At 42.5% G+C, this 72,089-nt stretch overlaps 1 protein-coding gene across 1 annotated transcript; it reads right to left on the minus strand.

Annotated features, from left to right (window-relative positions):
- Positions 1 to 16,070: 16,070 nt before the first annotated feature.
- Positions 16,071 to 56,303, minus strand: OPRD1 (opioid receptor delta 1). The gene is made up of 3 exons (XM_058195686.1): positions 56,089 to 56,303; positions 19,497 to 19,846; positions 16,071 to 16,603 (listed from the first exon to the last, which is right to left on the minus strand). Exons 1-3 carry the CDS (start codon positions 56,301 to 56,303, stop codon positions 16,071 to 16,073), a joined length of 1,098 nt encoding a protein of 365 aa, XP_058051669.1.
- Between the last annotated feature and the right edge of the window lie 15,786 nt (positions 56,304 to 72,089).

The raw sequence follows: 72,089 nt of genomic DNA on the forward strand, positions 1-72,089 counted from the left end.
ACCACCTGATGGCACATAATCAAAAAGTGAACATATGTTGTTTTTGCAGAAATACCATTATTTGGTGGGATGTAGTCATCCTTTTGATCCCACCCCTGGGGAGCTCATTTCCAATTTTCTTCCTTCACTTTCTTGTGGTTATTGATTAGTCTCATGTAAGGGTGTCAAACTTGATTTCACTGAGGGCTGCATCAAGGTTGTATTTGACCTTGGGGGCTCGGGGTGGGCATGGCCAGCTCAACATCACTTGTGAGTGACAGGATGCCTGTGGCAGCTTGAGCACTCTGCCGGAGAAAACGGGTCCCGAGCTCGGTTTTCAGCTGCAACGGCTTCCTGCAACCCTCTGCCAGAGAAAATGGAACTCGGGAGGGCCTCCCGGGCTCTGTTTTCACTGGCAGCGCCACCATGGGACAGTCCTTCGCTGTTTCTAGATCTAAGCACCCTGTGGGCCGAATCCAACCACCGGGCCTTGAGTTTAACACCCCGTGGTCCAGGGGTGAAATGCTACCACATGAACCAGTAGCAGCAGCGGCATGTGGTTCGACAAACAGGTAGCGGCGGCAGTGCGAAGCTCCGCCCACCCACCCAGATGGCATTACTTTCTGGTTTTAACAAGAAGTAACCTGTTTTTGACCCTCTGTGCATGTGCAGAAGGCTTTGTGCATGAGCAGAGGGTCCAAAATTGCACGTGACACATGCACGCGAACCAGTAGGGAAGGTAAGTAGATTTCACCCCTGCCTTGATCTAATGCTTGTAATTGTCATGGCTGAAGAAGTCCTTGGATGAGAAGCGAATCATCTTCAAAGAAAAACCAGAAAGCCCAGTGGCCTCTTGTAAATGCACCTTTGGAACGTCCAGAGGTTTGTGTCAATTTAATAGTGGGGACCTGAAGTATTAAGGCATACTATATGCTTGAATGGCTGGACACTGTTGCCCATGGCAACAGTTCCATGGATTTCCACACTCAAAGATCCTTTGGCGAGTGCTTATTAATGTATGAAAAGAGAAAGCAATGAGTCATCTTCTGAAAGTTGCGTATTGAAGGTACAGTAATTGCATTTTTATTATTTTTTTTGCAGAGACCTGAGCATGGTTCTCATCAATTTTGGATTTTTAAATATATATTGACCATGCATGGTGAGCTGTTTTGTTCTTCTTTTGGAGAATTAAAAGACTTGCAACTCCAGACAGTGGTGGTGATAGAAAGATAGTGGGAAGACATGGGAATATATCTCCAGAAAAAAAACAAAAAACCAGAAGGTAATTTTCTGCTTCCCTGCTCAGCTATGAATGGAAAGAATCATTCGCTTGACTTTCACATGGCATCACTCGTACATCTGTCCTATCTTGTTTTCCATTGAATCTCATTATTAATTCATCCCATCCTTAATTCAATGGCAAAGATTCAATGCAGCTGCTCTCTAGGTGTTAAAAACACAATGGCCAGCTAGGAAAACAAACACTGGAGTTGATAAGACTGTAATAATAAATAAGAAAAGCATTGAACAAATTATTCCAGAATTCTCACTTAAGGGACAAATTACAAGGGTCTACTCATATTGAATACCATATTTTTTGGAGTATAAGATGCACCTTTTTCCCCCAAAAAGAGGGTGAAAATCTGGGTGCGTCTTATACTCCAAATGTAGCCCTGCCCAGCTTCTCAAACGGAGGTTTCAGAGGCTGAAAAAAGCATCAGAAATGAGCTTCAGGAAAAAAGCCCCAAACAGAGCTTCAGAAAAGAAGCTCCCAAACAGAGCTTCAGAGGCTTTTTTTCTGAAGTTCTGTTTGAAAACTTTCAGAGCCAGTAAAAAGTTTCAGAGGCAGAAAAAAAAGCAAAAAAAAAAAAAAAAAGCAAGGCACAGAGTTCACAACCAAGGAACCTGTGGCTAAAATTCACCTCTGGGAACAGCTGATTGGGAGTATTCCAGGAGGCCAATCCACCTGCCAATCAGTTTTTTTCTTATTTTCCTCCCCAAAAACTAAGGTGCGTCTTATACTCCAAAAAATACGGTAATTTTGACAATTTTTCACATAGCTGTTGCAGCAAGCCCATGGTCACGTGATCCAAAGTCAGACAAGTAGCAACTGGCTCATATTTATGACGTTTGCAGCATTCTGGAGCATGTGATGACCTTTTGCGAACTTTTGACAAACAAAGTCAATGGGGAATGAGATTCACTTAACAACCAGGTTACTAACTTAACAACTGCAGTGATTCATTTAACAACGGTGTGAAAGAACACAACATACATAGGGCAAGATTCATTTAACAACTGCCTTGCTTTAGCAACATAAATTTTGGGCTCGATTGTGGTCGCATGTCGAGGACTACCTGTGCAGCTGTGATGGATAGATGTACCACTGGAAGACTTGAAAGGCATGGGAAAATCTATCCATGTGGTCACAAAGACTCAATAACCACCTGATGGCACATAATCAAAAAGTGAACATATGTTGTTTTTGCAGAAATACCATTATTTGGTGGGATGTAGTCATCCTTTTGATCCCACCCCTGGGGAGCTCATTTCCAATTTTCTTCCTTCACTTTCTTGTGGTTATTGATTAGTCTCATGTAAGGGTGTCAAACTTGATTTCACTGAGGGCTGCATCAAGGTTGTATTTGACCTTGGGGGCTCGGGGTGGGCATGGCCAGCTCAACATCACTTGTGAGTGACAGGATGCCTGTGGCAGCTTGAGCACTCTGCCGGAGAAAACGGGTCCCGAGCTCGGTTTTCAGCTGCAACGGCTTCCTGCAACCCTCTGCCAGAGAAAATGGAACTCGGGAGGGCCTCCCGGGCTCTGTTTTCACTGGCAGCGCCACCATGGGACAGTCCTTCGCTGTTTCTAGATCTAAGCACCCTGTGGGCCGAATCCAACCACCGGGCCTTGAGTTTAACACCCCGTGGTCCAGGGGTGAAATGCTACCACATGAACCAGTAGCAGCAGCGGCATGTGGTTCGACAAACAGGTAGCGGCGGCAGTGCGAAGCTCCGCCCACCCACCCAGATGGCATTACTTTCTGGTTTTAACAAGAAGTAACCTGTTTTTGACCCTCTGTGCATGTGCAGAAGGCTTTGTGCATGAGCAGAGGGTCCAAAATTGCACGTGACACATGCACGCGAACCAGTAGGGAAGGTAAGTAGATTTCACCCCTGCCTTGATCTAATGCTTGTAATTGTCATGGCTGAAGAAGTCCTTGGATGAGAAGCGAATCATCTTCAAAGAAAAACCAGAAAGCCCAGTGGCCTCTTGTAAATGCACCTTTGGAACGTCCAGAGGTTTGTGTCAATTTAATAGTGGGGACCTGAAGTATTAAGGCATACTATATGCTTGAATGGCTGGACACTGTTGCCCATGGCAACAGTTCCATGGATTTCCACACTCAAAGATCCTTTGGCGAGTGCTTATTAATGTATGAAAAGAGAAAGCAATGAGTCATCTTCTGAAAGTTGCGTATTGAAGGTACAGTAATTGCATTTTTATTATTTTTTTTGCAGAGACCTGAGCATGGTTCTCATCAATTTTGGATTTTTAAATATATATTGACCATGCATGGTGAGCTGTTTTGTTCTTCTTTTGGAGAATTAAAAGACTTGCAACTCCAGACAGTGGTGGTGATAGAAAGATAGTGGGAAGACATGGGAATATATCTCCAGAAAAAAAACAAAAAACCAGAAGGTAATTTTCTGCTTCCCTGCTCAGCTATGAATGGAAAGAATCATTCGCTTGACTTTCACATGGCATCACTCGTACATCTGTCCTATCTTGTTTTCCATTGAATCTCATTATTAATTCATCCCATCCTTAATTCAATGGCAAAGATTCAATGCAGCTGCTCTCTAGGTGTTAAAAAACACAATCACTCCTCAACAGATTACCATAACTGGGTCTGGAATTACAGTCACAAATCATTATAGTTATAAGTTGAGGAATCACATGACTGGACCAGTAGTGGGTTTCAATTTCGGCCGCTACCGGTTCACTCGTGGGCGCACGCAACACTTCTGCACATGTGCAGAGACGTCTGGGTGGGTGGGTGGAGCCTTCCGCCGCCATTGCTACCAGTTTGCCTGATCCAGGGTGAACCGGTAGCAACCCACCACTGGACTGGATCCAATTTTTCAACAGTTTTTGCAACTGTCGCTAAATGAACACCACGGTCCTTAAGCAAATCTATTTTCCTCAATCGTGGTGGGGTTTTTTCCCCCAGAAACTGAAAGTAAAAATTGGAAATTGGCAAAACAACAACAACAAAAACACTGCAAATTGTGGTCATGTGACCATGGAATGCTGCAAACAGCCTTAAAGGTGAGCCAGTTGCCTAACACCCAAAAGGCAAACCACATGATCACAGGGAAAGTGAGGTCGTCATAACTTCAAAAACAGGTTGTAAGTAACTTTGGGAGCTCTGCCATTACTTTGAAAGGCCATTACGTGACCGCTCATAAGTGGAGAACTACATATATATGTAAATACATGCAAAAGAAATACATCACTAAAACAAGCGCAGTGTCTTTCCTTCTCATCTTCCTTGGATCAAATTGATCTAGACCCTTTCATTCAAGATGACGGTCCAGAGCAGAGGTGGTATTCAGCAGGTTCTAACCAGTTCTGGAGAACCAGTAATGAACATTTTGAGTAGTTCGGAGAACTGGTAAATACCACCTCTGACTGGCCCCGCCCCCATCTATTCTCTGCCTCCTGAGTCCCAGCTGATTGGGAGGAAATGGGGATTTTGCAGTAACCTTCCCCTGGATTGGGGAGGGAATGGAGGTTTACAGTATCCTTCCCCTGGCACCCCCACCAAGCCAACCTCACCAAGCCATGCCACGCCCACCAAGCCACACCCACAGAACCCGTAGTAAAAATTTGAATCCCACCACTGGTCCAGAGGGAAGTTAGCACTACAATGGGAAGCAACAAGCTTCTTGTGCCTCTTCTTTTGGGCTTAGTAAAGGTGCATTGTGTACATGGGTGTTTGCCATACTGTATTTGGTCTCCTCACACTGCCTTCCAGTGTGGTAAGGTAAGGGGTTCAACACTCCTAGAATCATAGGGTTTCAGGGACCTCTATGGTCATCAAATCCAACCCTTACACACTGCACCATTCACTATCCAGTGTTTTTCAACCTTGGCCACTTTTAGAGGTGTGGACTTCAACTCCCAGAATTCCCCAGCCTGCATGGCTGGTTGGAGAATTCTGGGAATTGAAGGCTACACCTCTTAAAGTGGCCAAGGTTGAAAAAGACTGCACTACATCATGCCATATATAGATGAAATTCCAGCCTTGTTGGGAAAACCCCATTGTAGGGGATGAAAACCAACCATGCGGAAAGTATCCCATGATGGACAGCTCCTCCTATCAAGAAATTCTTTCCAAGGCAGACCCCAGGGACCTCTCTCGAATAGTCTCTTCTTCTTGCTATCAGAAGGGTCTCGCTTAAAAAAACATTTCCAGTGTTGGAGCATTCACAACTTCTGCAGGGTTTAATCAAGCCTGCAGGCACTACTTCTGCAGGCTTGATTAAAGACATTTGGCTCAGTTCTTACACTTTCGTGGAATGTTAGATGAACGTATCTGGATGGGTTCTATGAAAGTCTACAGTTGTGATGGTGGAGGGGGAAAAAAAGTTGATTTCTAGTTAAAAGCTGTGTGTGAAACTTAAGAGTTCAGCAGGAAAAAGGTGCTTGGGAACATAGCAGACATTGGAAACTTGTACTAAAAATTTTGCAGCAGCTTCAAATTCCCAGGAAAAGTTGTATCTGCTTTCAAAGTTTCAGATGCTCGTTTGCACCTTTGCACCTTTCCCACTTCAATTCTGAAGTGCTGCACAGTCCTGATAATTCCTTTAAATCAAGCCCTAGTAAAGGATGCCTGTCTTAAAATCCATTTTTCGATAAGTGGCAGATAACGGCATCTATTGGGGGGCATCACAAGAATCAAGATGGCAGCTGCAGCCCCGTAACTGTAGACCAGTGGTGGGATTCAAGTAATTTAACAACCGGTTCTCTGCCCTAATGATTTCTTCCAACAACCAGTTGGCCAAACTGCTCAGTAAGTTAACAACCGGTTCTCCCGAAGTGGTGCGAACTGGCTGAATCCCACCACTGCTGTAGACCCATTCTTTTTTTGTACATGTATCCATACATAGATTTGAGGGTTTGCCCCCTTTTTTTTTTTACTGATTTCATTTTAAAACCAAGCAAAATAGAAGCGTCAACATTATCCGAGACTTTTTCCATCACTTATTTTCTGTTTTGTTTTGCTTTTAATAGGAAATTAGACTACTGAATTCTAAGAGTGTGTTTTGAAAAAAATATTTGGAGAGCTGTTTAAAAAAAGGGCAGATTACATAGCACAACTTTAAATAAATTAATCTTGTAAAAAAATAAAAATAAATTACTCTTTAAATAAATTTCCCTTGGATGGCATTGAAGGCACTGCCAGGGGAGATGTTTCACCTGAGTGTTCTTACACACACACACACACACACACACACACAAAACACAAAAAAAGTCTGTATGGAAGAAAAAGTTTCAACCAATCTGTTTTTCCAGTTGTGTCATGTTTAAGCACATTGACTTAACTGTGTTTTGTCCTCTTAAATATAACTCAATTAGTAAGTTTCTCTGCTAGTTTTAAAAAATTGCTGCAGGCATATTATTCATGGACAAGAAGAGGACAATCATTCTGATAAGATTCAGTGCACAACACACTCCTGTTTCTACTTATGGGTATGTTTCTCCTTTTATTTAACAAGGGGGGGGCATTAAAATATGCTGATCTCATGTACAGTCTGCAGCTTCAAATAGCAATAGCACTTAGACTTATATACAGCTTCATAGTGCTTTACAACCAGAGGTGGTATTCAGCAGGTTCTGACCAGTTCTGGAGAATCGGTAGCGGAAATTTTGAGTAGTTCGGAGAACTGGTAAATACCACCTCTGGCTGGCCCTGCCCCCATCTATTCTCTGCCTCCAGAGTCCCAGCTGATCAGGAGGAAATGGAGATTTTGCAGTAACCTTCCCCTGGAGTGGGGAGGGAATGGAGATTTTACAGTATCCTTCCCATGGAATGGGGTGAGAATGGAGATTTAACAGTATCCTTCCCCTGGAGTGGGGTGAGAATGGAGATTTTGCAGTATCCTTCCCCTGGAGTGGGGTGGAAATGGAGATTTTACAGTATCCTTCCCCTGCCATGTCCACCAAGTCACGCCCACCAAGCCACGCCCACAGAACCGGTAGAAAAAAGTTTGAATCCCACCACTGTTTACAACCCTCTCTAAACAGTTTACAGAGTCAGCCTATTGCCCCCAACAATCTGGGTCCTCATTTTACCTCTGAAGGATGGAAGGCTGAGTGAACCGGTCAGGATCAAACTCCTCGCAGGTTAAGCAAAGTCAGCCTACAACACTGCCTTCTAACTGCTGCACCACCAGTCGTTGAAATGGTACAATCCATTCACGACTGCCTCAATCCGTTCCACATCCAGGTCTTTGCCCTCCAAACCCCCAATGCCGTAACAAATAACCTCAGTGAAAACCTCCTTCAAGTGGTACAAAATTTGTATAGAAAAGCCACTGAAGTTTATCTTGGCAAACAGAATTGAAATGGTTCCAGTTTCTTCTTCCATTTCTTTTTGAATTCTAAATTTGCACGGTGCTGGAATTTTCTGCTTATCCCCTGTCAAGCAATCCAGCTTAGTTTCTGAGCTCAGATACGGTTGGCAGGTGGGTGTTGTCATTTGCCTGGGAAAATGTGTTGACATATTATAAAAAAGTTCATTTCCCAAAGCTTATGTAGTTTGCATTGTAGCAACTCAACCATTATCAATCTTTGGTCATTGAGCTGATGACTTAAGAAAATACCAGGGCGATAAGGAAGATAACATCTAGGTACCTACATCCGAACCCTTTGCAAGTTTTCTGACTGTGGGTTTCCTGAGTCAATTTTCAGGTTTAATTGGATTGAAACTGAAGAGAAGTATGGCGAAAGGATTTGTTTTTCTTCCCTTTGATGAGATTTCAACAATGCTTTTTCTTTCCTGCTTTTGTAAAAGGTCAGGCCTGATTTTATTTCTTGAGTGAAATGAATAATTTATGCAGTCACTCAAGAGAACAATATCTTTTTAAAAGGTAAAGGTCTCTTCAACTGAACAGAACAACTCCTGTTAAATCCACCTGATTTTCTTGGCAGTGCTGCAGAAGTGGCTTTCTGCTACCTTCCTCAGGAAAGGTTTATTTACGTTCCTAAGCCAGCCTACACATTGATGTGTCCACGTAGTCTCCTAACCAGGCAATCAGCAGCTCTGATCCTGCTTAACCTTTTGGAGATCGGTAAGATTGGCCACAAGGCACCAGTCATCAATACCAACACAATTATGCCTTCAGATGCCCTTGTGTCAACTTCATGAATACGTCCATGCAGTTTTCTTGGAAGTGGCTTACCCGGGACCTTCTTCCAGGAGTTGTTTTTCAACTTCCTAACTGAGGCTATAAAACTGGAATTCCCTATTGCAGCGTTTCTCAACCTTAGCAACTTTTAAGAACTGTGAACTTCAATTCCCAGAAGTCCCCAGCCACACAGCTTAAAATTGCTGAGGTTGAAAAACACTGCACTAATATAAAAGTATAAACATAATTTGGATACATGAAAAGAGTAAGTTAAAAAAAAGGAATATTAGGACAGGGACAGTAGGCACACAGGTGCACTTATGCATGCCCCTTACAGGTCTCTTAGGAATGGGGTGAGGTCAACAGTTCACAGTTAAAGTTTTTGGGGTTTGAGGAAGAAACTACAGAGTCAGGTAGCGCATTCCAGGCATTGACCACTCTGTTACTGAAGTCATATATTCTGCAATCAAGTTGATATTGTATTGTTATGTATTGTTGTGGTTGATCTCCCATCCAAGTACTTCCAGGTATTTGTTTTCAGTTTAAAAGCCTACCAGGCATATCTACAGATAAATCTTGTTGATGTGACATTCTCAATTAGATCACAAGTGGGGTGAGCAGTTAGCACATGAGTGGCACAGTTTTTTGTTGTTTGGATCAGTGGCAGGTTGCTCCCAGTTTGGTCCAGTTCTATAGAACTGGTAGTAAAACTAGCAGGAGGCTCCACCCACCCACCACAACATCATCACGGGTGATCTGTGCATACGCAGAAGCTTCTGTGCATGCACAGAAGTGTGTGCTCCCATTGCGAACTGGTAGTAAAGATAAGTAGAACCCACCTCTGATTTGGATGCTTCTATTCGTTTCTTTATTTTACAAGAGGTATTTTACGAGAAGAGTTCTCCACTCCTCTGCAACCAACAAAATACCTTATTCCACCAGACTTGAAATCCTGGGGTTAGAAAACTTGGAACTCCGTCGCCTTCGACAGGACCTGGTTTTAGCTCATAGAATCATCTGTTGTAACGTCCTTCCTGGCAACGACTACTTCAGTTTCAACTATAATAACACAAGAGCTACCAATAGATTTAAACTTAATGTCAACTGCTCCAGTTTGGATTGCAGAAAATATGATTTCTGTAACAGAATTATCTGTGCTTGGAATGCATTACCTGACTCTGTGGTCTCTTCTCATAACCCCAAAAGCTTTAAACAAAATCTATCCACTGTTGACCTCACCCCATTCCTAAGAGGACTCTAAGGGGCGTGCATAAGAGCACAAACGTGCCTACCGTTCCTGTCCTTTTGTTTCTTTCCCTATATATATATATATGCTTATACTTCCTTGTTTCTCCTCATATATTTGTTTATACATTATATAATCTTTTAGTGTTATGCTTGTATATATGGTTTTGACAAAATTAAATAAATAAATAAATAAATAAATAAATAAATAAATAAATAAATAAATTTATCCGCTGAATCAGCATACAGGGAAGAAGTCCAGAAGGTATCCACATGGTGCTCAAAAAACAACTTACATCTAAGTACTAGTAAAACAATGGAGATGGTGCTAGATTTCCAGGAGCACAGAGAGGAATTTGCCCCACTGTATATCGAGGGGGGCTGTGTGGAGAGGGTTTCCTCTTTTAAATTCTTGGGAGTGCTCATTAGTCAAGATCTCACCTGGAAAAATAACACGTCCTTGGTGATTTGCAAGGCCCAACAGAGACTTCATTTCCTTAGAGTCCTGCGAAAAAAGTCAGGTGGAACAATGGCTGATGACCTCTTTCTATCAGTCCACGATAGAAGGTGTCCTCACATTCTGCATTACAGTATGGTACGCTGGTTTAACTGCTGCAGACAGGAAGGCACTACAGAGAGTGATCAATTCGGCATAAGAAACCATTGGTTGCTCTAACACCACTGGATGATATCGCCAGGTCTCACTGCTTTAGCAGACTAAGGAAGATACTCAGAGATGATTCATACCCTGGACAGTGTCTCTTCGCACTTCTACCATCGGGCAGAAGACATCGAAGCACAGCCAGATGAACAAATAGGTTTAAAAATAATTTCTATCCTTGGGCTGTCAGACTCTTAAACACAACCACAATCACTCCACGCACACTCGGAAGCGTATGACTAGTTTTTCTTTTTCTTTCTTTTTCTTTTCCCCCCCTAATTACTTGCATAGGGATTATTCTTTATACTCTTTATGTTGTTTGTATTTTTTTGTCATGGATTGCACCAGTGAGGCTAAAACCAATTTCGTTGTATACGTGATGTACAATGACAGTAAAGGCTATACCGTCCTGAATCAGTTGACCAGGTTTGTGGCTCTCACCTCTGAGAAGAAGTCAGACTGAGTTCCAAGCAAAACAATACCTTACTCAAGGCTGAGACAAAACCAGTAATGGAAATTTTGAGTAGTTTGGAGAACTGGCAAATACCACTTCTGGCTGGCCCCAGAGTGGGGTGGGAATGGAGATTTTGCAGTATCCTTCCACTGCCACGCCCACCAAGACACACCGTGCCCACCAAGACACACCACGCCCACCAAGACACGCCCACAGAACCGGTAGTAAAAAAAATTGGATTTCACCATTGCTCAAGCTTACTTGATGGCTCAATTGAATCAACAGTTCCTACTTCACCCAACTCACTGTGTAATTGATTTGAGTGCTGAACTGCTACTGTCCATCCACCTTTCGTAATATGGATCCGCCTTCCTGCAATTTAAATGCGTTATTCTCCTTCATTTCTTCTACCTCCTTAGTTTTTGTGAAAAGAAAGACTTTTATCACCAGTCCAGTTATTTTCTTTTTAGTCCTGTGCATTTGAGTTCTGCTTTTTTAAACATCTACTGTTTTGCATTTGTCTCTATTATGTTTATCCCATTTTTCTAACCCTTCACAATCCCTTAAATTTTGTTTCTCTTCTCCCAGTTTGGTGTCACTGCAAATTTCCCCTCCATCTCCTCATGCAAATTATTATTATTATTATTTTTAAAAAAATGGAAAATAACAGAGACTGGGCTGAATCTTAAACAGTAGTGCCCCTACTTGTTATCTTCCTAACCGGTGGAAGAATTGTTCATGAATATTCTTTGAATACAGTTTTTGCTTAATCGTCCTGCTAGCCACCTTTCAGGTTAATCCTGCAGGGCAAGTCTATGGTGACTTCTGGTAATGATTAGTGCATTGCTTCTGAGGTGCTTATATATCAATTGCTTTATGATTTGCTTTAGAATGTCCCCAGGGTTCCGCGTCAGTGAGATCCCCATCTCTCCTGGCACGCCATTTTCTAGCATTACTCAAGGATTATTCATAAATTCTGAGCCATATCATCATCAGTTTTCCTCAGAACTCTCATATGCATTTCCTCTGGCCCTGAAAATTTAAAGTCATTCATAAATATTTCTTTATCATGACCTGATCAATCCCAAGCATCAGTCCTTCTTCCTGATCTTCACGGTTTTGATGGAACAGACATCCTCTTTTTTCTGAAGAACATCAAACTATTCAGAACAGCAGGAGACTGGAGAGGGGTAAATTGTGTAGTGGTAACACAAAAAGGAAATACAGGTATTGGCTGACTTTTTGTTCTCTAACACCTCTGCCCTCCTCAGTGTTGGCCTATAAAATGTCAGTCTAAAATCTTTGCTGTAGACTTGAATAATAGATGCACACTGCCCTTAAACATGATAGTAACATCTTTGAGTTAAAATGGATTCCATGTATCCATATGGGTACAACCATAAAAATTTTCTAGGCAACAAAACAGAAGTATTTTTGCCATTATTTACACACACACACACACACACACACACACAAACAAACACACACAAGATGTTGGCAAAGTCTTTCCACATTGAATTCCATTCCAAGCAATGCGTTCTAAAATGGATGAAACATTTCATGCAAAGCAACGATCTGTGTTTTTTTTAATACATGTAAACCAATATTCTATTCTATAATGCCATTTAACAGAAAAACAGAGTTGGAAGGGACCTTAGAGGTCGTCTAGTCCAATGCCCTGCTCAAGCAGGAGCACCCTGTACTATTTCAAACAAATGACTGACCAATATCTTAAAAACATCCAGTTGATGATGGAGTACCCCCAACACTGAAGGAAAGCTGTTCCACAGATTAATTGTTCTAACTGCCAGGAAATTCCTCCTTAGTTCTAAGTTGCTTCTCTCCTTGATTAGTTTCCATCCATTGCTTCTTGTCCTGCCCTCAGGTGCTTTGGAGAATAGGTTAACCTCCTCTCCTTTGTGACAGCCCCTCAAATATTGGAACACTGCTACCATGTCATAATATCATACCCTGTTAGGGCTATAATCAATCTCTGTTACTATTAGTGTCCACTGTTACTATAAAAAGTTATCTTGGAGATTATGATTGTCTGAAAATGTTCTGTGAACAGGATAACATCCCAATGCAGTCAGACTGGCACCCTAATGCCACTGAAGGCAAATGAAGATGGTTATGAGCAGAGGTGGGTTTCAGCAGGTTCTGAGCAGTTCTGGAGAACCGGTAGCGAAAATTTTGTGTAGTTTGGAGAAGTAAAAATTCTGACTGGCCCTGCCCCCATCTATTCTCTGCCTTCCAAGTCCCAGCTGATCAGGAGGAAATGGGGATTTTGCAGTAACCTTCCCTTGGAGTGGGGTGGGAATGGAGATTTTACAATATCCTTCGCCTGCCACGCCCACCAAGCCATGCCACACCCACCAAGCCACACCCACAAAACCGGTAGTAAAATTTTTTGAAACCCACCACTGGTTATGAATGTGGTCAATGTTAAAAGATAGTTTCCAGTGGGATGAAAATTACAAAGAAGGGACTTATTTCTCAGCATTTTGGCAAAATCCTTCCTCAAAACTGCCATAATCAAGACCAAAAAAAAAAAAGTTACTGGTCAACTGGATGTGACTTGCTTAACCAATGCCTTGTTTAGCAATGGAATTTCTGATCCCAATTGTGGTCATAAGTCGAGGGCTACCTCTGTATGCAAAAGCAACACATTCTGCAACCTCTTTTGAAATAATTTTCAAAGCAAATTGCCTACAGGTTTGTTTGGAAGCCATCCTTGCCAAAGAACTGAAAGGAAAACGCGAACGCCAGTTCTTGATCAACCTAATAAAAAAGGAAATATTGCATAATTCGTTGACCGCAATTTATTGAGCCACTGAAATAGGAATCCTCCTTAACTTGACAAAATGATTTCACATCGATGCCTGTTCCAGACAACAAGCCCTAAATGAATTAGAGATTGTACGGGGAATGCAAAGAGCCACCTGATTTGCAGCTTCTACGAGGGTAAGGCAATAATAGCAATACAGAAGTAGCTGAACATCCAACACTTAAGCAATCTAAGAATGTAAGTCACGCCTGCTGGACCAGACCAAGTGCCTATATCAGGGGTCTTCAAACTTGGCAGCTTTAAGACTTGTGGACTTCAACTCCCAGAATTCTCCAGTCAGCATAGCATAGCTGGCTGGAGAATTCTGAGAGTTGAAGTCCACAAGTCTTAAAGCTGCCAAGTTTGAAGACCTCTGGCCTATACAGTCCAGCATTCTGTTTTCACAGTGGCCAACACAATGCTTCCAGGAAATTGCCAAGCAGAATACAAGTTCATCTGCCATCCTTCAGCTCTGCCTCATGTAATCTCAGTTGCCTAAGGCCCAAGGAGCTGCCTTCTGAATAACAGCGGAGTTTACTGACCACAGGTTCATATCAGGGGTGAAATCCAGCAGGTTCTGACAGGTTCTGGAGAACTGGTAGCGGAAATTTTGAGTAATTCAGAGAACTGGCAAATACCACCTCTGGCTGGCCCCAGAGTGGGGTGGGAATAGAGTTCCCAGGAGGGGGGAGGGAATGGAGATTTTGCAGTATCCTTCCCCTGCCATGCCCACCAAGCCACACCGTGCCCAAGCCACGCCCACAGAACCATTAATTTTTTTAAAAAATTGAATTTCACCACTGGTTCATATCTACAGTGAAGAACAATCAAGTCCCATCTTTGTTCCATGACAGAGTTCTTGAGCAGAGGTACCAACGTGTCGCAGAGCCTTTTGGAGGTACGTATAACAGAACAATCAGGAAAACACCCAGGACATGTTTACAAGGAAGGGATTCGGGCTGCTCAAGACCCCAGTTTGAATTTGCAGCCTCCACTATTTATGTTGCTTTGTGATGGTGTGGAACATTGAGGAAACTGACACTCTGCAAGGAGGAAACTTGCCATGGATCATGGGGAAACCCCGGGATGAAATGTTTTTTGTTGGTTTCCAATGTTGAATCTCTTTCTGTCTAGAGTTCATAGTTCTCTGGAACCAGGAAACCAACTCTTCTTATGGAACTCTGGTTTCCTTCTTTTCCTGACCTTTTGAGAAGCAGTATAGAAGGAACACCACTGAACGAGGCATGACATCCACAAGAATCTAACCTGCACTGCCAAATAACACCGATTACATAGAGAGTAAGTAACTAATGGTAGAATTCTGTATCTTCGGTTCATTCATTGCTTTCCTGGTTGCTAACAGAGGCAGAGATCTGAGTGCTCCAACTTTACAAATCAAAGGCTGTTCTTTCTTTCGCTGAATGGATGCAGAGGTGGGTTTCAGCAGGTTCTGACCAGTTCTGGAGAACTGGTAGCGGAAATTTTGAGTAGTTCGGAGAACCGGTAGTAAAAATTCTGACTGGCCCCATTCCCATCTATTCTCTGCCTCCCAAGTCCCAGCTGATTGGGACGCAATGGGGATTTTGCAGTATCCTTCCCCTGGAGTGGGGAGGGAATGGAGATTTTACAGTATCCTTCCCCTGCCATGCCCACCAAGCCATGCCACACCTACCAAGCCACCCTCACAGAACCAGTAGTAAAAATTTTTGAAACCCACCACTGAATGGATGACTAAATTTTGTAGCCATCGGAAAGTTTGGTTTACAAATGCATGGCTTCTTAAAACGTCTCATTTAGCTACTATGGGATGCTTCCATCGAACCGTTGCAACAGTGAAAGAGGATTTTATATGGTTTGTCAAAAGCATGTAACCGGTGAGAGACGAGAGGAAGAAGCCATCCACGAGACATTTATTGGTAAAGCTAAAGTAAAAATATCTTCAGTGAAGCAGAAACAGATGCTGAGAGTTCTTCGAACCTCAAACTCGAAGGCGTTGATTTCAGAAATCCAAAAAATGTACATGTACATATGGGCATGAATGGGCGCGCATGCAGAGCATTCATTGAATGCCTCTTTGAGACGTCAAATTCAAAAAAAAAATGTTAAGATTTCCTAAGAAATGTGCAGCCATGTAACAATTGACAAACGGAGACCATTTCGCCAAACAGAAATTGGGCTTGTCATAGGTCGAATGGGGAGAGCAGGGAGAAACCTACTGTGTCTTTCTCCAAAAATGTGGTCCTCCAGGTATGCTGGAAGTGCTCAATAAGAATCTGGAGAACTGTAGTCCCGGAGCATCAGCGTGGAGAGCGATGTCCTAAATAACTCTGAAAGGTTCAGCAGATTTGTGGTGGTGCCTTTTCCTGAATGGCTCCTGCACCAGGTTCAGGCTAGAATTCTGTGGTGCTGACCTGGGTGACTTCAGAGTGCAGTTCTTCCCCTCTGCCTCCTCTGCCGAAACCTCTTTTGTGGCTGTCCATGTCTAGTCATGCTGACTTATGAAGAACTTCTGATGGAGTGCAGGTAGAAACACGTTCTCGGGTGCTATTCCGAGCCCGGCTGAAGCTGTTCTGCTCCATCCGCGATCGGAACGGGAGACAGAACTCCCTAAAACATCTCTTGAAGTTCTCATCCAAGAAAGCATAAAGGACAGGGTTGAGGCTGCTGTTGGTGTAGCCCAGGGCGATGCAAAAATGCAGGCTGGCCATGACATAAGGGTTCTTCTTGTCAATGCCAACCAGAGTCCAAACAATGACGAAGATCTGGATGGGAGTCCAGCAGATGATGAAGGCTGCTACCACAATGAGCACCATACGTGTAATACGGCGCAGATTGCGGTCCTTCTCCTTGGAACCTGAGAGGAGACGGACATTCTTCAAGCGGAGAATCATGAGCCCGTAGCAGACGGTGATGACCAAGATGGGAACCAAGAAAGCAAAGATAAAAACGCAGATCTTGGTAACCGTATCCCAGTAAATTTGAGGTTCAGGGAACTGAAGGAGACAGATTGTAATGCCACCTGCATAAAAGAAAGAACGGTATCGACATGAGAAATGAACGAACAGGAGGACCATAACTCAGTGGCCAACAGAACTGCTATTCTCTTACAAATAGGAGCACATCACCGCATAGTAAAGCCCCTTTTGACATCAACCATCAATGACTAGTGGCTTGGTTGATGGGAGTTTGGGAATATGTTGTTGCTGCTGTTTAGTCACTGTCATGTCTGACTCTTTGCAACCCCATGGACACCAAGGCACACCAAGCTTCCCTTTGTCCTCCACTGCCTCCCGGAGTTTGCTCAAATTGATGTTCATTGCATCAAAGACATTGTCTAACCATCTCATTCTTCCTCTACCATCCCATCCATTCCCAACATTGGGAGTATATTCCTAGTCAATTAATTGACCATCCCATCCATTCCCAATATTGGGAGTATACTGTATTTCTAGTCAATTAATTGACCTTTATGCAGTGGTGAAATCTGAACCAGTTTACTACCAGTTTGCTGGCTGTGCATGGAAGCTGTGCGCGCGTGCAGTGCGTGCCAAAAGGAGGCATGCGGTAAGTAGAACAGCGCACGGGGGGGTGATCAGCTGTGGCACATGATCTTTTTTTTACTTTTAAAAGCATTTTTTTACAACCTATTCGGCCAAAGAGGTTGTAAAAAAAATGCTTTTAAAAATAAAAAAAAGCCTCTGACAATCACAGCTGAGCCACGCGATCGTCAGAGCCTCTTTTTTTTACTTTTAAAAGCATTTTTTACAACCTCTTCGGCCAAATTTAAATAATAATAAATAAATAAATAGGTTGTTAAAAAATGCTTTTAAAAGTAAAAAAAAGGCTCTGACGATTGCGTGACTCAGCTGGGCATGGGCGGGGGGGGATTTTTGCTAACAGTTTTCCGAACCATCCGCCACCAATGCTACCGGATCGGGCAATCCAGTCCAAACCAGGATGATTTCACCCCTGCCTTTATGGAAGGACACAATCCAGGTAGACCAGTTGGACAATATCCATGCTTTTAGTCTTCTCAACCACTACAAAGAAGGTTAGAAGGCCATTGCTTCCTTCCACTGCTTTCCTTTTTAAATAGACTATAGATAGTTGGGAAGGGGTGTGTGCTCCCTCTCACCATTTCCACCCTTTGTCATAACTCCTTATGGATGCAGACTGGGAGAAAGTACAAAGCAAGCCAGTCATAGAGATAGAATGCCTAGAGCTTTCATAGGGCTTCTCTAGGACTTTGTCTCAGTTGACAAAGATTAAGGGAAGAGCTACATATCAAGTTAGTAGCTTGTATGGGATCAGGAAGATATTCAATTAGCCCCAAATAAGCCTTTTTCTGCCTGGATTAATTGACTGGGGTTTGGAGTTTGTATGCTTTTGTTATCCCTACCCCACAACCCATTTCAATAAGTTGTGTGAACAGGATTAATGAATGAGCACAAAATTCTTGATATAATTTCCAAGACAGTACAAATAGTTCTCAGCTTATGACCACAATTGAGCCCAAAATTTATGTTGTTAAGTGAGAAATTTGTTAAGTGACTTTTTGCCCCATTTTACGACTTTTCCTGCCACCTTCGTTAAGTGAACCCCTGCAGCTGTTAAATTACTAACATGGTCCTTAAGTGAATCTGGTTTCCTCATTGACTTTGCTTGTCAGAAGGTCACAAAAGGCGATCACATGACTCCGGGACACCGTAACCGTCAGCAATGTGAGTCAGTTTTCAAGCATCCCAATGCAAATCATGTGACCATGGGGAGGCTGCAACAGCCGTTAAGTGTGAAAAATGGTCACGAGTCACATTTTTCAATGATGTTGCAACTTCAAACGGTCACTAAATGCCCTGTTGTAAGTCAAGGACTTACAACACGAAGGGGCATTATTTACAAGCCCATCTTTTTATCAAAATATGAATATTCCTCCCTTAGCCCCTGTTGTGTCTTGTCCGCCCTCACCGCAGCCGGGGTCTGCTTATCTGCTCCCGAACACGGAGGAATGTATGCCTCCCGGCCCCAGTCCTGGCTCCATGCCCAGACAAGCTGCAGAGGAGGGAGCATCCCCCGGCCCCAGCCCTGACTCCATGCCCAGGCAAACGGAGCAGCTAGACCCCTCCCCCTCCTCCACAGCATGTGAGCCTGAGGAAAGTTTACTTCCAACAACAGCTGATTGGAGTGACCCTCGCATCAGAAGATTGGATAGGCGGAGGCAACAGAAGGAAGGGAGGGGCAGGCCTTAATGAGTGCTGAGTCATGGAGCCACACCCCATGGCCTATATAAAGGATCTGCTTTCTGGCAGTCTCTGAGTCAGGCAAAGTCGAACTTATCTTGCTGAAGTCACTTACTGGTCTCCTGCCTGCTCTGAGGACTTTGCTAGGACTTTGGGCAGAGCTGCAGAGGCAAGCCTGATTCGGATTTCCCTGACCCGGCCGTCAGCGGAGGAGTGGGACACGACAGCCCCATAGGTAAGCCTGCTTCCTATATAACGGAATCACCCCTGAGAAATAAACTGAACAGCAATAGGACTTAGACTTATACACCGCTTCACAGTGCTTGACAGCCTTCTCTAAGTGGTTTACGGAGTCAGTCTATTTCCCCCAACAATCTGGGTCCTCATTTTACCAACTTGGAAGGATGGAAGGTTGAGTCAACCTTGAGCCTGGTGAGATTCGAACTGCCAAATTGCAGGCAGCCGGCAATCAGCAGAAGTAGCCTGCAGTACTGCACTTTAACCACTGTGCCACCGAGGCTCATAGAATAGAAGTTCCTTTACTACTATAGGACAGGAAAATTCCTTGTGCTCCAAAGGCCTGTGTCAATTTAGCAGTAGGGACCACATCCTGATCATTGCCCGGACTGGGTGGTCTTCGGGGCAGTGACTGGAATTAAATGGCAGACCACTTGCCTTGAGATTTAGCGACAGCCATGACCATGATAGGCACTCCAACCACAGAGGAGAGAACCCAGATGCAAACATTGATTAACTTCGCTTTTGCCGGGGTCCGGAAATCCAAGGCCTTGACCGGGTGGCAGACGGCAATGTACCGGTCTACGCTCATCATCGTCAGGGTGAAGATGCTGGTGAACATATTGTAGTAGTCTATGGAGAGGACGACTTTGCAAAGCAGTTCCCCAAATGGCCAGGTCTCCATCAGATACTTAGCGCTCTGGAAGGGCAGAGTACTGGTGGCTAAGGCATCTGCCAGGGCTAAGTTGAAGATATAGATGTTGGTGGCAGTTTTCAACTTGGTGTATCTAGAGGGAGGAGATAAGGAGAATGAGATAAATTGCAAATGACTCTGGGGCTCATTCTTTGCAAATAATAATAATAATAATAATAATAATAATAATAATAATAATAATAATAATAATAATAATAATAATAATAATAATAATAATAATAATAATAAATTCTTATTAAACCAGCAAAACAACATGAGGTAAAATGGAATAGAATATGGTGGTATGTGTTTTGATTGAAGTCAAGTGACCGAAAAAATGGCTTCTCTTTTTTTTTTTTATTCAAAAAGTTTTACAAAAAAATTTTTCCCCTTTCCCCCCCCTCCTCTCCTCCTTCACAACCCCTCCCCCGACTTCCCGGGCAGGCACAAGGTATAGTTAAAAATAAAACAAACATATGCTAAAAAATTTTCATCCCAACTTAATTATACCCCTACAATCATCAATTCCTAACTTCCCCCAAAAACAATCAAGAATAATACATCATAATCATTCAAAAACAGTCTGATAACTCTTAGTCTGATATCTACGTTGAATATAGTCAATCCATTTTTTCCATTCCTTTAAATATCTTTCTTGCGTATTGTCTTTCAAAAAGGCTGATATCTTCGCCATCTCAGCCAAATTGGCAACCTTCAATATCCATTCTTCTATTGTAGGTACTTCTTTTTTCTTCCAGTATTGTCCTATTAGTAATCTTGCTGCTGTTATTAGGTTTAAAATCAAGTTTGACTCCCTCTTGAGTCCTTTCCTGGTATCAGGCTTCAGTTAATGGCTAGAAGATTACAGACTACGAAGAACGGTTACAGGAACTGGGCATGGTTAGTCTAGTAAAGAGAAGGACCAGGGGAGACATGGCAGCAGTGTTCCAATATTTGAGGGGCTGCCACAGAGAGGAGGGGATCAAATTATTTTCCAAAGCACCTGAAGGCCAGACAAGGAAGAATGGATGAAAACTGATCCAGGAGAGATTCAACCTGGAAATGAGAACTTTTCTGACAGTAAGAGCAATTAACCCATGGAACAAAAGTTGCCTTTGGAAGTTGTGGGAGCTTCATCACTGGAGGCTTTCAAGAAGAGATTAGACCGCCATTTGTCAGAAATGGTGTAGGGTCTTCTGCTTGGGTGCAGGGGGTTGGACTAGATGACCTACAAGGTCCCTTCCAATTCAGTCTAGTTTGGCGGACATAACCTGAAGGGGAGCCGATCTGTCTCCAACAGAGAATATGAAGGCAAGAGATAAGAAGAAATTCAAGCCAACTTATCTGAGAGGGCCATGCTGAAGGAAAACATGAAGAGTTTAAGTTCTGACTAGCTATAAATTCTGATGTACCTTTCCTGTTTGCAGAGAAATGGTCAACTATCATCAACGACTGCCATTTCCTAGGATGCATTCCAGCTTTGTTTTTCCCTGTTTCTCTGACAGCCTGATACCCACCTTACCTAAATACCTTTGCTTGCTTCTTCACCGTTATCCGTTTCTCCTTTCTTCTGTGCTATCTCCCATCTAGTAGTATGCGATCTGCATGTCGTTTACTGTATTTGGTACCCGTGCTCATCGCCTTGTGCTTTCAATCAGTTGATTAAAAAAAAGGGGGAAATCATTCATTTAATGTAGATCTGGATTTCTGAAGGAGGTAAGCAGCAAAAGATGCTTCATCTGAACTGTGTCACTGTTTATATGGTGCTGAAATCCTTCCTTCCTGTTCCCTGGAGCAAGAGATTCTGTTTTTACAGCTAATTTTCAGTCTGTTCTAGGATACCTTTTTTTATGTTGACTATACTGCTGTAAGAAACCAAAGACTCCTGTTTTTTTTTTTAATTGAAAAAGTTTTAACAAACAAAAATATTTTTTCCCCTTTTTCCCCCCCTCCAATATTGGGGGGAAAAAAGAATTACCTACAATAGAAGAATGGATATTGAAAGTTACTAACTTGGCTGAGATGGCTAAAATCTCAGCCTTTTTGAAAGACAATACGCAGGAAAGATATTTAATTGAATGGAAAAAATGGATTGATTATTTACAAAACAGATCTCAGATTAAGAGATATCAGTCTGCCTTTGAATAATTAGGATGTATTATTTTAGAATGTAATGGGGGAGGTTAGGAAATGAAAAGACTCGGAAGAGGTTAATTGGATTAGAAGGGAAAATTTTACTCTATGTTTGGTTCTACTGCCGATGTTCAACTTCTTTAGGTCAGCCCGATCCTTGATCTGAGAAAACTCCATTAGAGGAGCCAACACAGGACTAAATCCTTTGTGGGGGGTGGAATCATTATTTTCTACTGTTTTATTTTTTTAAATTTCACTCTTTGGCCAGGTTTGCTTTCAGAAATCTTTCCAGTCACCCTGGAAGAAAAACTGACCTTCTGAATCAATCCACGGCTGAGAATATGTGTGTGCGAAGTTTCAAAAGATGTTGCAAACTAAGCATAACTATCATGGGCTGACAAATTGCAAATGCCCAACATCGCTGTGCCCGTTAGAGAGGGTAAAAAATTCAGGAATGGGGACAGGGAGAACATCATTATGGAGTGAAAAAAGAAAAAGGAAAAGGATTTTTCGAATGTGTGTCTTCGATCTGTTGGCATTTTTCCTTTTTAAAACCAGCCTTTCATTTAATGCCAATGTTCCTGGGATCAGTGGACTATATATTTTTGTCTTATAATGATCCTGTACTCCCTTGCAACAAGGGTGGAGTTGGGGCTACTGAATGGAACTGAAAGTTTACTGGCCGGATGCCCTTCCTGATGCCTACATGAAGGTCACAGCAGACAATTACAGCAGCAGCTGAAAGAGAAAATATTTTCACACTTGCAATCATTGCAGCATCTCCATGGACATGTGTTGGATGCTTGTCAACTGGCATGTATTCATGACAGCTGCAATACCCTGGGGTCATGTGATCCCCTTTTGTGACCTTCCGACAAGCAAACTCAATGGGGAAGGCAGATTCCCTCCACAACCATATTGCTAACTTAACAATGGTGTCAAGAAAGATCGTAATACGGAGCAATGCTCATTTAACATTTGTCTCACTTAGCAACAGAAATTTTGGGCTCAATTATGGTCATAAGTTGAGGACAACCTGTACACACAGATTCTGGTCCAAACTCAGTGGTGGCATTCAGCCGGTTCTATCCGATTCTGGCGAACCAGTAGCAGCAGCTCCACAAATGTTATGTTGGATTATGTGCATTCATTCCTGGCAGAACAACGCTTATTGATAGTCATAGAATAGAATAGAATAGAATAGAATAGAATAGAATAGAATGGAATGGCAGGAAAAGAACGAGAAAAATACCTTCGAGTCATCATAACCAAAGCACGTTCTTTAGAGATGATGTGTCACCTTGATTTTGATCTATGCCTGGCAGGCTTCTATAAAACAGCAGTGATTTACTGGCTGTGTTTTAGATTGAAATCTCTGGTGCTGCTGTGGGTTGTGGCTATAGCATAGTATTGTTCATATGGAATGGAGGAATAAGTGGGAATAACTGATACCCATAAATACACATTGGTAGGAGCTGCAAAGGGATGTGGTGGCTCAGTGGCTAAGATGCTGAGCTTGTTGATTGAAAGGTCAGCAATTCAGCGGTTCGAATCCCTAGTGCTGCATAACGGGGTGAGCTCCCGTTCCTTGTCCCAGCTTCTGCCAAACTAGCAGTTCGAAAGCAGGTAAAAAATGCAAGTAGAAAAATAGGGACCAGCTTTGGTGGGAAAGTAACAGCGTTCTGTGTGCCTTTGGCGTTGAGTCATGCTGGCCACATGACCACGGAGACGTCTTCAGACAGCGCTGGCTCTTCGGCTTTGAAATGGAGATGAGCACAGCCCCCTAGAGTCGGGAACGATTAGCTCATATGTGCAAGGGGAACCTTTACCTTTACCTTTTAGGAGCTGCAAGAGGAATTGGGGCTGTAATCATTTGTCCATCTCTGCTACGCTTCCTGATCTCTTCTATTAAACCTTCAAGGAGTATCTGCCAAAAGGTGGGTTGAATGGCAGGTAGTGCTGCATCTGCTACCCAACCCCCAACCTCCGCCCCCCTCAAAGATGCTCATCATCCAAAAGGAGAACCAACAAAGATGCAAGTCTGCAACAAATTTGAAAATGTTAGGGTAGATAGTCCTGTTTCTGAAATATTCACTCCATATAGAAGTAAAACACCTCCTACTATGGATGGGGGTGGGTAGGTGGGGGATATACCTAGTGATCCATGAATGTTTTGTCTGCTGTTGTCCAGACCAAGTACCTATAAGCAGTTTCTGGTCAGAATGCCCGGAAAAACAGATTGTCTACTAATTCCAACCTTGCATTTAGATTTTAGATTTAGATTTTAACACTAGAATGACGTTATAACTTGGGTATGTAACTTTGATTTTTGTTCCTTTCTCCAAAGCAGGTGTACATAAATGTTTATATTGGACAATCATTAGGCTGTAGTTTCCATAACTTTATTTTAGCAATAGCTAAATATGAGCTTTGTGCTAGTGTTCTAATTGTGGTTATTTTTTCAGTTTGTAGAATGGAATGGTTGTGATCTTTCATCATTCTAACATGAATTGGTTCTGGTCAGTGGCTGAACTAAATAATAATAATAACAGAGCTGGAAGGGACCTTGAGGTCTCCTAGTCCAACCCCCTGCCCAGGCAGGAAACCCTGCACCACTTCAGACAAATAGTTATCCAACATCTTCTTAAAAATTTCCAGTGTTGGAACATTCACAACTTCTGGAGGCAAGTTGTTCCACTTATTAATTGTTCTAACTGTCAGGAAATTTCTCCTTAGTTCTAAGTTGCTTCTCTCCTTGATTAGTTTCCAAAGATTTTGCCTTGCCTTGCTTTGCTTTTGCTACTGAGCACTTCATTTTTATGGTAGCTAGTTCTCTTATAGTCAAGGCTATGGTTTTCCCAGTTGCAATGTATGGCTGTGAAAGTCGGACTGTAAGGAAGACTGAGTGTCAAAGAATTGAGGGCTTTGAACTCTGGTGCTGGAGAAGACTCCTGCAAGTCCCTTGGACTGCTAGGTGAACAAACCGGTCAGTCCTAGAGGAGATCAATCCTGACTGCTCTTTAGAAGGCCAGATCCTGAAGATGAAACTCAAATACATTTCCTAACAGTGAGAACAATCAACCAGTGGAAAAGTTCACCTTCAAAAGTCAAGGCTTCGAAGAAGAGACTGGACAATGATTTGTCTGACATGGTATAGGGCAGTGGTTCTCAATCTTTATAGTGCTGCGACCCCTTTAATACAATTCCCCACGATGTGGCGACCCCAACCGTAAAATGCGCCTCAGGAGCTGCAGAAGGGGGAAAAAAGCGGCAAACTGTTTTTTTGAATTTATCGCTGCCTGAAGTCGTATTGGCTAGCAATCTGAACTGCTTGCGATTGCCCTGAGGATGGAGGCATTAAAGCGGAGACTCCTCCCCTATTAAGTTTATTGCGCCTGAAGCCAGATTAGGCTAGCGATTGGGAGTGATTGCAGCTGGCTTGAGAGGGAGACATCAGAGCAAAGATTTCTCTCTTTTTTAATTCATTGCGCCTGAAGCCGAATTCAGCTAGCGATTTGAAGAGCCTGCAGCTGGCTTGTGGAGTCAACCATTGGAGCGCGATTCTTCGACTTGCAAGTATACTTCCCATATTTCCGATGGTCTTAGGCGACCCCTGGCAAATCGTCATTTGACCCCCAACGGGGTCGTGACCCACAGGTTGAGAACCGCTGGTATAGGGTCTCCTGCTTGAGCAGGATGTTGGACTAGAAAACCTCCAAGGTTCCTTCCAATTCTGATGTTCTGTGTATGATATTAGGAAGAGAATAATCCATTCAGAATGTTTGGGTTCACCCAATGGACCTAAAGAAGATTTCTAGCACAGGGGTATCAAACTCAAGGCCCATGAGCTGGATCTGTCCCATAGGGTGATGAGATCTGGTCCACAGGGCCACCCTGGAAACAGTGAAGGACCAGCCCATGGTGCCTCTGCCAGCAAAAACAGAGCTCAGGAAGGCCCCATGCGGCCCTGCCAAATTCCATTTTCGCTGGCAGAGGATTGCAGAAGGCTGTCCCAGTTGAAAATGGAGCTTGATCTGGAATCTGTTTTTGCTGGCAGAGCACTCGGGCCACCACAGGGCCCCCCCGACATGAGTGACGTCAAGCTGGCCACACCCACCCTGGTCACGCCCACCCAAGCTCCCCAAAGTCAAACACAACCCTGATGCGGCCCTCAATGAAATTGAGTCTGATACCCCTGTTCTAGCACAGGGGTCTCCAACCTTGGCAACTTTAAGCCTGGAGGACTTCAATTCCCAGAATACCCCAGCCAGCAGGCTGGGGTATTCTGGGAGTTGAAGTCCACCAGGTTGAAAGTTGCCAAGGTTGGAGACCCCTGTTCTAGCATGTTTAAAGAATCTGGAGACATCAGATGAGATGGAATATGAAATAGCAAATAGCACCTAGAGTTCTATACCGCTTCGCAGTACTTTACAGCCCTCTCTAGGCGGTTTACAGAGTCAGCCTATCGCCCCCAACAAACTGGTCATCATTTTACCAACCTCGGAAGGATGGAAGGCTGAGTCAACCTTGAGCCGGTGTAGGATCGAACTCCTGGCAATGGGCAGAGTTAGGCTGCAATACTGCTTTCTAATCACTGCGCTGCCACAGTACAAATGGGACATACCAGATGACTCAATACCTGGGCGCTACCTTCCACATTCTGTTATAGTTTGGTTTATCTTTCAACTCCTTTAATAAACTTGTCTTGATATTTAAATAGGCTTTTTAAAAAAAGAACTTATATTTATTCTGCGGGAGATGAGCTGACTGACTTAAGCTTTGCTATATTTGGAAAGTTACTTCCCCGCATTTTGTCAACCCCTGTCTTTGCTTCTTTGTTTGACTGTTTCCCTTGTTTTCAGTGTTTTGCAGAAGGAAGCAACTTCCTACCGTGAGACTTTGGCAAAAATGTTAAAAGACACTCGCTGTATTTATTTCATAAGCTGGAGAGAGAGAGAGAGAAAGAGAGAGAGAGAGAGGGCCAATCAATACTCAGAGCTTAAATGATGAAAGGATTGAAACGATGCCAATCTTTTTTAGGATAAATCAGGAGAAGTCAAAGATGAAGTCAGGAAGATAAATAAAAGATGAGTAAATCTCTCTCTTAAAAAAAAAATTGTGATTGTAACCTAATTTTACTTGTTCTCGTGAATATGCTCATTAAATTGCTGTTCCTGAAGGAATTTCAGAAGCAGAAAAGTTTCTCTGCAACAGCAGTATGTATTACCTCAGTCATAACATAACTTTTGCCTTACCTGGCTTATTTCAGTAATATATTCAACTCAGTGGTGAAATCTGAACCTGTTTACTACCGGTTTGTTGGCTTCTGGCTTCACGCGCGCATGCGCAGTGCGCATCATGCACCAAATGCAAGGGGCGCGTACGTGCGCAGTGCACGCCAAAAGGACGCATGGGGTAAGTAGAACAGTGCGCAGGGGGGCGATCAGCTGTGGCACACTATCTTTTTTTTTTACTTTTAAAAGCATTTTTTTTACAACCTAATAGGTTGTTAAAAATGCTTTTAAAAGTAAAGAAAAAAAAGGCTCTGACAATTGCGCGGCTCAACTGGGATCGTCAGAGCCTCTTTTTTTTACCTTTTAAAAGCATTTTTTAAAAGAAGCGGCAAGCAGGGAAGCAGGCAACAGGGCATTGGGTGGGCATGGGCGTGGGTGGGGCAGGGATTTTTGTTATCGGTTCTCTGAACCACCCATTGCCATCGCTACCAGATCGGCTGATCCGGTCCAAACCGGGAGCATTTCATCCCTGCTTTTATGGCAGGACACAATCCAGAATGAATAGACCAGTTGGACAATATCCATGCTTTTAGTCTTCTCAACCACTACAAAGGAGGTTAGAAGGCCATTGTTTCCTTCCACTACTTTCCTTTTTAAATAAACTATAGATAGTTGGGAAGGGGTATGTGCTCCCTCTCATCATTTCCACCCTTTGTCACAACTCCTTATGGATGCAGACTGGGAGAAAGTACAAAGCAAACCAGTCATAGAGATAGAGTGCCTAGAGCAACTGTGTTTTCACAGGGCTTCTCTAGGACTTTGTCTCTGTTGACAAAGATTCAGGGACAGCTACATATGAAGTTAGTAGCTTCTATGGGATCAGCAAGATATTCAATTAGCCCCAAATAAGCCCTTTTCTGCCTGGATGGGGGCAGGGATTTTTGCTACCAGTTCTCCGAACCACCCACCACCATTGCTACTGGATCAGCCGATTCGGTCCGAACTGGGAGCATTTCACCCCTGATTCAACTTATAGTTGGGAAAATATAAAACAGCTTCTGTTGAAAACTTCCCTACCACCCTGAGATATTGACAATTCAGGGAGCATCTTCAAAAGGGTCTAATAAGGATGGAACATATTCTATGGCTCTGCAATGGTGCCCAGAGGGCTAGGAGAGGACAGCAGTATAAAAATCTCATGAAAAAAGATGTGATAAACCACTGGCAAGCTGAATAGAACTCTGAAGACTGAAAACTTTTCTTTCCAACTCCATGGTATTCTTTGGTTTTTTTGGGGGGGGGGCATACAGTTAGTCCTTGATTGATGCCCACAACCGAACACAAAGTTTCCATCCCTAAGTAAGACCGTTGTTAAGTGAGTTTTGCCCCTCCCCCTTTCATGACCTTTCTTGCCACAGGTTGTTAAGGGAATCACTGCAGTTGTGAAGTTACTCACCCGGTTGTTAAATGAATCTGGCTTCCCCGTTGAGTTTGCTTGTCAGAAGGTCGCAAAAGGGGATTGTGGGACCCACCCTGGGACTCTGCAACAGTCATAAGTACATGCCAAGTGGCCGAATTTTGATCACGTGACCATGGGGATGCTGCAATGGTCGTAAATTGTGAAAAATGGTAACTTTTTTTTAGTGCTGTTGTAACTGTTGTGTTGTAACACAAGGGCTATCAATAGATTTAAACTCAATGTAATTCGCTCTAATCTTGATTGTAGGGAATATGACTTCTGCAATAGAGTAGAATATCTCTGGAACACAGTCTACCTGATCCTGTTGTTAGTCTCTCTAATCCCCATACCTTTTACCTTAAACTGTCTACCATGGACTTTTCATGTTTCTTAAGAGGTCCCTAAGGGGGCGTGCATAAGCGCACCAGCGTGCCTACCATCCCTGTCCTACTGTTCCCAATTATATGTAATCATTCTGTGTGTTTATGGCTATGTTTTGCCAATTTACATCCCTTTTTTGTGCCAATTTTTTTCATGTGTCCATGTCTATGTCTATACTGTTACTTGTTTCCTTGTACTTGTTGACAAATAAAATCAATCAATCAATTAATCAATCAATAAAATAAACTTTGAACGGTGTTTAGCTAGCTAAATGAATGGTTTGTCAATCAAGGTCAATATAAATCAAGGGTCAATATAAAAAGGTCAATCAAGGTCAATATAAATCAAGGTCAATATAAAAAGGGTCAATATAAAAGGGATGAAAAACGATACTGCCCTAGGTCTATACTATAGGCCACGCAACCAAACAGAGGAAGTAGATGAACTTTTTGCTAGTCAGCTAACTAAGGTATGTAGGAAACACATAATGGGGGATTTTAACTACCCTGACATCAACTGGGAGACAAACTCTGCACCAGGCGGAAGATCCAACAGGTTCCTAACAAACCTAGCAGACAACTTTGTTTCCCAAAAAGTAGAGAAGGCAACAAGTGGATCAGCCATACTGGACTTAATTCTCACTAACAGAGATGAAATGATAGAAGGTGTTGAAGCTACAGGAACCTTGGGGGCAAGTGACCACGCAATATTGGAATTCAACATTAAGCAAACACAAGTAGTAGAACAAAGTCAAACTAGAGTCTTGGACTTTAAGAGAGCTAATTTCAACTTAGAGAGAGCTTGAGAAGGATTCCATGGATAAGAATCTTCAGGGGGAAAACAACTCAAGAAGCTTGGGAAATTTTGAAAAGTGAGATTATAAAAACACAGTCTAACACAATACCAATGAAGAAGAAAAATAATAGATCTCAAAAGAATCCAGCATGGATGCATAAAGAACTATCAGACAAATTGAAAGACAAAAAGGACAAATATAAAAAGTAGAAAGAGAGGCAAATAACTAAGGCAGAATATCAGCAACAGCCCGAGCCTGTAAAGATGAAGTGAGGAAAGCTAAGGCTCACAATGAACAAAGGCTAGCGACAAAAGTAAAAATAACAAAAAGCTTCTTCCAACATGTTAAAAACAAGAAAAAGTCAAGGAAACAATTGGCCCATTGCTGGGAGAAAGTGGCAAGAAGATGACAAGCAACAGGAGAAAGCAGATCTACTTAACTCATATTTTGCATCTGTCTTTACACAAAAGGAAAAACAATCCAACCTATCAAAACAGCACTACAAAAACAGATTAGAAACACAAGTTAAAATAGGGAAGAAAATGGTAAGTGAACACCTGTCTACCCTAGACGAGTTCAAATCACCAGGACCGGATGGATTACACCCCAAGGTTCTGAAGGAACTGGCAGACGGATCTCAGAACCACTGAACTATATCTTTCAAAGATCCTGGAGCACAGGAGCTGCCAGAGGACTGGAAAAGAGCTGATGTAGTTCCCATCTTCAAAAAGGAAAAAACAGATCCAGGAAACTACAGACCTATCAGTCTGACCTCAATACCGGGAAGATTCTGGAAAAGATAATCAACAACGAATCACCGAACACCTAGAAGCAAACAAAGTAATAACCAAAAGCCAACATGGGTTTGTCAGAAACAGATCATGCCAGACTAATCTTATCGCATTCTTTGACAAAATGACAAAATTAGTAGACCAGAGGAATGCTGTCGATATAATTTACTTGGACTTCAGTAAAGCATTTGATAAAGTAGACCATAACCTACTACTAGATAAAGTAGAAAAATGTGGGTTAGACAGCACCACCACCAGATGGATTCGTAACTGGCTGACCAACCGCACTCAACATGTAGTCCTCAACGGAACTACATCCACATGGAGGGAAGTATGCAGTGGAGTACCCCAAGGCTCTGTTTTAGGCCCAGTACTCTTCAACATCTTCATCAATGACTTGGACGAGGGGATAAATGGGGAACTCATCAAATTTGCAGATGACACCAAGCTGGCAGGAATAGCCAACACTCCAGAAGATAGGCTCAAGTTACAGAAAGATCTTGACAGACTTGAACATTGGGCGCTATCTAACAAAATGAAATTCAACAGTGAAAAAAGTAAGGTTCTACATTTAGGCAAAAAAAACAAAATGCACAGGTACCGTATATGTGGTACCTTGCTCAATAGTAGTACCTGTGAGAGGGATCTTGGAGTCCTAGTGGATAACCATTTAGATATGAGCCAGCAGTGTGCAGCTGCTGCTAAAAAAGCCAACACAGTTCTGGGCTGCATAAACAGAGGGATAGAATCAAGATCACGTGAAGTGTTAATACCACTTTATAATGCCTTGGTAAGGCCACACTTGGAATACTGCATTCAGTTTTGGTCGCCATGATGTAAAAAAGATGCTGAGACTCTAGAAAGAGTGCAGAGAAGAGCAACAAAGATGATTAGGGGACTGGAGGCTAAAACATATGAAGAACGATTGCAGGAACTGGGTATGTCTAGTTTAATGAAAAGAAGGACTAGGGGAGACATGATAGCAGTGTTCCAATATCTCAGGGGCTGCCACAGAGAAGTGGGAGTCGGGCTGTTCTCCAAAGCACCTGAGGGTAGAACAAGAAGCAATGGGTGGAAACTGATCAAGGAAAGAAGCAACTTAGAACTAAGGAGAAATTTCCTGACAGTTAGAACAATTAATAAGTGGAACGACTTGCCTGCAGAAGTTGTGAATGCTCCAACACTGGAAATTTTTAAGAAAATGTTGGATAACCATCTGACTGAGATGGTGTAGGGTTTCCTGCCTGGGCAGGGGGTTGGACTAGAAGGCCTCCAAGGTCCCTTCCAACTCTGTTGTTGTTGTTGTTGTTATTATTATTATTATTATTATTATTATTATTAAGGACTACTTGCATTTCTCTTCATTTTCTGTCTCCATCATAGGGATAGAGATATTGGGCATAATTTGCATACAAACCAGGCAACCTCTCTGGTCCCCTGTCTTACAGGTGGTCCTCGAGTTACAAGCATTCATTTAGTGACCGGACTTAAAACAGCATTGAAAAAAGTGATGTATGACTGTTTTTCATATTTACAACCATTGCAGCATCCCCATGGTTGTGTGATCAAAATTCAGACGGTTGCTAGTGGTTCATCTTTATTAGTTGCAGTGTCCCAGGGTCACGTGATCCCCTTTAGTGACCTTCTGAGAAGCAAAGTCAATGGGGAAGCCCAATTCACTTACTAACCATGTTACTTAACAACCGCAGTGATTCAACTGCGACAAGAAAGATCTTAAAATGGGCAATACTCACTTAACAACTGTTTGGCCTAGCAACTGAAATTTCAGGCTCAGTTGTGGTCGTAAGCCAAGAACTATTTGTATCATGACTCATTCGTAATATTTATTAGATGTGTTATATTTTTATCCCATCTCTAATAATTTGTAAGTAGCTCAAGGCAGTGAACATATCCGATATTCCTTCCTCAGCCTATTTTCCCCATAACAACAATTCTGTGAGGTGAGTTGGCTGGAGACAGAGTGACTGACCCAAAGTTACCCTGCCAGCTTTCATGCCTAAGGCAGAACTAGAACTCACAGTCTCCTGGCAGTTGGCCCAAAGTCACCCAGATGGCTTTCATGCCTCAGGTAGGACTAGAACTCACAGTCTCCTGGTGACTGGCCCAAAGTCAAACTGCCAACTTTCGTGCCTCAGGCGGGACTAGAACTTACAATCTCTTGGCAATTGATCCAAAGTCACTCAACTAGTGTTCATGCCTAAGGAAGGACTAGAATGAACTGGTTTCTAGGTCAGCACCTTCACCACTCTACTAACTGGACCTTTTCCTCTCCAGCTGAATTCATGATAAATTAAAACAATATAACCTGGAACACTAAGTAGCTGTAGTTGTCCTTCCCTCTTGACAGAAGATCCATCTTAGCCCTAAAGAAAACTAGGATGAGAGCATGTATTCATTTCAGGATTGACAGGTTACTCATCTTTCCAAGGTTAGAATACTTTCATCATGTACCTTTATCAGTTTGTCAGTTTCTTAAAAAAATAAGAAGACATAAGCATCCTTTTGTACATTTCCCTTAACTGCACATGGAACACCTTCTTTCTAATGTAAAGAATCTTTGACTGCATCTTTTCCGAACATAAAAGGTAAAGGTAAAGACTCCCTTGCACATATGTGCTAGTTGTTCCCGACTCTAGGGAGCGGTGCTCATCTCCGTTTCAAAGCCAAAGAGCCAGCACTGTCCAAAGACGTCTCCGTGGTCATGTGGCCAGCATGACTAAATACCAAAGGCGCACGGAACGCTGTTACCTTCCCACCAAAGGTAGTCCCTATTTTTCTACTTTTTTACGTGCTTTCGAACTGCTAGGTTGGCAGAAGCTGAGACAAGTAACGGGAGCTCACCCCATTATGCAGCACTCGGGATTCGAACCACTGAACTGCCGACCTTTCGATTGACAAACTCAGTGTCTTAGCCACTGACCCACTGCATCCCTTCTTTCCCTACATACATATGCTTTATAGACTGGTTTTCTGTAAGAAAATGCGGTTTTTGAATGTCTCAATTTCTCTCTTGATTGCATTTGTTAGCTCAGCCATTTTTGACTGGAACATGCCATTGTAAACTTTGGGAAATTGTGCATATTTCAAAGTCTAGCCCAGTTCAGTTCATAGATAGGATTGTGATGGGGATAAGCTTTAGATTAGTCCTCTTCTAGGCAGATGGTTTGTCCCCCATCCCATGGAGATAGAACAAAAGTTTCTAGACAGGGGTGAAATTCAAAAAAATTTCCTACTGGTTCTGGGGCATGGCTTGGTGGGCGTGGCAGGGGAAGGATACTGCAAATATTCATTCTCTCCCCACTCCAGGGGAAGGATATTGCAAAATCTCCATTCCCACCCCACTCCAGGGGGAAGGATATTGCAAAATCTCCATTCCCACCCCACTCCTGGGGCCAGCCAGAAGTGGTATTTGCCGGTTCTCCGAACTACTCAAAATCTCTGCTGCTGGTTCTCCAGAACCTGTTAGAACCTGCTGAATTTCACCCCTGCTTCTAGAATCCTTTGGCTAAGGCTTTCAGCAATCAACGTTCAATTGCCACTTGGATATAATAATATAATATAATATAATATAATATAACAACAGAGTTGGAAGGGACCTTGGAGGCCTTCTAGTCCAACCCCCTGCCCAGGCAGGAAACCCTACACCATCTCAGTCAGATGGTTATCCAACATTTTCTTAAAAATTTCCAGTGTTGGAGCATTCACAACTTCTGCAGGCAAGTCGTTCCACTTATTAATTGTTCTAACTGTCAGGAAATTTCTCCTTAGTTCTAAGTTGCTTCTTTCCTTGATCAGTTTCCACCCATTGCTTCTTGTTCTATCCTCAGGTGCTTTGGAGAACAGCCCGACTCCCACTTCTCTGTGGCAGCCCCTGAGATATTATTGGAACACTGCTATCATGTCTCCCCTAGTCCTTCTTTTTATTAAACTAGACATACCCAGTTCCTGCAACCGTTCTTCATATGTTTTAGCCTCCAGTCCCCTAATCATCTTTGTTGCTCTTCTCTGCACTCTTTCTAGTGTCTCAACATCTTTTTTACATCGTGGCGACCAAAACTGGATGCATTAATAGTATGACACACCCACTAGCACTAGAAGGTAATTAGTTTATATCCACAATGATATGCGGGAGAGGGCACTGTTGAATCACAGGCTGTCAATTCCAACCGTTGTGTAGGGATCAAGCCATCATCATCATCAATAATAATAATAATAATAATAATAATAATAATAATAATAATAATAATAATAACAACAACAACAATAACAATAACAATAACAATAATAATAATAATAATATTTGCATACTCTGAATCTTATTTCACTTAATCTTTTGTTTCACTGCAAGCTGTACACTTTTGGAGGGTTTGTGGCTAGAAGAGAATGAAAATAACTTTAAAACGGGGATGTCCAACATTGGCAATTCTAAAACTTCAATTCTGGGAGTTGAATTCTGGAAGTTGAAGTCCGTAAGTCTTAAACTTGCCAAGGTTGGACACCCCTGCTTTAGGTCCTTGTTGTTAGACCCTTTTTAATTTGCCTTTCAGATTTCATAGAAGAAAAGATGGTCCCTATTTCTCCCACGAGTGTGTGTGTGTGAGAGAGAGAGAGAGAGAGAGAGAGAGAAAGAAAGAGAGAGAGAGAGAGAGAGCATGTGCGCCTGTGACCGACTTCTGGGGAAAGATAGATAAGCACATTGCTCCAAACACAGCTAATTTATGCGTTTCAATTGCTTCCTGAGCTAAGAAAATTAGTGCTGGGAAGCACCAGGGCATTCTCAGTTAAGAAGCACAGGGAGATAAGAGTCTATGAATAGCAAGGATAAAAGAGATTACATGCATATAAACATAGATATCATGCTATTGCCTTTCAGGGTAAGCAACAGTTATATAAAGCAGAGCAAAACAGTAAGACACAGTAAACCAAAAAATGTAAAGGCGTGAGATAAGGGAAAATGAAAGGAAGACATCAAAATCTAATCTACGCCCACACCATTCTCTCTCCTTTCACATCTTAAAGTCTTTGCAAGCCATTCTTGCTTTCCCCATGTCTCCCCCCACACACATTTCTTGACTATTCAGAATGACAGAATAACAGAGTTGGAAGGGACCTTGGAGGTCTTCTAGTCCAACCCCCTGCTTAGGCAGGAAACCCTACCCCACTTCAGACAAATGGGTATCCAATATCTTCTTAAAAATCTCCAGTGTTGGATCATTCACAACTTCTGCAAGCAAGTTGTTCCACTGATTCATTGTTCTAACTGTCAGGAAATTTCTCCTTAGTTCCAAGTTGCTTCTCTCCTTGATTAGTTTCCACCCATTGCTTCTTGTCCTGCCTTCAAGTGCTTTGGGGAATAGGTTGACCCCCCTCTTCTTTGCGGCATCCCCTGAGATATTGGAACACTGCATTCACTTTGTTGCAGGCAGGAACAGGAACAGGATGACTGAGAGAGGGCAAGCAGTGGACACGAGGAGCAACGGAGCTCAGGCAATGAGCAAGGACCGCCCTCTCCTGAGCCCTGAGCACGGAGAGTGGAGAGAAGGTGGAACAGTGCAGGCCGACCCGATAAAGTGGGAGGAGAGCGCCCTGCCCCTCTGCACAAGGCACACCTGGGGACTGAGATTTAAGGAGACGTTGTGGGGAGGGGCATTTGTTGGGAACAAACGGTGAATTTGTAGAGTTTGGTGTGCCGGTACAAATATTTGGAGTTTGCAGGACTGCTAGCTTCTTCCTTCCTTCGTGGACTCAGATCCTGACTTCATCAACTCAGTACCTTGTTCCTTACTTTGTGGACTCATTGTTTGTTCCTGATTTTGTGGACTCATTTCCCTGTTCCTTTGTTTTGCTTGACTGGGTGCAGCCAGAGGCTGCTGTGTGTGTGTTTGTGTGCATGTGCTTTGCTCTGGGACTTGTCAAGAATGTGGGATGTTTGGTGGTGCTCTGACCCAGCCTTAGAAGAAACAAGAAACAGACTCCTTGTCATGAAAAAATCCTCTTTATTTACCTCTTGTGAATTAATTGCATTCACCCACCGAAAAGTCCAGGCAATAGTCCTTCAAGGAGTTAACTGCAGTAACAGACCTTATCAGTTCCTTGTGATTATTGCAAGGCCGTGAGCTCCCAGCCAAAAGGCTGCAAATTAAATTCTGGCAAGCAATCTTTGTGCCATGAAACACAATGAGCAAAATCTTCAGAAATACAAACTGTTGTCTCCTACGATAACCATTCCCCTTTCCTTCTATTTATTCCGCAGTCAGGGAGAGCCATTCAGCGTCCATGTGTGCTTTGCTTCCTGAGTCAACTCCTTGTCCTCCGTTGCTCACCTCTTCTAACTGCTCTGTGCATATGTGCATCTGGAACAGGCTCCAGCTGTTTTTCCTCCTCATTCATATCAGCCTCCAAAGGCAGCTGCTTCTCTGGTGGCTGGGAAATGTCAGATGGCCCTGACTCTATCTCTGTGTCCGACACAGAGCATCCATCAGAGCTTTCCCCAGACTCCAGCACTGGCCCAAGTTCCTCCCCAACCTCCTCATCGTCTGAGTTGGCCGCCAGCTCTGCTGGCAGCCGGCGGGCCACAACAGGAGGCAAATTTGAAGCATTAAAGGGGAGTTTAAACTCTCAGCTGGCTGTGTGACCTTCGTGCCTTGTCCTGGGTCATCACAATACAGCGAAACTGCAATGGACTTTTTTTTCACACTGGTTACTCAATTTTGATCCATATTTATTTGGCATCCATGCCTTAAAGCAAAAGGAAACTTTTGTATTTACTCCTGACACAGCCAACTCTCACTTCTTTGTAATTAAGTGGGTAGAAGCACATTCTTATACACAGCCGTATTTCCTTCCTTCAACAGACATTCATTTCTTGCAACAAACCACAGATTAGTTGCTATGATTCTGCTAGCATTTGCACCTCTTGAAATATCCCCATCCAAGGTACGCAAACTCATTTTCGTGCGCTAATTAATTACTTTTAAATGCGAGGATGACAAATATGTGATTAGTCCAATTAAATCGGCAGAGCTGTTGTTGTGAGGATCATGCAAAAGACTCATAGAAGCATATTGTTTACACTCACCCGAGCTCTTGAATGAAAAGAAGGATATAAATCTAATAAGTAAAGTAAATCATCTTGTAGATAAGGCTATTGGGAGCATCTTTACTCCATATTCCACCAGAGCGGGGAGGCATCCCATCCCTTAGGGAACAGAGGTGGTTCAGACCGGTTCGGGCAAACCGATAGTGGCAACTTGCAGGTGGCACCCCTGTCCACCCTCCCAGGCGCAATCCTGTCCTATACAGCTGTGTTTTTGATGCCGCACACATGTGTGGATGGCGCATGAGCAAATTGCCATGTTGTTTGACATCACACGCATGTGCACATGAGTGAAACGAGCATGTGTGCGTGCTCACATTTCCGGTGTTGGGTGGACCGGTTGCTACAGTATGTGAATGCCACCTCTGCTTGGGAAATACAGCTGGTGGGACCCATGAAAAGGGCCTTCTCCATGGTGGCTCCCTCTCTCTGGAACATCATTCCCCCAGATATTAGAATGGCCCCCACTCTAATACTCTTCTGGAAGGTGCTGAAGACCTGGTTCTGCCAGTGGGCCTGGGGAACGCAGAGCGGGATGGAGCCCATTAAATGGCTCGTGTGATGTGTTGTTGCCGGGGTAGGGGGTGCGGGTTATTATATTATTTTATTAATTTATGATATAAATATTCTCTTTTATTAGTTTTATTGTTTTATATATGAGGTTTTTATATTTCTGTAAGCCTGATGGCGCGGTGGTTAGAGTGCAGTACTGCTGGCTAGTTCTGCTGACTGCCAGCTGCCTACAATTTGGAAGTTCAAATCTCACCAGATTCAAGGTTGACTCAGCCTTCCATCCTTGTGCGTGTGTGTCTGTGTGTCTGTGTGTATGTAGCAGGTGTATATGTCTGTTTGTATGTATACACTTTTGAGAGCAGGTAACAGAATTTCATTTTTAATGTGTGCCAGTGTGTCCATAGTAAAAAAAAATGACAATAAAGGTTATCTATCTAATATTCCAAGTGTGGTCTTACCAAGGCATTATAAAGTAGTATTAACATTGTCAGGCAGAATGGTCAAAAATGAAGTCGGATAGGAGCCAAATGCAGCTTTCCACAGAAATGCCCAAAGCTTTCATGGTCAGTATTCCCAGACCAAATAATGAAGTTGAGCTGATGTTAAATCTTTAGCTATAAGGAGCCTTTCTATCTCTGCTCCAGGATAGACAGTAGTTGAGCCTCGGGAGTAAAATTTCGGTAGGTCTTGAAAAGCTATAGGCTTCTTTAGAGCTGAACTGCAAAATTTAATTCATCAAAGCTACAAAGCTGCCTCCAAACCTTAAATGGTGGCCCTTGGGACTGTCAAAAATTCTTAACGAATGGTATTTTAATGTGCCAGGAAAAATATTTAAACGAATTACCACAGAACAATCACATTTACTATACTGAGCTTAATCAAATGCAAATTGAAGTGAAATTATATTTTGTTTTTGCCCTGGTCCCATTCATCATTTTTTGGAGTGTAGCCCAATGGGATCCTATGCCATGTCACTCAAATACCCTATGCAGCCTTTAATCAAGGAAAAGTCACACAGCTGTGATTTTATATGAATTGATATCATCCGAGAAGCTTGTTTTGTCTTAACATTTGTGGAAAATTTAGTTTCTTCTACCTTTAGGTTATTTACCACAACAAAATTTTAAAGAAGTGGAGCAAAACAGCAATGGGGAAAATGAAGCTTCAAGATATGGCCAACTTTATGAGTAGAATTCTTGGTTTGTTTCTACTTGAGCGATGTAGCTTCTTATGATTAAAAAAACACAACTACAATGTCTTCAATAATATCATTATGGGTTTATTGGATCGCCCAGAATAATGTTTACAAAGATTACAAAAAAACATGTTTATATGTAGTAAAAAAAGGAAAGAAAGGACGGGTGATTTATGGTCTTGATGTAAAAAGTTTGAAGTTCTTTAAGTCACATGATTTGGTCTTGTTCTGTTCTAACTTTGTTTTGGAAATATTCTAAACCAGACACAAACACTTCCCTTCCTAACCTCCCTTAGAAGAACTAGGAAATGCCTACAGTACTTTGACCCTCTGTGTGCAGTTGGAACAACAGAAAGAAAATATTGCAGCATTTTGTGACTCAAAACCTGGTCACAAAATCTGATCACGTCTCCAGGTTTATCCTGGAGCAAATCACTTGGAGTCCACATCCAATTCTCACCATGTACATTAAATAAAGATGCTTCATTGATTTTATTTTGCAACACTCATTTTGATTGCTTGGGGGAAAGGGAAAAGAAGAAATGGAAACGGCAAGAAAGGAAGAGTGCTGGACTTCTATTCTTTTGGAGATCTTACCTATCTTTCCTTTTTGGCTGCTGATTCAGTTCTATAGAGGAATTATTGAGTCTGTCATTTGCACCTCTATAACTGTCTGGTTCGGTTCTGCAACCCAACAAGAAAAACACAGACTTCAGAGGATAATTAGAACTGCAGAAAAAATAATTGCTACCAACCTGCCTTCCATTGAGGACCTGTATACTGCATGAATCAAGAAGAGGGCCGTGAAAATCTTTACAGACCCCTCGCATCCTGGACATAAACTGTTTCAACTACTACCCTCAAAACGACGCTATAGAGCACTGCACACCAGAACAACTAGACACAAGAACAGTTTTTCCCCGAAGGCCATCACTCTGCTAAACAAATAATTCCATCAACACTGTCAAACTATTTACTAAATCTGCACTACTATTAATCTTCTCAGTTCCCATCACTAATCTCTTTCCATTTATGACTGTATGACTATAACTTGTTGCTGGCAATCCTTATGGTTTATATTGATATATTGACCATCAATTGTGTTGTAAATGTTGTACCTTGATGAACGTATCTTTTCTTTTATGTACACTGAGAGCATATGCACCAAGACAAATTCCTTGTGTGTCCAATCACACTTGGCCAATAAAAATTCTATTCTATTCTATTCAATTTCAGCAGGTGTTATCCAAACCAGAGCCAAAAACCTGCTTTTTCAATACAAAAATTGCAGTTCTCAGGATTTGTAAAGAGTTGAAGACCTGGATATGTTCCAGGACCTGGGGTGGGGAGGTTAAATGGCCTCTTTAAAGGTTCCTATTGATTGTTCTGCTTGATGGTTGGACAACCATTTGTCTGAAATGGTCTAGGATTTGGACTAGAAGACCTCCCTTCCAACTGTTATTCTATTCTATTCTATTCTATTCTATTCTATTCTATTCTATTCTATTCTATTCTATTCTATTCTATTCTATTCTATTCTTTGCAGATTTTTATTTCTAAAACTCCTAATTGCTGTTTTTTTCATTGTTTTACACATTATTAGCAATCTATAAGGGACACTGTGGCTCAGTGGCTAAGATGCTGAGCTTGTCATTCGAAAGATTGGCAGTTCAGCGGTTCGAATCCCTAGTGTTGTGTGACAGCTTCTCGTCCCAGCTTCTGCCAACCTAGCAGTTCAGAAGCATGTAAAAAATGCAAGTAGAAAAAATAGGGACCACCTTTGGTGGGAAGGTAACAGCGTTCCGTGCACCTTTGGCGTTTAGTCATGCCAGCAACATGACCACGGAGACGTCTTCGGACAGCGCTGGCTCCTTGGCTTTGAAATGGAGATGAGCACCGCCCCCTAGAGTTGGGGACGACTAGCACATATGTGCGAGGGGAACCTTTACCTTTAGCTGTCTCGAGTTGCCATATAAATCAATTAAAAAATAAATAAAAAATTGAATTCTGCTGTCAGTCCCCAGTCTATTACTGCTACCGGTACATGCAGGAGATTAAGCAAACTCACTTTCACCAAAGTTCTTTCCAAGTTTGTATTTGGGAGGGAGGGGAGAAGGGGGGGAAAATGTGGGGGACAAAATTCTGAACATCCAAGAAACATTTAACAGCCTCTGATGCCAGCAACTCCCCCAATACCTTCAAATATCCATAACCCTTGGAAGCAATGAAAATTCAAATCCATAATCGTGGAAAAATTGTGTTGAAAGGTCATATCCATCTGACTGTTCCATTACAGATTATTTTCCTATTATTTTTATTGCACTATGATTAACAAACAATATCAAGCAACAAAGAAAATATATATAGAAAATACAGAAACTACAGAAAAAGGAACTACTAAAGTATAAAGGAACTGGAACTACACATACCGTATATGTATATGTACTCCTCCACTTACGACCACAATTGAGCCCAAAACTTATGTTGCTAAGCGAGACAGCTATTAAGTGAGTTTTGCCCCATTTTATGATCTTTCTTGCCACCGTTGTTAAGTGAACCACTGCAGTTCTTTTTTTTTTTTTAGGGCAAAATTTTTTATTTTCCATAATAATTCCCACAATTTGACCAGTGTACAATACAATCACTTATCCAACAATCAATCCTATACTCAAATTATACTCAATCAGGGCTGCTCGACCGCCACTCCCTCCCTTAATCCTTTCTTCCCTTCTCATCCTTCTTCGACTTTCCCCACCATCCTTCTCCTCGCTTTCCTACTTCCCCACCTCTTTCCCACTTCTCACTACCATCCTTTCTAACCCTCTATCTTCTCCTTCTTCTTCTCTTCCTATCCTTTCTTCTCCCTCCCTTCTTTCCTACCTACCCACCTGCCTACCTACTTTCTTCCTTCTTTACTCCTCTTTCCTTACCCTTTCCCTTCGGGAGTGGTTACCGAGCAGTCCCGACTTTACACCATTCCAACTTGTTTAATTCTACCATTATTCCTGTACAATCAATCAATTTATAGTCTTCCCCTTCCCACCCCCCCATTTCCCCCCCCCCCGAGACTTCCCAGAACAGAATACAGGGTATTGTAACTAACAAACATAATCTAAAATATAACATAAAACATATTCCATTTCACACCATCACACTATCAATTCCCTTCTTTCTTAAAGAACCACTGCAGTTCTTAAGTTAGTAACACTGGTTGTTAAGTGAATCTGGCTTCCCTATGGACTTTACTTGTCACAGAGTCGCCAAAGGGGATCACATGACTCAGGCACAATGCAATTGTCATAAATACGAGTCAGCAGCCAAATGTCTGAATTTTGATTATGTGATCCCACGGGTGCTGAACCGTTTGGAGGTCTGTATAATATCCTTCCTTATACATGGTGGGATTCAAAAATGTTTACTACTGGTTCTGTGGGCGTTGCTTGGTGGGCGTGGAATGGCTTGGAGGGCATGGCAGGGAAAGAATACTGCAAAATCCCTATTCATAACATAACATAACATAACAACAGAGTTGGAAGGGACCTTGGAGGCCTTCTAGTCCAACCCCCTGCCTAGGCAGGAACGCTACACCATCTCAGTCAGATGGTTATCCAACATTTTCTTAAAAATTTCCAGTGTTGGAGCATTCACAACTTCTGAAGGCAAGTCGTTCCACTTATTAATTGTTCTAACTGTCAGGAAATTTCTCCTTAGTTCTAAGTTGCTTCTTTCTTTGATCAGTTTCCACCCATTGCTTCTTGTTCTACCCTCAGGTGCTTTGGAGAACAGCCCGACTCCCTCTTCTTTGTGGCAGCCCCTGAGATATTGGAACACAGCTATCATGTCTCCCCTAGTCCTTCTTTTTATTAAACTAGACATACCCAGTTCCTGCAACCGTTCTTCATATGTTTTAGCCTCCAGTCCTCTAATCATCTTTGTTGCTCTTCTCTGCACTCTTTCTAGAGTCTCAACATCTTTTTTACATCGTGGAGACCAAAACTGGATGCAATATTCCAAGTGTGGCCTTACCAAGGCATTATAAAGTGGCACTAATACTTCACATGATCTTGATTTTATCCCTCTGTTTATGCAGCCCAGAACTGTGTTGGCTTTTTTAGCAGCTGCTGCACACTGCTGGCTCATATCTAAATGGTTATCCACTAGGACTCCAAGATCCCTCTCACAGGTACTACTATTGAGCAAGGTACCACATATACGGTACCGGTGCATTTTGTTTTTTTTTGCCTAAATGTAGAATCTTACTTTTTTCACTGTTGAATTTCATTTTGTTAGATAGCGCCCAATGTTCAAGTCTGTCAAGATCTTTCTGTAACTTGAGCCTGTCTTCTGGAGTGTTGGCTATTCCTGCCAGCTTGGTGTCATCTGCAAATTTGATGAGTTCCCCATCTATCCCCTCGTCCAAGTCATATTCCCACCCCACTCAGAGGTGGTATTTGCCAGTTCTCCAAACTACTCAAAATTTCCACTACCGGTTCTCCAGAACTGGTCAGAACTTCTGAATACCACCTCTGTTATACATGTATTTATTATCATTATTTTTGTTTGAAAACAGAACAGTTCTTTTTCTTTCTTTTTGCTAATATTTGAAAGCTTGTTCTGGAATTTCTGTTAGGAGGTATTATTTATTTATTTATTTATTTATTATTCAAATTTTTATACCACCCTTCTCCGAAGACTCAGGGCGGTTTACAGCAAATAAAAGGACAATAATCCCAAAAACATTTTAAAATACAGTCACTAGTTTAAAAATCTAATTTAACCGCTGTATAATTAAAAATATTAGATAAGAAAATTTACAAAAGATAAAAACCCCGGTTAAAAGCCCGCTAAAACCCCCCAGTATAAAATCGATCAGGCCAGCCCCGCTTGGTGAAAACAGAAAGTCTTGAGCTCGCGTTTAAAGATCCGAAGATCAGGGAGAAGACGGAGTCCCACCGGCAGCTCATTCCACAAGGCCGGGGCCCCCACAGAGAACGCTCTTCCCCTGGGGGCCGCCAGCCGACATTGGTTGGCCGACGGTACCCTAAGGAGGCCCTCCCTGTGAGAGCGCACTGGACGCACCGGATGATGGAAGGTAACTGGCGGCAGCAGGCAGTCCCATAAATATCCCGGTATTGAAATAGAAAGTTGAGCCTTGCAAATATTTTAATTTTTACCATTGCAGTTTGCCCTAAAATGTTAACATGTTTTGAAATCCAGTTTCATTTCCTTATTTAATTTCTTTCATGTTGGCATGTGATTATTAGTAATAACTGGATTAACATTCTTAATTAATAATAATAATTAATAGTTTAATAATAGCAATACCTAAATATTCTCAAGATTTATCTACTATTGGTATCCCCAAAATTTTGGGTGCTTGTGCAGAAAACATTAGATATGATTTCTGAAAATTACTGATAGTCCTGATACCTTTGCAAATTCTTTTAATTCCTTAATATAGTTAGCTGACTGGTGAGCATGGGAACTAATTAAAAGTGATTTTAAGTAAGTGAACCTATTAAAAGTGATTATAAGTAAAAAATATTCAAATGGATCAGTCTGATTTTATTCCAAATTGAAATACATTTTTCTTTATAAGGAAATTATTAAATATTATACAAATTAATACATCTTTACTAGCCACGTGTTCTTTAGATATATTTAAAATCTTTGATTCTCTGAAACTACAATTTTTAACAGAAATATTAAGTAAAATTAAATTTGGGAGTGGCTTTGGTACGATGATTGAATATATATATGGGCCACTTAAAGCCCAGATGAAACTTAACTGTTTTGATTCAGATTTTATCACAATTTTAAGAAGAACCAAACAGGGTTACTCTTTGTCCTCATTATTATTCAACCTAGCTAGCAATAGATCCAGCAATCAGATTTATGAGATAAAAATTGGAGGACTTCTCTTTTAAATCTTTTAAAGTTGTGAATGCTCCAACATTGGAAATTTATAAGAAAATGTTGGATAACCATTTGTCTGAGATGGTGTAGGGTTTCCTGCCTGGGCAGGGGGTTGGACTAGAAGGCCTCCAAGGTCCCTTCCAACTCTGTTGTTGTTGTTGTTATTATTATTATTATCTATGTGCAGATGATACGGTTTTGATGCTCTCAGATGTTACACTACTGATAAAAGCAGGTGAAATTAATGCTCCACTGAAAATGGAACTGAAAACAGTAAGAAATCTCCATCTGGGGGCTAAACCAGAAAGAAAGTTAATAAGTTTTTGGCCAGCGAATGTGCAGATTGTTTATGACTTCGATTCAGATGATACTTTATAGGGTGGGTGTATTTTCCTCCTAGGAATACATGCTGATACCAATTGCACTGAAAGCTGGGGCTAAGTGTCCTTGTGGGCTGATTGCTGTGTTCTGATTGTGATGGCCCCAAATCAATCAATATTGTTTTAAAATCTGGCAATGCCTTGATGTGCTGTTGTGCTAAATTCTCCTAAGTTCCCCATTCAGCGTGTTGTAGCACTTAAGCTACTGTGCTGCAAAAATCTATGCTGCGCATCCTTTCCTTTCCTTGCCTTGCCTTTTGCTTTTTCTCCGTTTCTTTTCTTTTCTTTTCCCTTTCCTTTTCTTCTTTCTTCCTTTTTCTTCTTTCTTTCCTATTCCCTTTCCTTTTTTCTTTCCTTTTCTTCTTATCTTTTCCCTTCCCTTCCTTCTTTCTTTTCTGTTCTTTTCTGTTGTTTTATTTCCTTCTTCCCTTTTCTTTTATTTTCCCTTCCCTTCTTTCTTTTCTTCTTTTCTTTTCCCTTTCCTTTCCTTTTTCCTCTCCTCTTTTCTTTTTCTTTTCTTTTCTCTTGTTAAGATTCCTAGAAAGCAAGAGTTTCATAGGAGCTACTCAAGGCCAGCGTTTGCAAACATGCTTAATTTGGTTCCTGAGTTAACCATATCCTGTGCTTTCCCAATTTGCTGAACTGTAAATGAACCTGCATTTATGCAGATCCTAAAGCACCAAAGAATGAACAAGGCCATCTCTAACTAAGCTAAACCTGAGTAAATGCAATTAGACCCTTAACTACCATGGTAAATGGTAGACAAAGCACTTTCTGTAATAAATGCTGATCATTAACTTCTCACCGTCCTACAGCTTGGCTTTCGTGTCTGTTTAGCAGAAGACAGACTTGAGAACAAATGAGTTTCTTGCTTGCTTTTCCTGACTTTAGCAGATGAGCAGGGTACTTCTCATCCAAGCTATTGCAATGCATATTTTGAAAATCAACTGGAAATTATAATGTGTGTAAACTGAGATGTTTTCTGGTCTAGACAGTTCTGGTTACTACAATATTAAAAAAAAAAAAAAGATGCTAAGACCCTAGAAAGTACCAGAGAAGAGTAATAAAGATGATAAAAGATCTGGAGATTAAATCGTATGATGAACATTTAAGGGAGATTGGTATGTCTAGCCCAGAGGTCAGCAACCCACGGCTCTGGAGCCGCATGTGGCTCTTTTATCCCTCTGCTGCAGTTCCCTGTCACTGGTCAGCTCCACAATTGATAGGGCTTTCAGTTAGGACAGGTAGAGGAAAAAGGATGCTGCGCTAGGAGGACACTCTTTCGTGGGGGAACTGGACTTCCGTTTGGGAGAGGAAAAAGTATGCCACACTGGGAGGATACTCTATGGTGGGGAAACCGGACTTATGGTTGGCTCCAGAATTGAACGGGGGCTTCCGGTTAGGATCTTTGTGGCTCTTTGAGTGTTTAAGGTTGCTGACCCCTGGTCTAGCCTATTGAAGAGAAGGATTGGGAGGGACATGTTAACTGTCTTCTAGTATTTGAAGGGCTTTCACAGAGAAGTGGGGACTGACTTATTCTACAAAGCACCAAAGGGCAGGACAAGAAGCAATGGGTGGAAGCTTGTTAAAGAAAGATCCTACCTAGAGATAAGGATAAATTTTCTAACAGAACAATTAATCAGTGGAATAGCTTGCCTACTGGAGTTGTGGGTGCTCCATCATTGGAGGTTTTCAAAAATAGATGTCAACTCTGCTGCCTCAAAATTGCCATGAAGCCTGAGAAAGAAGGGGAGGGGGGAGAGGAGATAGCCCAGCTTACAGTTAAAACAAAAAGTTTTCCTGTGGGAACCAAGGTCATCATAACAGGTGGCTAGTGAAGGAGGAGAGGAGCCTGCCAGCTGCATTCATTGGGCCATGTGACTGATGACACTGGGGAGTGGGGGACTGAACAGTTTCATTATTTTAATTAGGTGAAAACCACGGGAACCTTCAGAGTTGGTTTTTGCCGGCTGTGCCAATATGATGTCTCCAATAAACATGTTCTTAGAGGAATCTACTTGCCTCGGAGTTCTGCTTTCAACGGATGTCTTACTCGAAACACTGACATAACACTAGACAACCATTTGACCAGGATGGTATAAGATGTCCTGCCTTGAGCAGGGGGTTGAAAACCTCTGAGGTCACTTCCAGCCAGTGGTGAAATGTAAAATTTGTTACTACCGGTTCTGTGGGCATGGCTTGGTGCGGGTGGTGGTGGTAATGTGACTGGGTGGGCGTGGCCACCTTTTTTTTTTTAACTTTTGAAAGCATTTTTTCAGCTGAAGAGGTTGTAGAAAAAATGTTTTTAAAAGGTTCTGACAATCCCAGCTGAGCCGCGCGATCATCAGAGGCTTTTTAACTTTTAAAAGCATTTTTTCGGCTGAAGAAAAAATGCTTTTAAAAGTAAAAAAAAACGAAAACCTCTGATGATCGCGCAGCTCAGCTAGGCATGTGGGGGGGGAGGCAGGGATTTTTGCTACCGGTTCTCTGAACCACCTGCTGCCATCGCTACCAGATCAGGTGATCTGGTCCAAACCGGGAGCATTTCACCCCTGCTTCCAGCCTATGATACTACCTATATTCTATGTTATCTGGAAAGAAAAAACATTGGTACTAGATTAGGCTTGACCTTCACAACTTTAAGTTGCCTATATCAGTGATGGAAAACCTTTTCGGCACTGAGTGCCCAAATCGGAATGTGCATGTATGTGCGCACCCTGGAAACCTGAAGACCAGCTAGCTGGTGTGCATGCGTCTTTTTTGGATGTTTTCTGGGCCGTTTTTCAGGCCGTTTTTCAAGCCATTTTCCAGGCTGTTTTCTGGTGCTCCAGCGCCAGTGAAGACCAGATGCCCGGTGCGCTGGAAACCAGAAGAGCCACTGGCAGTGGCACGTGCCCACAGAGAGGGTTCTGTTGCCATAGGTTCACCATCCTGGGCCTGTATATTTTATCCTGGGGAGGAGACAGTCTGACTCATTGTCCTAAGGCAGGGGTCTGCAAACTTGGCTCTTTTAAGACTTGTGGACTTCAACTCCCAGAGTTCCTCAGCCAACTTTGCTGTCTGAGGAACTCTGGGAGTTGAAGTCCACAAGCCTTAAAAGAGCCAAGTTTGCAGACCCCTGTCCTAAGGGAACCAGGGCCTCACAGGATGAAAACAGAGGGCATTCTTTGTGGCGGTACCCAAGGTCAGAATGGTACCTTCCCCAAAGAGATTCGCCTAAGATTCCCCTTGCTCCCTGTGTATTTAAGAAGGTTTATTGATGACTGGTTGATGGCTTGTTTCCTTTTCCAGTGTTTATTTAGGCTGGCTTGTTTTTTAAAGTTTGCCCATAGCTTTTCATTATTTTATGTGATTGCTTTATTATTGCTGCTATCTGCTGTGTGATTTTGATGAACCGCCAAATATAAATAGAATTATACTGAGAAGCAGCAGCTGCTTTCTGAACCAAGCACAGACTCTAATCTGCTTTCTAAAGCTGCTCCACTTAGAACAGGTCAAAGAAATCAAGAGTCACGGGTAGAAGACTAATTATTGTCACGCTACTGTTTCTTTAGCAAACAAACTACCTGAAAGCAATACAATACAAAGATGCAAATTTGGAAGTCTGATTCATTGGACATCCTGAGCTACGTACCTTGTGGTACCGCAACCCCGTTTTCATGCACAGTTATAGAAACCCCCAGTCATTGGCAGCTTGTCATACATTTCTGGATTTGGCCTTTTGCTGTTTAATGAAATGGAGTTTTCTGCCTAAGTGTTTTCCATCGCTGATTACTAAGATGCCAATTCATTAACGCAAGCAAGAAAGTGAGAGTGCGCACATCAGCAAGGGAGAAAAAATACAATGGAAGATTTAGATCTGTACATGATTGGCATACTTAGTCTATTTATATCATGAGACCAATCCAAAAAGTTGCTCTTGGTTTTGATTTTTTTTTTTTTTTTGAAGCCAATGGGAGTGTAATTCAAGATGCAGGGAATTATCACATGCTCTGCTTTGAATGAACACAAGTAGTCCTCGATTTACAACAATTCATTCAGTGACGGTTCAAAGTTACAATGGCGCCGGAAAAAAATGACTTGTGACTGTTTTTCACACTTACGACCATTGCAGCATCCCCATAATCACGCGATCAAAATTCAGATGCTCGGCAACTGACTCAAATTTATATCGGTTGCAGAGTCTCAGGGTCATTTGGTCACCATTTGCAAACTGGTAAACGGAGAAGCCAAATTCGCTTAACAACTGAGTCACTAATTTAACAACTGCGGTAATTCACTTAACAATGGTGACAAGATGGGTCTAAAATGAGGAAAAAATGACTCACTCAGCAACAGAAATGTTGGACTCAATTGCGATTTTAAGTCAAGAATTCTCTATATCGGGGTCTCCAACCTTGGCAACTTTAAGCCTGGCGGACTTCAACTCCCAGAAAAGCTGGCTGGGGAATTCTGGGAGTTGAAGTCCGCCAGGCTTAAAGTTGCCAAGGTTGGAGACCCCTGCTCTATATGCAGAAAGATGTAGAGCCTTAATGAGAATTCAGAGTGGCTAAGTGAGTATGAATAAACCAGTTGGCCACAGCGTGATAGGTTCTAGAATTATGAATAATATGAAGCCAGCAAAGACGGGAAACTAATAAAATAGGATATCTCAATCATTCTAACCTGCTGAAAGTGACATGCTTGGCCAAACCAAGCATTCCAAGAGACACGCAGCTTACCTGTGGAATTCATTATCGTAGAATATTGTGACACTTTAAAAAATGGATAGGAAAAGCAGGGGTGTCACACTTGATTTCATTGAAGGCTGCGTCAGGGTTGTGTTTGACCTCATGAGGCTGGGGTGGGCGTGGTGAGGGTGGGCATGGTTAGCTCAATGTCATTCCTGTCAGGGGTGCCTGTGGTGGCCCGAGCGCTCTGCCAGCGAAAACAGGCTCCTGAGCTCCGTTTTCAGCTGCCGCGGCCTCCTACAACCCTCTGCCAGTGAACCCTCATGCAGCCCTCCTGAACTCCCTTTTCACTGGCAGAAGGTTGCAGGAGGCCGTGGCTGCCAAAAACGGAGCTTGGAAGCCCATTTTCTCTGGCAGAAGCCCTGCTGGTCGGTCCTTCACTGTTTCCAGGGCAGCCCCATGGGCCAGATCTAAGTACTGTATTTTTCGGAGTATAAGATGTACCAGAGTATAAGACACACCTTAGTTTTTGGGGAGGAAAATAAGAAAAAAACTGATTGGCAGGTGGATTGGCCTCCCGGAATACCCGCAATCAGCTGTTCCCAGACATGAATTTTAGCCACAGGTTCCTTGGTTGTGAGCTCTGTGCTTTGCTTTTTTCTGGGGTTTTTTCTGCCTCTGAAACTCTGTTTCAGAAAAAAAAAATTCTGCCTCTGAAAGCCTCCAAAACAGAACTTCAGGGGAAAAAAGCCCCTGAAGCTCTGTTTGTTAGCTTCTTTTCTGAAGCTCTATTTTGGGGGCATCTTTTCTGAAGCTTCTTTCAGCCTCTGAAACCTCAGTTTGAGAAGCTGGTGGGGCTACATTTGGAGTATAAGACACACCCATATTTTCACTCTCTTTTTGGGGGGAAAAAGGTGCGTCTTATACTCCAAAAATACGGTACCTCATGGGCCGGATCCAGCTTCTGGCGCCTTGAGTTTGACAACCCTGAGGTAAAGTAATGTACCTGTCACTGTACCTGTCACACTGTTCTTTATGGCAATCAGAAACCAGCTTATGCTGGTTGTTCCCAATGGTCATCTAACTTCTCTCAATCCATGAACAGTTTATAAAATCTCAAAAAGTCACTAGATGAAGTATTATTTTTAGAACTGGTACCTCAGCCTGGTGTTGGTTTGTTTGTTTTTTAAAATTGTTCTCTTCCTCATCATTTTTCCTTGTCTGGCCATTCTGGAAAGAGTCCCAACTCATTGAAAGCTGAAACTTTCATGATTTTTATGATTTATGATTTTTATGACATTTTATGATTCCGGGTCTAAGTCCCCGTCTTAGCAACCAAACAAATTTGGTTAGGGTTAGGGTTGTGCAGCAGTCTGGCTTGAAGGCAAAATATGACTGCGCTGTGCAATTCTAAAAGTAGACACATTTTGTTAGTTCCTGACGGGTGCTACGTGCACATCCAGGCATGCTACAAATCTTATTTTGCCTTTCAAATCAATTGTTCCACGCTGGAATCTGTGCATGTTTCTGTGGCTGACTTCAGAACATGGTAGTTTTATCAGGAGGGGGGGAAAAACAATTTGTAAGATAATTGGGTTCCAAATTAACTATGAAGATCAACATTAGCAGTTTAGCTTGGAAAAGAAAACGACAACGCGATTTGTTAATCTCTTGGCATTTCACAGCCAAATGAACAAATCAAGGTTTGTAAATTTTTATAAACTGCATTTTTATAAACTAACGGCACAGCAGTTAGAGTAATGTGGTTAATAATTTAGGCAAACTCTTGCATAGACATTCAGCAAGGCTACCAGTTCCGGTTTGCAACAATCCAGATGACAGCCTAGGTTCTAGCCTTGATGCTCTGAATTGGGTTGCTTTCTTGCAGATGTTTCAGTACCAAACTAGATAACATCATCATTGTTAGGAGGGAGCAGGGTTTGCTCTTATTTTATATAATAGTGTATTGCTGTGTCAGTGTAGGTGGGAATGGACTTGGTGGTTCCTAGGCTGTTATGTGATAGATCATCTGAGTTGGTAGCTCCTTGATTGGAGTATTGTTTACTTCTTGTATTCCAATCTAACACCAATGAAACAATAGCCTAATCAAGGAACCACTAGTTCAGTAATGAAACATCTGCAAGAAAACAATCAAGTTCAGAGAGCACCAAGGACCACAAAGTTCAACCCTGAGCTGCAATCTTTTTTTCTTCTGCGTCTCTTTGAAGCTATCTAATTGTCATCCAGATTTCTGCAGAAAACTTCCCTCTTCTGAAATAGCAAAGCCCTACCAGGAGATGCTCGTATTTGGTCTTAATCAAGGAGATGCAGGTTGCAAATCTTGAAATCCATTATACCAAATCTGTTAAAAATGACATCGATAGTTATGTATGGTTTTGCACTTCACGACCAATTTGCACAAAGAGGGTTTTTCCCCAGAATATTTGATATTGCGGCTCCCATTCACAGAAAACGGCATCAAGCTATCAGACCTCATAAGCCTAGGACAAAATTGGAAATTGTATAAAGGTTCAAAAACAGCAAGGGAATTTTCTGGTGAGGGTTTGCAAATAACAGTTGGAATATTTTTGTTCAGTCAACCTAAATGTTCTTTGTGATTGTTCCGAGCTATTATACTTAGGTAAACTACTTTTGTGTTCTATTGACTTCAGTCAATTATTGGGAAGCGAAATGAGAAAATATAACGGGGGGGTCGGAGGGGAGAAATATTGGTAGACACAAATTACACTCTTGCGGTATTCTACTCCAGAAACAAATTTCTGATATCCTGAGCCCAAAATACAATTTCTTTGGCATGCCAAGTTTCTAGTCTCCGGAGTTGAGGGGCACTGCATATTAGTGATGACTTTGCTACTGCTTTGTCTTTGTCAAGTACAGAAAGAAGGCAGGAAACTGTTGATGGGTTTTTGAATTGCTTGCATGAAAGCAAACCATTTCTCTGCTTTGCATGACTCAGAAACAATAAAGGAAGAAGAGGTAAAAAAAAAAAAACCCACCTTGGCACTCTTTCCTCAAATTAATGTGTGAATGCTGACTCACACAGCCTCCAAAATGAGCAGCCCAGTTCACAAAATGGGGCCTGTTTGTTTGCATAATATGCCATTGGAAACAAAACGATGCTATGAGAGGTCAGTTCTTCGCTTGGCTAGATCTAACCAGAAGTTACAGCATTTGAGTTAAAAATAAATAATAAAAGAGGCGGAAGGAGGGAAGTGGAAATGCAATTCTTAAGCAACTTTCTCGTCATAATTCTAGGCACAAAAATAAAGAGGCTGTAACTCTGTGAAGAATTCCCAGGTTTAAATCCAGCCTTTCTAATTGTCAGGATTAAAAATATTTCTCTGTTGGGATGAATGGCTGGAATGCAGGTTCATTAGACCTAAACCAAAGTGATTGCAGAAGTATTTAATGATCCCATCAGGGCTATGAATTTATTTGATAAGAGTCCATGTCACCGTTATCTGTTCTAATAGCACTATTACCTCCACCAGAGATATATGAGGTATCTTGGAAATTTCTCCGTACAATAAAAAATGACCTTTCATAAGCTAAGTTATGAAATATTCCCCAACCAAATATCTTTCAGTTAAGAGGGACTACATTTTCCATAATTTTGAGGCAAGCTAAAATTCTTGGACTTGTAGTCCAACATATTTGAAGGAAGCTATGCTGAGGACAACATTGGAAATTGTATAAAGGTTCAAAAACAGCAAGGGAATTTTCTGGTGAGGGTTTGCAAATAACAGTTGGAATATTTTTGTTCAGTCAACCTAAATGTTCTTTGTGATTGTTCCGAGCTATTATACTTAGGTAAACTACTTTTGTGTTCTATTGACTTCAGTCAATTATTGGGAAGCGAAATGAGAAAATATAACGGGGGGGTCGGAGGGGAGAAATATTGGTAGACACAAATTACACTCTTGCGGTATTCTACTCCAGAAACAAATTTCTGATATCCTGAGCCCAAAATACAATTTCTTTGGCATGCCAAGTTTCTAGTCTCCGGAGTTGAGGGGCACTGCATATTAGTGATGACTTTGCTACTGCTTTGTCTTTGTCAAGTACAGAAAGAAGGCAGGAAACTGTTGATGGGTTTTTGAATTGCTTGCATGAAAGCAAACCATTTCTCTGCTTTGCATGACTCAGAAACAATAAAGGAAGAAGAGGTAAAAAAAAACAACCCCACCTTGGCACTCTTTCCTCAAATTAATGTGTGAATGCTGACTCACACAGCCTCCAAAATGAGCAGCCCAGTTCACAAAATGGGGCCTGTTTGTTTGCATAATATGCCATTGGAAACAAAACGATGCTGTGAGAGGTCAGTTCTTCGCTTGGCTAGATCTAACCAGAAGTTACAGCATTTGAGTTAAAAATAAATAATAAAAGAGGCGGAAGGAGGGAAGTGGAAATGCAATTCTTAAGCAACTTTCTCATCACAATTCTAGGCACAAAAATAAAGAGGCTGTAACTCTGTGAAGAATTCCCAGGTTTAAATCCAGCCTTTCTAATTGTCAGGATTAAAAATATTTCTCTGTTGGGATGAATGGCTGGAATGCAGGTTCATTAGACCTAAACCAAAGTGATTGCAGAAGTATTTAATGATCCCATCAGGGCTATGAATTTATTTGATAAGAGTCCATGTCACCGTTATCTGTTCTAATAGCACTATTACCTCCACCAGAGATATATGAGGTATCTTGGAAATTTCTCCGTACAATAAAAAATGACCTTTCATAAGCTAAGTTATGAAATATTCCCCAACCAAATATCTTTCAGTTATGAGGGACTACATTTTCCATAATTTTGAGGCAGGCTAAAATTCTTGGACTTGTAGTCCAACATATTTGAAGGAAGCTATGCTGAGGACAACATACTAATGAAGCACACATTATTTGAGACATGTTGATGCTTATGTTCACGATCTCTGTTTGTGTGACATGTTGAACTTGTCTTGCATTTCTAGAAGAATTGGTATCTCCCATACAGGCACATTCATGTCTCTCTTGATAGATGAATTGAAAGAAAACGATATTTTTCTTCTTCACAAACTGAGAGTGAATGTATCTTAGGGTTTAGTCTGCTTGGTCAAGATACTCCTATTTGAAAAATCATTGCATTTTTGTAGCTGTTGTTTGAATCTCCCCCTTCATTCATACAGAGCCATATATAAAATTCATAGTGGGCAGAATGTTTAGCACTGTAAAATCTACGTTGTTCCGGAAATGTATCAGCCATGGCAATTTTCTAAAACCACAAAAATAGCAACATAAAATGCACCTTCATTTTGCAGTTAAAAATGCATGCAGTGAAGCACATCATTTCTTGAGTCACAAAACCCACATTTTTAATGTTCCATTTCTATCCTAACCTCCACACGATAGTGCATTGCTGAATGCACAGATATAGCTCTATATTTCCTTCATCAACTTCAAATAGTCACTCTATTTCCATTCAATGCAGAACCAGCATTTTTTTTAATCTTGGTTATTAAGTCATTTAGCATGCAAGTGACTTTTCTTTCACTCTTTCACACAGACTACATTACATTACAAGTTTATGTCACAAGTTCATGCTGCACACAGTTCTCCCAATCCCCCTACACATCTACTTCATGCCTTCTTTCTTTCCAATGACCTTTGTGGCATCCAGCCAAGCCACATAGGCGTAAAACTTCCTCTCATCTAGTCAAAGAACAAGCTGGGCTTGATATTTTGGAACCTTTTTTCTTACCTGACAATGCCGTACATTACCAGGATATTCCCCAAAAGTCCCACCACACATACGACGGAATACAGGGCGGTGATAGCAATAGCTATGATGATTGAAGTAGTATTTTTCATTGGCAATTGATTTGTGGCATTAGAAGTTGTGAGAGAACTTGAGCTAAAGTCCTGCAAGGTGCTGTTGTAAAATATTTCAGCACCCGGGATGGTGGACAGCTCCATGATACCAGGTGGCTCCAGAGTCCCGTTTGTGGTAGGACAAAAAGGATCAGAAGGCTTGCAGTCCAAAGACTTCGTGGGAGCTGTCCCGTTTTGGTGGTGCTGAAAACAACGAGTTCTTCTCCTTTTGGATAGGCTCACTCTTTCCCTTGCAAAGCACATTCAAATAAACCCAAAACTTCAAAGCAGAGAGTAAGGGGGTACTGGGCAGCCAAGGCAGAAGTAGGAGCTCTCAAAAGCAGTTGCACTAGCCGGTGGAATCTGACATCTATTCTAGCAGTTCTTCTGTATATACCCAGCAACACACTGCCTCCCTCCTTTATCTGCTGCCAAGCAGCTGAGCACAGGAAACTGAATTCGCAAGCTCTCCTAATGATGGTGATTTCTTATTTTAAAAAGAGATTGGGTGGGGGGAATCTGACATCTCTCTTGGACATTGGAAACAATGTACAAGATGCAGATTAAAGGAAGGGAACAGTCAATCACAGTCTTTAAGGGTTGTTATGGAGAAAAATCTTCCCATTGCTCAGTCCCATCGTTTAAATGCTGTCTCCTTGGCTAATGTGTTTTTAGGGAGTTATTGATGCTATTATGGAAGTGCTTCTCTGCACACACATGCACACAATATTGTTGCCGATGGAGACAGCTATTAGAGATTGTTAATTGTGTTTAAAGGAGGTAAGAGATGGGAAGACAGAGGGAGAGAGAAAGGTTCCAATAATTGATCATGGCATAACCCAATAACATCGGATATCTTTCATTTTCTTTCCCCTTTCTTTTTTCCAGCCTACCTATGGATCAAGGATACATAGTTAACCTAATGAGCTGCGAATCAAAGATACATGCCCTGTTTTCCCCCAAATAAGACATCCCCTGATAATAAGCCCAATCGGGCTTTTGAGCCCATGGCAATAAGGTCAAGAGCTTATTTTAGGGTTCAAAAAAATATAAGGCTGGGTCTTGTTTTGGGGAAAACACAGTAGGTAACCTGTTCCTACAAAAGTGGAGATCCTGCTAGCATCACCTCACAGATATCGAGATCACAAACAACTCAAAAGGCATCGTTCACCTCGGTCACAATTCTTTGATTCTGAAGACATGACAAAGCTTTAGCTGAAGTAGCATGGTTGCTTCTTGAGAAATGGTAGGAAAAGTTTGTAATTCAGCACCATTCTTGCAACCCCAGGAAAGGTAGGGAATGATCCTGCCCTTACTGAAGTCTTGGAGAGCTGATGTTACTCCCTGGATCAGCTTACTTTTAACATTATATGCAGTATAGGACTTTCTAAATGATGACTTGTTTAACAACCGGTAGTTACTGTATTTGCAGTAACGGTCGTTACTTTCATTTTCATTAAGAGACAAGTTCCTGTTTTGTTCCTACTGACTTGAATTTATGAGGACTTTCTTTGCGAAAGGAATTGTTACTGGAAATGATCGGGCTTCTACGAGTAGCTTCATGTTGTGATGGTGATGTAATGTGCCTTACTGAAGTGGAGACACAATGTGGCTTGCCTCAACTCATAATCTCTCCCAGCAAAGCCAGGGGAACAAGGAAAGCCTTGTAGCCACATTGTCTTCTGAAGAAGCGGTTTGAGCCGGTTCTCCTTTGAACCTTTATTGAAGTGAAGCACACCTTGAAGCCATTTTCAAGGCCTTGAAGCCATTTTCAAGATCCTCTTCCACTGAAGTTAAAAAGGACAAAGCAAAGTTAGGGTGACAGAATGAGAATGTCAGTGTTCCAGAAAAACCCAATTCCAATTAAAAACTCCAATGCAAGCATTTTCTCAAAGTCCCATTTATTAGAGTAGGCACATCTGGGAAAACCCAAATCTGAAAGTTCCAGGTTTTCCCTGAGTAAATCAAAAACCCCAAAACCATCCCCTCACTCATCAGTCCATCACATGGTCCAAGTACCATCTGTCCCATCTCGAGACATCATTCCAACCACTCCTTCTCCAGATGCAGGATTGTCCTGACCTTGACCGAAAGGAAGAATGCTATTTTGTCTAAATACATTCCCTCTTCTAAATCCCCCCCTACTACTTTCCCACACACAAGAAGGTGGCAGCGTGGAAGCTTCCAGTCTAATATGGCTTCCAAAGCTGACAAAGCATCCTTCACCTGCTTGGTTTCTGATAAACAGGAGATTTGTGCCTGACAAACCCCATCAAAGCCATCATTTTATGAGAAGGCATGTCTATGGTGTGGTAGTGTCCATAACATGTTCCCCAAATTCCAACTTGGTCTATTGAACCTAAACTATTTTGCTTCCTGACATAAATTATGCGGTGGAGTGTTTTCAGAGGGGCAAGACTGAACTCTGGGCTGAAGGCGACAAGGAATGCAATAATTTAGGACAAGCTAATAGTCAGGGCTGCAAAACTAAAGAGAAGGAAGCAACAAACGATGTTGCACATTAACATGTGAGAAGACTTTGTCTTACATAATTATTTTCCTGCCCCTTTCTGGCATTATTAGATTGTGAATCAGTTAAACACATCAGACTAAGCTATAGTTCTAACTACAGTCTTTGGAGCATAAGCCCTTATTGACATCCATGGTTCAAGGCCAGGCAAAAAGCACGATCTGTTTCATGAACAGTATCCAAAAACCCTTGGCACAAATGTACAAAGCCCACAAGGCTCGGGCCATACAGGGCTGGAGCAACATGTGATTTAATGGTCGCCACGATGTAAAAAAGATGTGGAGACTCTAGAAAGGGTGCAGAGATGAGCAACAAAGATGATTAGGGGATTGGAGGCTAAAACACATGAAGAACGGTTGCAGGAACTCGGTATGTCTAATTTAATCAAAAGAAGGACTAGAGGAGACATAATAGCAGTCTTCCAATATCTCAGGGGTTGCCACAAAGAAGAGAGAGTCAAGCTACTCTCCAAAGCACCTGAGGGCAGGACAAGAAGCAATGGGGGGAAACTCATCAAGGAGAGAAGCAACTTAGAACTAAGGAGAAATTTCCTGACAGTTAAAACAATTAATCAGTGGAACAACTTGCCTCCAGAAGTTGTGAATACTCCAACACTGGAAGTTTTTAAGAAGAGGTTGGATAACCATTTGTCTGAAGTGGTGTAATGTTTCCTGCCTAAGCAGGGGGTTGGACTAGAAGACCTTCAAGGTCCCTTCCTCTGTTATTCTATTCTATTCTAATTTCCAGGAGCTCCTCTCTCTTCCTAAATATAGCTGGGGCTAATCAGCTCTGACCCCTAGAACGAGGCTACTCTCAGGTAGACATACATAAATCAGCCATCAATAGATAAATAGAGATAAACTACATTTACACATCATTCAAAAGAGCCAATACAAAACCTAGGAGGAAACAAAAGAACTATAACTCCACCACCCCCCTAGCAGCCCACATGCAGATGATCAGAGATGAGCACCAGACAAACAATCAGGCAGGAAACAATACTCTAATCAAGGAACCACAAGAAGAACATTACACCTCCACCAAAACTGGCTACTGCATAAAAACAGGCAGCAAACCTCACATTTACTCCCACTGATGTTACCAACTTCGGTGAGGAAACATCTGCAAGCAAAAAAAACCAAACTCAGAGGCTCTAGAGGCTTGTAAGTATTTTAGAACATTGTACTGAAGGCATAAAGCTTTGTCAGGAGACTAGGAATACGGGGAAATTGGAGGAAAGGTTTACACTGAGTGGGCAGCCAGTGACACCCCAGAGCAGTCTTTCTCAACCTCGACAACTCTAAGATGGCTGGCTGGGGAATTCTGGGAGTTAAAGGCCACACAGCTTAGAGGTTGAGTAACACTACCCCACCCGAGAGGATGCTAAATGCAACTGTCAACATCGCTCGTCAATGTTCAGGCATTATCTTGAGTACCAGAGGTTTCCTACCTCTGGCTTACATGCCTGCCTAACCTAATCAGCTTTTATTTCTATCCAGATAAATTCCTACCTTTTCTTCATGTCATGTTCTGCTTTCCAGAAATGCTCAGCTGGCACTTCTATTTATTCCTGCCCCAAATCAAATAAGAGCCTTTCAGACTCTTGTTTTTTAATATATACTTTCTGTTTTATATCTTTTAACTTTATATATACTGTATATATATATATATATATAGCTTGAAATAGATCTATATTAGTCTAGTTTCCCTTTATTTCTTTATCAGCAAAACACAAATTGGGTACAAAATAGTTTGTTGTGAAAGCGATTGCCTGAGGGCTCCTGGATTGGAGTTGAAAGGTGTTGTCACCAAGGCCCAAGTAGTGATTACTAAACACAATTCAGTCCTCAACAAACTTATTTTATTAAAACATCTCTGTCTCCGATGCAGAGCCCTCCTCCGGGCCTTCCCCTGACTCCAGGAATGGCCCATTGCCCTCCCCAGCCTCCTCACTGTCCAACTCTGTTGCAGGTCCGTGGTGGTTCTCCATTCCCAGCAGATGATAAACAGAAGTTTTAACTTCCACTGATGGAGGCTTTTCTTTTCTGGCACTTTTAAGAAGTTTAAACTTTCCTAGCTCATGACAATCTAGAATTCTCATGATCCTTGACTCTATGGCAGTCATTACACTATCACTTTGTCCCCATGGCAATCCACAGGCAGTAATAACTCCAAGAACATCTCATTCATTCTTCCATTGATTGGAAGTTTAGGTCTCTCCAATCATAAAATCCAGGGATGTTCAAATAATAATAATAATAATATCAGAGTTGGAAGGAACCTTGGAGGTCTTCTAGTCCAACCCCCTGCCCAGGCAGGAAACCCTACGCATTTCAGACAAATGACTATCCAACATTTTCTTAAAAATTTCCAGTGTTGGAGCATTCACAACTTCTGCAGGCAAGTTGTTCCACTGATTAATTGTTCTAACTGTCAGGAAATTTCTCCTTAGTTCTAGGTTGTTTCTCTCCTTGATTAGTTTCCACCCATTGCTTCTTGTTCTACCCTCAGGTGCTTTGGAGAATAGTTTGACTCCCTCTTCTTTGTGGCAACCCCTGAGATATTGGAACACTGCTATCATGTCTCCCCTAGTCCTTCTTTTCATTAAACTAGGCATACCGAGTTCCTGCAACTGTTCTTCATATGTTTTAGCCTCCAGTCCCCTAATCATCTTCGAAATATTCTCTTTCATTCCAAAATCCATTGCATTTGGAACAGGAGACAATTGTGGCCAAAGGGAACTCTTAGATCTTGTTTACTCATTTACTTTTGCTTTCTCATTCTGGCCAAGTTATATAACTGAACACGTCTTCTTACCTAAGAGGAGCACGAAAGATCTTTACTTATTAGCCCAGAGACCACCATCGCAATATTAAATAAGATAAAAGCAGTCAACAAATAGGAGAGAAAATGCTTTCCTTCCCTCCTTCTCATTCTTCAGCGTATCCTTGGGGTCTTCCCCTCTGCTTACAGAAGCAAACCTATTTAAGCTACCAATATGATCGTCAGAGACAGTCAAAGACAAACTAAAATAAAATGAAGTCGAAACTCTAAAACCAATTTATGTGAAGCTGTTAATTATATTGCAAAGTCAGGCACAAAACTATCCTCTGCTTTCATTTAAACAAAGAACAAGGCATGATTGTTCTCCTGTGTGTTTGATTCCTCAATAAAAGAAACCTCTGACTATTTACTTGTCTCCTCATAATTCTCTTGTCTTCCACCCAGGGATAGGCTTCAAAATTTTTAGCAAGGGGTTCTTTGTCTGGTTGCGGGTGAACGTGGCCATGGTGGGCGTGGCCTAGTCAGCCTCCTGCACCACAGTGGTAGGAGGGAGCTTTTTGTCCTCCCCGGGCTCCGAAGGCTTTCCTTGAGCCTCTGGGAGGACAAAAACAGCCTCCCAAGGCCCTCTGGAGGCCGGAAATGGGCTTGTTTCTGGCCTTTCTGAACTTCCGGTAGGCCTGTTTTTGCCCGCTCTGAGCCTCTGCGCGTGCCCTGTTTACCTGCATCCAAAAGAGGCCATGTGAGGACTTCTGGGAAGGGCAGGGTGGGCAGGGCATGGCCAGCCAGGAGTGGGATTTGGGTATAGTGACCAGACGTCCCGCTTTTGGCGGGACAGTGCTGCTTTTTAATAATTTGTCCCGCGTCCTGCGGCAATTCCAAAAAGTCCCGATTTTGTTTTTGTTTCACCCATTCTGAAAATGGGAGGCGGCAACGCAAGAGGAGGAGGCAGAGAAGGGGGAGTGGCGGAGAAGGGGGCGCGAGAAGGAGGAGAGACCCCGCTTGACTTCACCCGAGAGGAAGAGGAGAGCGGAGAGGAGAGCCGAGGAGAGCCGAGCCTGCCTGGAAGAGCGGAGAAGCAGCAGCCGCTCCTCCTCCTTCAGGCAGGTGGCAAGACTCAGTGCGCATGTGCAGCCCCCCCTCTCCCCCGGTCAATGGTGTCCCGCTTTGCCATCGCTGAAATCTGGTCACTTTAGATTTGTGGGGGTTCTCCAAACTGCACAGAATCTTAGCTAGAGGTTCTCCTGAACCCCTGCAAGCCCCCAGCAGCCCACCCCTGCTTCCACCTTTCCACCTCTCCAAGTTTTGTAGTAGTTATCCAACTGATGCTTCACTCTCTCACAAGGGGCTCTGGATTGTGTTGGAAAGAGAGAAAAAAGAGGGAGGATAAAATTCTATAGTTTAAGACAGGGGTCTCCAACCTTGGTCCCTTTAAGACTTGTGGACTTCAACTCCCAGAGTCCCCCAGCCAGCAAGTCTTAAAGGGACCAAGGTTGGAGACCCCTGGTTTAAGAGCTCCACTGAAGAGCTCCACTGAAACTCTTGAATTGAAATCTCTTCCTGTGTAGGAATCCGATTTAAGACTTTCTGGACAGATACAGTACATAACTATCTTCTGTTTGAACAGACAGCTTTGAAACTTCTAGAAACTTAAATCACTTCATCACTTAGGTATGAGCCAGCGGTGAGCGGCAGCAGCCAAAAAAGCCAACGAGATCCTAGGTTGCATTAACAGAGGGATAGAATCGAGATTAAGTCAACTATTACTACCATTTTATAAAGCTTTAGTAAGAGCCTACTTTGAGTACTGCATCCGGTTTTGGTCACCATATTATGAAAAAGATGTTGAGACTCTAGAAAGAGTGAAGAGAAGAGCAACAAAGATGATTCATAGGAAGATTAATACTAATAGGACGATTTTCAAAAATATTCTGCAGGAAACTGTCTTCCAGTAATTCAAATCCAATATTCTGTGCATTGAAATGAGCAGGTTTTGACTTTCTTCTTCATTATATTTTGTGAGATACCTGAACAGGGCTATCCTATTTGGCTTGAATGTCTCTTCTCAAAGCCAAACATTCCCCATTCCTTCATAGTTTTCTGTGTTTCCTCTTCTTCTCCCATTAGAGGTAATAGTTTGATCAACATTTTCAAAAAGCCTCTGAAGTCCACGCTTCGGGACGTCTAATTCCCTACCTCAATTTCATTTTGATTGGAAGCTGCTCTCCACAGACTCATCAGGGAATCTTTCCCAGTTCCCAGGAGCGAAGACCTGAACTTGGGACTGTGGGAGTTGCAAATGTTATGCAGCACAAAAGAATTACATTATCACTTTTTTTCCCCCTCTCAAAATCATGGCGTGAAAACAAAGCAGTCTGATGAGAGAAAAACTTGGCTTGTTTAATTGCTTCCAAGTTGGGTGAAAATATTCCACAACAATGTTAATATGAAGACGAGAATATGGACCAAGAGAATGATCAGTGCCATCTCCTTATCACTGTTGTTTGGAGAGATTCCAATCCTGTGTTAATCAGAGCTCAATATTTCTATTTTCAACCAAAAATAATCAGAGTTGCAGGATCCAATCTGGGTCATTCGCCGGGACCAGAGCAATGGTGAAATGTGCTTGAAGTCTGCTACCATTTTGCTGCTGCACGCGCATGTGCAGTATGTGCCAAACGCACGCTTCGCATGCAGGGGCACTGCAGGCGCTACTGTGCAGTGCTGAAAAAGGAGGCTTAAGAAGCCTTTTCCAAGGTAAGTAGAACAGCCGGGAGGGAGGGGGTAACTGCTGTGCCACGCGATTTATATTCGCTAGAAAGCAGGGTTTCTGTTGTGCCTCGCCCGCCCTCCTCTCCGCAGCCGGGCCTCTCCCATCTCCTGCTATCTGAGCCAGAGTCTGATAATGAAGAAGAACAGCCTGGCATGCCTCCAGCCCCCAGCCCTTGCACCATGCCCGGACAGAATGAGCGAACAAACCTCTCTACTACAGCGTGTGAGCATGAAGCCAGCCACGTGCTAGAATTGCCAGCAGCAGACCAGGAGGACGGAAAGACACAGTGGACGGATCCCCGCTTCCGGAGAATGGAGAGGCGACATCAGCAAAAGAAAGGGAGGGGCAGGCCTGGATAAGTGCTGAGTCATGGAGCCACACTCCATGGCCTATATAAAGGATCTGCTTTTTGGCATTCCTTGAGTCAAGCAAAGTCTCATCTGGTTGCTGAAGTCACACCTTGGATTCCTGCCTGTCCTGAGAATTCTGCAGGAATTTGGCAAAGCTGCAGAGGCTTTGTGGCCATGCTTGATACAGACTTCCCAGACCCGTCCGTCGGAGGAGGAGTGGGACACGACAGTTTCCTGCTTTCTAGTGAATATAAATCACACGGCACAGCTGATCGTCGGAAATACTGATTCGTCAAACTGGTAGCATTTTTTTAGTACCAGTTCGCTCAAATTGGTAGCTTTTATTACTACCGGTTCAGGCGAACCGGTCCGAACCGGTAGCATTTCACCCCTAGACTAGAGGTTTAGTTTTCTGAGCTTTCGGACTCATGCTGGAGCCCATCCGAAAGACTAAATTTCTGGTCCCAGTGATCCAGCCAGATTGGATCCTGCAACATTAACCTGGGACCCGTACATTTGCCTTTCATTCATAAAACAATCAGAGCCTTACATTTCCTTAATGGATAATGATAATTCATGGACTAAATGCAAGTTTATTAGCTCGATGAAGTGCTGTGTTTCAAGTGTTAAGAACATGCCCACTTGAGTGAGAAATAATGGACAGAGAGAAATGGGATGAATAAAATACAATTATCTCCTATCGGCTTTGTGACCTGACAACCTCTGTGACTGCCACAATTAAAAAGGCACGTGTTACTGGTCTTTCAGCATTTATATCTCTTCCTGTCATAAAGATACGTAGCTGCTACCCAGAGGCCTGCTTCTTCTATCTGATAGTTGTTCCCAATGGAGAAAAAGCCTATGCCATAATAAATATCTTACCTTTCAAACAGCTATATCAATTTGTGTATGTGTTTGCCGTCTCAGAGAAACACAGCTGGTTTTCGGGTTTTTTTGCAAAAAGTTCCAAAGTTAATAAGGGGTGTGTGTGTGTGTGTTTTGTAAATATAATCCCTTTTTTCCCCCCACAAAGTGGATGTGCGCTTTATATATTGCATTTTCTGTAGGAGTCCTATGTAGTCGTCTGTGCCAAATCGGCCCCCCGTGCCAACAAAGGCTGCAATTCTACAAATTGTCAACATGCCAATGTGCCAATTGTCCGTATGCCTCTGTGTATTTTCTCAGTAGTTAAGGTAATACAGTATGCAATCTCACTCCCAGGTACTGAAAAATTCAATTGGATCCCTGTGAGGAAGCACGTTTAGGACTGTGCTGCCAAAAATAGTAGTTACTGATATGGCTGTTCAGAAAATAATTTTTAAGTGTGATCAGTAGGTGTTTTTTTTGACCAGTGGGACCGGTCTATCAGGGCAACCTGGTCTACCCAATTATGGGAAGCAGTCAGAGGTCGTATTCAGCAGGTTCTGACCAGTTCTGGAGAACCGGTAGTGGAAATTTTGAGTAGTTCGGAGAACCAGTAAATACAACCTCTGACTGGCCCCGCCCTCCCGAGTCCCAGCTAATTGGGAGGAAATGGGGATTTTACAGAATCCTTCCCCTGCCACTCCCACCAAGCCATGCCCACAGAACCGGTAGTAAAAAAAATTGAATTCCGCCACTGGAAGCAGTATGTTCCGTCCCATAATTGGGTAGACCAGGTTGCCCTGATAGACAGGTCCCACCAGAGAAAAAACAATCTTTCCCCTGGTATAGCCAACAAAGCGAGGAGAACCCTTGGCTTAAAGGTTACTACATCTACCTAATATGTAAGCAGCCTGGGTTCGAATCCCAGAAGGGTATGGCTGGCTGATGAGAGCTAAATAGCTTGAAATAGATCTATACTAGTCTCCCTTTATTTCTTTGTCGGTAAAACATAAATTTATGATCAATAGGCAATTACCACAGCCTGTACTTCTTCATAAGGGGCTGTGAGACACCTTGGAAGAGAGGAGGAAGAGCCACAGTCTAGATAATAACAATAACGAAGAAAGAAAATAACAAGAGATATCTCAGCCCATAGAAAGAATGGAGGTGTGGGAAGTACTAATAAAGGAAAATATTTGTAGCTCCAGAGGTGGGCTTCAAAAAGTTTAGCAAGTTGGAATGGTGTAAAGTCGGGACTGCTCGGTAACCACTCCCGAAGGGAAAGGGTAAGGAAAGAGGAGTAAAGAAGGAAGAAAGTAGGTAGGTAGGTGGGTAGGGAGAAGAAGGAAGGGAGAAGAAAGGATAGGAGGAGGAGAAGAAGGAGATAGAGGGTTAGAAAGGATGGTAGTGAGAAGTGGGAAAGAGGAGGAAGTAGGAAAGCGAGGAGAAGGTGGTGGGGAAGTTAAAGAAGGATGAGAAGGGAAGAAAAGGAGTAAAGGGGGGAGTGGCAGTCGAGCAGCCCTGACTGAGTATAATTTGAGTATAGGACTGATTGTTGGATAAGTGATTGTATTGTACACTGGTCAAATTGTGGGAATTATTATGGAAAAATAAAAAATTTTTGCAAAAAAAAAAAAAAAAAAGTTTAGCAAGGGGTTCTCTGCCTGGTTGCTGGGTGTGCATGGCCATGGTGGGTGTGGCCTAGTCAGCATCCTGTACCACGGGGGGGGGGGGGTTGCCCTCTTTGGGCTCTGGAGGCTTTCCTCGAGCCTCCAAGAAGGCGAAAACAACCTCCCCAGGCTCTGGAGGCCCTCTGGAGGCCAGAAATGGGCCTGTTTCTGGCCTTTCTGAACTTCCAGTAGGCCCGTTTTTCACCCTTACCGAGCCTCCATGCGCGCCCTGCACTTATCTGCATCCAAAACGGGCTGCGTGGGGACTTCTGGGAAGAGCAGGGTGGGCGGGGCGGGGCCAGCCAGGAGTGGGATTTGGGGGTTCTCCGAACTGCACAGAATCTTAGCTGGAGGTTTTCCCGAACTCCTGTGAACCCCCAGCAGCCCCACCCCTGTATAGCTCAAGATTGACATGAGGGCTCCTTGGTGCTCTCTGAACTTGCTTGTTTTCTTACAGACGTTTCATGACCCAAGCTAGATAACATCATCAGTGCTGGGAAGTATCTTCAGAAGGGATCTTCCCTAGTTCTCTGGAAAATAGAAGCAAGAAAGAGGAGAACTGCTTGCAAGATTGATGTCAATTCTTTGAGATAGTCCAGAAGAAACCAAAACCACAAGTACTAAGATTATCTTTATTGTAAGATTACACTAATAGAATGTTGTAAGCTCTGAAAACACAGCGTAAGTGGCTAAGACATAAGTGGCTAAGACACTGAGCCTGTCGGTCGGCTGTTCAGTGGTTCGAATCCCTAGTACAGGTCTCCTGCATGAGCAGAGGTTTGGACTTGATGACCTCCAAGGTCCCTTCCAACTCTGTTACTAACCTTCTGTCCTTTATGTGTTTTTCCAGTGAGACTGGTCTATCAGAGCAACCTGGTCTACCCAAATATGGGACAGAGCATAATGTTTCCACTATTTCTTTGTCGATAAATTTAAATTTCTCTACTTTATCTTTACTTTCCAGAGAACTAGAATGAATCCCTTCTGCCATGCTTTCCACACTCCCATTCTTTCTGTGGGCTAAAATAGCTTTTGCCTGACCATTGCCTCTTTTTCCTGTCTCCCAAGATTATTCTCACAGCCCATTACATTCCTGTTGTTTATTAATGTCTTGGTGTATAATCCCCCAATTAATCAAGCTGTGGGTATATTTCAATTCCTCACTCAAGATAATTTTGCATGCATCTGCAGAACTAGATTTGCAGACCGCAAAAGCCTACACTGCCATAAATTTGTTAGGTATTACAGAATCACAAAACTCTGTAGTTTTAGCTGCTGTGAATTCATGTGTCTCTATACCAGTGGTAGTCAACCTGGTCCCTACCGCCCACTAGTGGGCGTTCCAGCTTTCATGGTGGGCAGTAAGGGATTTGTCCGATACTGAAGCACATTCCTTTTTTTTTAATTTAATTGACTTTTTAAAAAATTTTCATAGCATTATTTAAAAACATTTTCATTAGGTTTTCATAAAATTCCGTGACAATTTAAATTTCTGAAAATATACTATTTGTATTGCCCGCGCATAAGTTTAGTTCATGTTACATAAGTGAAACTAAATGGCGCTATAGTGCGACCGCAAACAAAAGAGCCTCGTTCCAAAATAGCTCATGCATCTCCCCACACACCACCCAGCTGTAACAGACAAGCAGAGCTGGGAGCTGGTGCCCCCCCAACCCAATCCATGATGCGCAAGAGGCATGCACAGACGACGATACACGGCGCATTACTGTGGAACCAGTGGGTGGTTAGAAAATTTTATAACTAACAGAGATACAAAAGTGGGCGGTAGGTATAAAAAGGCTGACTACCCCTGTTCTATACATTGCAAAGTATATAGTATGTAGCTGGGCTACAACACCTCAGGAAACTATTAGATGGCAGCAAAGGGTTACAAAAAAAATCACCCTTTGCTTCCATCTAATGGTCATCTGATTTTAATGTCCAGATAAGCTGCACTTATTGTTATGGGGCAGTAACAGAGCATTCCCTTTGGTTGAGGAAGATGTTTGTCCAAATAAAAGCTTGCTATGACCTTCATATATACAGTTAATGCCTCACGGACTTTGTACCTATCTATTTCACCATCTGTTCCTCTTCTCCAACCAGAAAAAAGTTTCTAAGGTAGTCTGTTGGTCATATAAACCAGGGATCTCCAACGAAGCTGGCTGAGGAATTCTGGAAGTTGAAGTCCACAGATGTTCAGTCACCTTCCCCACTTCGGAGTAACGAGGCCAGATTCGGGGGCTGGAGTCACAACAACAAGTCTTAAAGTTGCCAAGGTTGGTGACCCCTGATATAATCTGTTTCACACTCAAGAACTAGAAATCTATATTTCACATATCAACTTATAAAACAGAACGCAATGAAAGCAGAAACCTTTCCAATCGGTAACCTTGCACAGCTGCCAAATCTGCATCAGGTCCCAGGAGAACTCAAAACAAAGCTCAGTGACTCTGCGTACTTCTTTCTTCTACTGTGAAGAAGAAACTTCTACTTCCTCACTACAGCTCCCTAGAGAAAGCTTTATCTCCTTTCCTTTCTCCCTCCTTCCTAACATCCCTTTCCTTCTGAAACAAACCTTTTTGTAGAACCTTGGAGACAAGACAGAGCCATCCATTGATGGTGCCAGAAGAAAGGATCATTCTCAAGATAGAAACACATCACTTGTCCTTTACAAGATGTCCTCTACATTGTCCTCTACAAGATGTCCTCTACAAGATGTCCTCCACATTGTCCTCTGCAAGATGTCCTCTACGTTGTCCTCTACTACAAGATGTCTTTCACATTGTCCTCTACAAGATGTAACAGCATCATGTAAAGACCAGAATCATGCATCAAAATGCAAAAGCTGCAAGAACTGCTCTTCCAATAAAACTACTTCCCTTTACAAATAGAACTCTTGACCACAGTATGGCTTTGCATTGTTGTCTTCTACTCTGTATCCACAGTCTAGTTTATACCCTTGCAGTTCCCTGGTGTCCTCCCACCTCAATCTTAAAAGTTGTCTTTTTCAAAGGCAACTGGACTTTTTCCCCCTTGAAGATGTTTCATTTCTCATCCAAGAAGCTTCTTCAATTCTGACTGAATGGTGGAGGATGGAAGGATTTGTATTCCTTGCAGTCATCTGGTCATTAGCATTCTTTCTGAGAGTCATTGAGGCCACTGGGAGGTTTAATCTGTGCTCTCAGGGTCACCCAAATGGGTGTGGAACCTTCTTGGAACCGCTGAAAGGACTGTGCTGTAAACAGGACATAGGTGGTGTCATATCCTCCCCACCTCTGTTGAGAGAGGGCTGTCCAGTGTTAATGTAGATGGCTTCTTTGATCCCTCTTTCAAACCACTGGTCCTCTCTGTCCAGAATGTGGGCTTTGCTGTCTTCAAAAGTGTGACCTTTGTCTAGTGGTGAAATTCAATTTTTTTTTACTACCGGTTCTGTGGGTGTGGCTTGGTGGGCGTGGCAGGGGAAGGATACAGCAAAATCTCCATTCCCTCTCCACTCCAGGGGAAGGATACTGCAAAATCTCCATTCCCACCCCACTCCAGGGGAAGGATACTGCAAAATCTCCATTCCCACCCCACTCCAGGGGAAGAATACTGCAAAATCTCCATTCCCTCTCCACTCCAGGGGAAGGATACTGCAAAATCTCCATTCCCTCTCCACTCCAGGGGAAGGATACTGCAAAATCTCCATTCCCACCCCACTCCAGGGGAAGAATACTGCAAAATCTCTATTCCCTCTCCACTCCAGGGGAAGGATGCTGCAAAATCTCCATTCCCACCCCACTCCAGGGGAAGAATACTGCAAAATCTCCATTCCCACCCCACTCCAGGGGAAGAATACTGCAAAGTCTCCATTCCCACCCCACTCCAGGGGAAGAATACTGCAAAATCTCCATTCCCTCTCCACTCCAGGGGAAGGATGCTGCAAAATCTCCATTCCCTCTCCACTCCAGGGGAAGGATGCTGCAAAATCTCCATTCCCTCTTCACTCCAGGGGAAGGATGCTGCAAAATCTCCATTCCCACTCCACTCCAGGAAAAGGATACTGCAAAATCTCCATTCCCACCTCACTCCATGGGAAGGATACTGTAAAATCTCCATTCCCACCCCACTCCAGGGGAAGGATGCTGCAAAATCTCCATTCCCACTCCACTCCAGGAAAAGGATACTGCAAAATCTCCATTCCCACCTCACTCCAGGGGAAGGATACTGTAAAATCTCCATTCTCACCCCACTCCAGGAGAAGGATACTGCAAAATCTCCATTCCCACCCCACTCCTGGGGCCAGCCAGAGGTGGTATTTTCCGGTTCTCCGAACTACTCAAAATTTCTGCTACCGGTTCTCCAGAACCTGCTGAATTTCACCCCTGCCTTTGTCTTTCAAGTGTAGATGGATTGCTGAATCTTGTCCCGATGGGTTTGGTCTCCTTTCTTGTGTCTTATGTTTGTGAAGTGGTTGTTTTGTTTCTCCAATGTACAGATGTGTACATGCATTATATTCCCACCCCAATGCTAACCAAGAGTTCATCGCTACTAGAGTCTTGTGATCAGCCAAGGTTGCTAAGTGCTCTCCAGTGCAAAAAAAAAAAAAGGGGGAGACTATCTTGATGTAATCATTGTATAACCATATTAGGATTAAATGTGTTTGTGGCATCCTTTGAGTGGTGTGAAATCAACGCTTGCACATGCTAATGAAGACAAGACACAAGGATGCAGATAAACTGGGGGGAAAGATGAATGTCCCGCCCACGCACAGTTCGTGCTAAAAATCTGTACACATGGATACATTTTGTGCTAATAATAATTGACTTGCCATCTTAAGCTCGAAATCCTCTATGCACAGTAGATCTTGTCCCTGATAACGAGGAGAACATTTTAGTTCTTGGGAGTTACGAGTCAGGAGCCAGGCAGTGGTGCTACCCC

This window comes from Ahaetulla prasina, chromosome 10 (genome assembly GCF_028640845.1).
Source record: "Ahaetulla prasina isolate Xishuangbanna chromosome 10, ASM2864084v1, whole genome shotgun sequence".
In the NCBI taxonomy this organism is placed as follows: domain Eukaryota; kingdom Metazoa; phylum Chordata; class Lepidosauria; order Squamata; family Colubridae; genus Ahaetulla; species Ahaetulla prasina.

Coding starts and splice junctions, on each gene's coding strand:
- OPRD1 (XM_058195686.1), bottom strand. CDS start 56,303: ATGGAGCTGTCCACCATCCCGGGTGCTGAAATATTTTACAACAGCACC. Junction 19,847..56,088: donor GTAATGTACGGCATTGTCAG/GTAAGAAAAAAG, acceptor TCCTCCCTCTAG/ATACACCAAGTTGAAAACTG. Junction 16,604..19,496: donor GGCTGTCGCTAAATCTCAAG/GCAAGTGGTCTG, acceptor TCTTTTATGCAG/GTGGCATTACAATCTGTCTC.